The 71,412-nt window shown below is 36.3% G+C and overlaps 5 protein-coding genes across 9 annotated transcripts; 1 reads left to right on the top strand and 4 right to left on the bottom strand.

Annotated features, from left to right (window-relative positions):
- Positions 1-78: 78 nt before the first annotated feature.
- LOC107480125 (magnesium transporter MRS2-3) lies at positions 79-7,166 on the top strand. Of its 2 annotated transcripts, none has more exons than XM_052259193.1 (4): positions 79-277; positions 4,802-5,809; positions 5,895-6,111; positions 6,501-7,166. In XM_052259193.1, the coding sequence occupies exons 2-4, from the start codon at positions 4,866-4,868 to the stop codon at positions 6,786-6,788; spliced, it is 1,449 nt and encodes a 482-aa protein (XP_052115153.1). In that variant the 5' UTR covers positions 79-277; positions 4,802-4,865; the 3' UTR covers positions 6,789-7,166. The 2 variants fall into 2 exon arrangements, with proteins under 2 accessions (XP_052115153.1, XP_015955750.1); XM_016100264.3 differs by having other exon boundaries at positions 4,799-5,809.
- Positions 7,167-7,353: 187 nt separating this feature from the next.
- Positions 7,354-10,216, bottom strand: LOC107480127 (protein BONZAI 1-like). The gene is made up of 9 exons (XM_052258407.1): positions 10,100-10,216; positions 9,881-10,008; positions 9,685-9,787; positions 9,489-9,603; positions 9,270-9,346; positions 8,947-9,110; positions 8,572-8,685; positions 8,372-8,468; positions 7,354-8,290 (listed from the first exon to the last, which is right to left on the bottom strand). Exons 1-7 carry the CDS (start codon positions 10,214-10,216, stop codon positions 8,673-8,675), a joined length of 717 nt encoding a protein of 238 aa, XP_052114367.1. The 3' UTR covers positions 7,354-8,290; positions 8,372-8,468; positions 8,572-8,672.
- Positions 10,217-44,298: 34,082 nt separating this feature from the next.
- Positions 44,299-58,134, bottom strand: LOC107480070 (PHD finger protein ING1). 2 transcript variants are annotated; one of them, XM_052258790.1, is made up of 8 exons: positions 58,013-58,134; positions 50,797-50,873; positions 50,557-50,636; positions 49,510-49,695; positions 48,890-48,953; positions 48,668-48,767; positions 44,759-44,915; positions 44,299-44,693 (listed from the first exon to the last, which is right to left on the bottom strand). In XM_052258790.1, the coding sequence occupies exons 2-8, from the start codon at positions 50,822-50,824 to the stop codon at positions 44,583-44,585; spliced, it is 726 nt and encodes a 241-aa protein (XP_052114750.1). In that variant the 5' UTR covers positions 50,825-50,873; positions 58,013-58,134; the 3' UTR covers positions 44,299-44,582. The 2 variants fall into 2 exon arrangements, with proteins under 2 accessions (XP_052114750.1, XP_052114749.1); XM_052258789.1 differs by lacking the exons at positions 50,557-50,636; positions 58,013-58,134 and having other exon boundaries at positions 49,510-49,697; positions 50,797-51,011.
- LOC107480122 (PHD finger protein ING1) lies at positions 52,445-58,135 on the bottom strand. Its single transcript, XM_021138745.2, has 8 exons — positions 58,013-58,135; positions 57,289-57,365; positions 57,057-57,128; positions 56,005-56,192; positions 55,375-55,438; positions 55,155-55,254; positions 52,901-53,057; positions 52,445-52,835 (listed from the first exon to the last, which is right to left on the bottom strand). Exons 2-8 carry the CDS (start codon positions 57,314-57,316, stop codon positions 52,725-52,727), a joined length of 720 nt encoding a protein of 239 aa, XP_020994404.1. The 5' UTR covers positions 57,317-57,365; positions 58,013-58,135; the 3' UTR covers positions 52,445-52,724.
- A 2,923-nt stretch (positions 58,136-61,058) lies between these two features.
- On the bottom strand, positions 61,059-68,849 carry LOC107480121 (protein MEI2-like 1). Of its 3 annotated transcripts, none has more exons than XM_016100256.3 (15): positions 68,278-68,849; positions 67,375-67,541; positions 67,171-67,222; positions 66,356-66,682; positions 65,755-66,170; positions 65,488-65,646; positions 65,227-65,343; positions 65,005-65,141; positions 64,666-64,748; positions 64,205-64,609; positions 63,282-63,861; positions 62,929-63,013; positions 62,747-62,815; positions 62,455-62,634; positions 61,059-61,985 (listed from the first exon to the last, which is right to left on the bottom strand). In XM_016100256.3, exons 2-15 carry the CDS (start codon positions 67,450-67,452, stop codon positions 61,848-61,850), a joined length of 2,826 nt encoding a protein of 941 aa, XP_015955742.1. In that variant the 5' UTR covers positions 67,453-67,541; positions 68,278-68,849; the 3' UTR covers positions 61,059-61,847. The 3 variants fall into 3 exon arrangements, with proteins under 3 accessions (XP_015955742.1, XP_015955743.1, XP_015955744.1); XM_016100257.3 differs by having other exon boundaries at positions 67,375-67,538; XM_016100258.3 differs by lacking the exon at positions 65,488-65,646 and having other exon boundaries at positions 68,278-68,848.
- Between the last annotated feature and the right edge of the window lie 2,563 nt (positions 68,850-71,412).

The raw sequence follows: 71,412 nt of genomic DNA, 5'->3' as shown, positions 1-71,412 counted from the left end.
ATCGAGAATCGACGATGCAAGCGGTCCAATTCTCCACCCATAACTGTTTCTGAAAAAACCGCTGGAAAAAATCATTCATTCATTTCATCATTTGTCACTATACTCCCTGACTCCCTGTGCTGGAGATTGGAGAACTCTGAAAGCGAAGGAACCCTAGCCCTCCCAGCGCCGTCGCCGTTCCCAGGTCGTCAGCACCGCCGTTCCCAGGTCGTCGAACCCTAACCCAGTAACTCGGCAGGTACTCTTCATCTTCGCTGGCTTCTCGGCACGGAACCAGGTTAGTGGCTCGTCTTCATCTTCGGTCTTCTTCAATTTTTGTTCCATTTTTCTTCAATTCTTCTTCGGTCTTGGTTTGAACTTTGAAGTTTGGTTCTTCAATTTTTCTTCTTCGGTCTTCCGTCTTGGTTTCCAGTTTGGTATTCCCTTGTATTTGCTGGTGGTTATTGGTGGAAATGTTACAAATTTTGAAATTTGCAAATTTGTATGTATGGTTCTGAACTTCTGATTGCTCTGTCTTGTATTCACTGTACTGATTTCTCTGTTAGTCAGTAATACTTACTCTGATTGCTGAATTGGTAATCAATAAATTTGCCTTTTTCTGTAAATCGGGACTTTACTAGGATTTGTTAAATTTGTTGCTGAATTTGTTGCTTCCCAGTCACAGAATCAGAACAGAATGCTCAGTCAGTGCTTGATTGATTGGCTTTGCTCACTGATTGTATTTGCTGATAAATTTTAGATTGATAACTTTTAAATTTTAAATTTGCACTGCCTATGTTACTGATTCACTGTTCTTTTAGTGCTTTTTGTTGTTGTTAATCATTGTGAAGAGCTTTGTTAAAATTTGCACTGCCTATATTACTGAGTGTTCCTTCAGTGCTTTTTGTTGTTGTTAATCATTGTGATGAACTTTGTTAAAATTTGCCCTGCCTATGTGACTGATTCACGGATTCATCCCTCTCGTCATTATCATTGGCATGAACTCCGAACCAATACCCCAACTCTCTGGATACAATTGTAACGAAAGCTGATTGGGACTTTTTCTTCTACTTAAGGTATGAATCAGAATGATGAGGCCAAGTTATGAATACACAAGTGTCAACGGACTATAATATATATTGAGTTTGTGACATTAGAAGGGTGTAATAATAACAATAATGGAGTCATGTTATTTGAATATTGAGGTTTAACATTTAAACTCTCACAGCTTCTCAGCCCTGTTTGATTCTTCGTCTCAGGCAATTGAATCGAATCAACAAGGCCTTCCTTTTCTTTTTCTTTTAGTTGATTCTTAATTTTTCTAATATATGTAGCTTTCTGAATCAAGTGGATCAGATTATGTAGTTTTCTTGATTTGGGATATTTTTGGAGACGCATTAGAAGAGCTATTTTATTATTATGTTTGCTATAATAATATTCACATGTTCTGTATGCTTGTGATTATTTCGGTGTTTACATTTTCTTTCCAAGTCACTTGTTGTGGTTGTTCTTTGAGTTAAGGCTTTGTATGTGTGTGTGAGAATGTGATAATGTTGAATGCTGTTGCATCTAATAGGAGTTCTTGGAGTACCCTCATCTTTGGTCCTTTATAATTTATTTATTATTTTATTCTAAAACGGTTTTTCCGGTGGAACCACCGGAGCAAACCCTATCCTCAACCAATCTTGTCGCCGTCTGGCGGAGTGAGAGACTGCTGCTGCCGCCTCCGTCACACTCAAGAACTTTCGTCTTCATGCTATCGGCGTTCGTTACTTCTCTCTCACCATCCCCTGTTCGCTCTCATCAGTCACCTGTTCGCTCTCCATCCCCTGTTCGCTCTCATCAGTCGCCTGTTCGCCGTCGTCCGTTGCGCTCAACCGCTCTCCGTCGTCCGTCGAAGGTCAATGCTCACTGCTAGTGCTTGTTCTTCGTGTTTTTTTTTTATTGTCTGTTCAGAAACCAAACCCTCTTCATGCTTGTTCTTCGATGGTTAGTGATCGTCGTTTTTTAATACTCACTGTTGGTGTTTCGTTTTTCATTGATTGATGATTATTGATTAAGTGATGTGTTGCTGTTTTGTTTTTTAACTTTGTGCTTGAGTTAATTGGATGCTTTGTCAGTGCTTAGTGCTTGTTCTTGGTTGATTGGCTTTGCTCACTACTCTGGCTTGTTCTAGCCTATTATTGATTAATTAACTCTGTTACTGGCTTATTGATTGATGCTAAATTGGTACGGATAAACTGTTACTGGCTTGTTCTTGGCTTTTTTGTCTGTTGTTAAATTTTGTTATAAGTTTCTTGATTTTGTGCTCATTACCTCATTCAGTGATTTTTTTTGTTAATCATTGTGCTGAGCTTGTTAATCATTGGCTTATTGATTGATGCGAAATTGGTACTGATAAACTGTTACTGGCTTGTTCTTGGCTTTTTTTTATCTGTTGTTAAATTTTGTTAAAGTTTCTTGATTTTGTGCTCATTACCTCATTTAGGACTTTTTTGTTGTTGTTAATCATTGTGCTTAGCTTGGTAAAATTGGGTTATGTTAAAGCATGTTAATTTTTGTGTTAACCTTGTGAAAATTATGTCAAAAACTTGATTGGCTTTGCTCACTACTCTGGCTTGTTCTAGCCTGTTCTTGATTAATGAACTATGCTACTGGTTTATTGATTGATGCTAAATTGGTACTGATAAACTGTTATTGGCTTGTTCTTGCTTTTTTTCTAATGTTAAATTTTATTAAAGTTTCTTGATTTTGTGCTCATTACCTCACTCGGTGCTTTTTTTGTTGTTAATCATTGTGCTGATCTTGTTAAAATTGGGTTAAAATTGATAATCTTTTGGAGTTTGATGTATAATAGGTTGATTTCAAGATGAGATTTTCTTCTAACAATGATACTGACAACCGGAATAACTTAACAATTGGACTATTCATTTTAGAGAGGAAAACATCTACATAATTTTCATATTTTATTGATGAGCATTTGAGCTGTTTATATTTGAAGCTTGTAAACAGATGGAATGCTTTCTATAAAAACCACGAGTAAGTTTAATGTTCTTCTCACAGTTAGTTTTGCTTTGATTTCATTGAATACATGCATACACCTCAAGCTTGAATATGTTTTGAGCCATAGACCATAGTATTAAAATGTTTTGAAATTTCTACTTGAAACTTTATTAGGGAGCATCTCAAAGTTAGGAGTGGAGTAGCTTGCAGCATTGAAAACCATTAGCACAATGAACTGGTGATAGAGGCAGTTATAATAATAAGTAATATGCCAGTAGACATGTTCTGTAATTTTATATTATAGAAATACACATATTCTATAATTTTTATTGTGTTGATGATTTATTGATTGTTTTTTATTGTGTTGATGAGAGTTGTTCTATAATTGATTTATTATTTTATTTTAAAACATTCCGGTTGAATTACGGTTGGACCGGTTGGACCAGTGAACCAGTGAGTAAAATGGTTCGATGATCGGTCCGGTTCTCAGAACCTTGAAAAAAACAAAGGGAACCCGAAAACGGCCAAAAGCCTAGCATCTTCCACGGATCCGCCGTTGCCGTCCGTCAGAGGCGCCTCCTCCTTCCCCCTGTGTGAGACCGAAACCCCTAGCTCGGCACGTAGTCACGTCGTCTTCTTGCTCGAGTTCGAGCTGCAAGCCATGGTCTCGCCGTCGTCGTCCTTCTCATCTCGCCGTAGCCGTCCTTCTCGTCTCGTCAGCATTGTCTTTCTCTCAGTCAAGATTAGTGGTCTGAACTCTGAAGTTAGTGATTGATTTCTGATATTACTGATTCTATTCTAATATGTGCTTTTGTTACTGATTTGTTACTGATTCTGAAATTGAGTAATTGATGTTTCTGAAATTGAGTAATGGATTTGTTACTGATTCTGTTCTATGGTTTTATGGATGATTAATTGATTTCTGGCCGTTCTGTTGCTGTTTTTAATTTGGATTATGATTTATTGATTTTAGTTATGGATGGAAGTATTAATCAAGAAGCAGTTGTTGATAATGCCTGTTTGAGTAATAATTCATCTGCCAATCCTCCTAATTCAAATGATTCTGCTAATCCTAATCCACTTAGTTCAAATAATAGTCAGTCACAAGGTTTTTCTAATTTACGGATTTTGATGATTGATAAATATTCATGTTGGTTTTTAATATTTAGATATTTCTTTTTACTATTTAACTTTTGAGATTGTATTTTGATAAGATTATATGGATTTGATTGATGACACTTTGTTGCTGAATGCTAATTTTTGTTGTTGAATGCCCTGTTTGTTGCTGAATGCTGTTGGTAATGGTGTTTTTGTTGCTGAATGTCCTGTTTGGTGTTGAATGATAATTTTTTATTTCTGGCAGTGCTACTGCTGTTTTTAATTTTGTGAATGATTTATTAATTTCAGTTATGGATGGTAGTATTAATCAAGAAGTAATTGCTAAGAACAATGCATCTGTGAACAATAACTTGCCTGCCAATCCTAATCCTCCTATTTCGAATGATACTGCCAATTCTAATCCTCTTGATAACAATGCATTTGATGATTGATAAATCTTTATCTTGGTATTTAATATTTAGATATTCTTTTTATTATTTAACTTTTGAGTATGTATTTTGATAAGATCATATGACTTTGATTGATGATATTTTATGTAGTGTTTTTAATTTGAAAAATATTTTAAGATTTATATTAGATTATAATTATATTTTAGGATGTTTATTTATAATTTATTTATTATTTTATTCTAAAACAATTTTTTCAGTTGAACCACGGTTGTTTCGGTTCTACCCCTAATGTAGCTACATCATTTCAGCAGGTGAATACAATTAATACAAGGAAAGAATTGAATAATTGATTAAGTGAAGGAGGGAATCGAACCGATGAATATTCGGGGTCAGGGTCAGGGTCCGCCTCCAGTTCCGGCAGCGGCGGCAGGGATGATGGATGGGATTGGGGTTCCTGTTGCTCCAAATCCAGTAAGCAGGAAGAAGGGGACCGGGGTGAGGGCGTGGCTGCTTCTCGATTCCAGTGGTCAGAAGCAGGTTGTGGAGGCCGGCAAGCACGCCATCATGCGGCGCACGGGTCTCCCCGCCCGTGACCTCCGTATCCTCGACCCCCTACTGTCCTACCCCTCGACCGTGCTAGGCCGTGAGAGGGCCATCGTGATCAACCTCGAGCACATCAAGGCCATCATCACCGCCCACGAGGTCCTCCTCCTCAACTCCCGCGACCCCTCCGTGACCCCTTTCGTGGAGGAGCTCCACTCAAGGATCCTCCGGCACCACCAAGTCCAGGGAGCTGCTGCGGCAGCTGCGGCTTCGGATGATTTCAAGCTGAGCAAAGTGTACGACTCGGAAGAAGGGCAATCAAGAGAGGGACAGGATGAAGATGAAGATCCCGATCCCGTTGGGGAGCAAGTGAAAGCCCAATCGAAGCAGAATGGTATCCAGAACGGCGATGGCATGAAGATCCTGCCGTTCGAGTTTGTGGCACTGGAGGCCTGCCTGGAGGCTGCGTGCAGTGTGTTAGAGAACGAGGCAAAAACCCTGGAACAAGAGGCCCACCCTGCCTTGGACAAGCTCACTTCCAAGATCAGTACTCTCAATTTGGAACGGGTTCGTCAAATTAAGAGCCGCCTTGTTGCCATCACTGGTCGCGTTCAGAAGGTAAGGGATGAGTTAGAACACTTGCTCGATGACGACGACGATATGGCTGAGATGTATCTCACCGACAAGTTACAACAGCTCCACAGTTCTTCTGCCTCCTCTATAAATGATGATGATGTTGACAATGACCACCATAATCAGCTTGATGTCGATGACAGGCAAGTGTACATGTAAATCTTTTCTGTTTGCCTTGAATCTTGTTAGTTAGTACTGCTTTACTGATTCTAATTCTCCATTTTGCAGCATTCCTCCTGAAATATCACTGGAAGAGGGTGGAGCTGCTGCAAGCGATGACGATAATCAACATGATGATGACAGGTTATTAGTGGGAGTTAGCAGGGACAGCCGTGCTAGCACTACCTACAGTACCACAACTAAGCATCTTGATGTGGAGGAGCTTGAGATGCTCCTGGAAGCATATTTTGTGCAAATCGATGGCACACTCAACAAGCTCTCTACTGTATGCCTTTTCATTTCTTTGTCATGCCCTTTTCCGTTGCCTATAACTACCATTTACACTTTTAATCTTGTGTTTTATAAGCAACTAATTCCCGTTTCCAAGAATTATTATGACGCTTGTCTGGTTTCTAATTGAGGATTTTGCTTGTTATTGCTTGCAAAAGATCCAAACATGTTAGAGATTCAAAATCTTAGGGACAATTTCTCTTTTTGGGTAATAGAGGCAAATATTGTGCCTTGGTAGTTTTAGGCTATGGTCTTTTCAAAGAAAATGCTTAAAACAAATTTTAACCAACATATTTCTGGTCTGGTGAGCTTCTTGTGATTTACATGTTACCTTAATGATAAGATTGGTTTTGATGTTGTTTTGTTGTGGTGATCCTGTTGAAGCTAAGGGAATACGTGGACGACACAGAAGACTACATCAACATAATGCTGGATGACAAACAGAATCATCTGCTCCAAATGGGAGTCATGTTGACCACAGCAACTCTGGTAGTGAGTGCCTTTGTCGTTGTCGCTGGTGTTTTCGGCATGAACATTCATATTGAGCTATTTGATTCAAATACTACCGGGAATAGAGAGTTCTTCTGGACTGTTGGGGGCAGTGCTGCTGGAACCATTTTCTTGTATGTGGTTGCCATTGCCTGGTGCAAGTACAAACGCTTGCTCGAGTAGCTGCACGCCCTGTTTATGTGCACACATAGAAGAAATGTTATGCAATACAAAAATCACTCCTTTTTTATCCACCTGAAATTCTAATAATACAGTGCAACATTGCTACATTACCACATTACCTGCTGCTACTTCTATTTGTGATCTTCAACTATTTTGTTCGTTTTGCGCAATATTCTGTGGAAATATTATACTAGATCGAAAGAAAGGTCATTAGGGTAGAAACATGCCAGTTATTTGTGATCTGTACATAGACTTATTCATTTTCATTGTGAAATAAATTGAGAAACGATTGAGAAAGAACAATAAGGGGTTCATGGCTGTTACCTGAGCTTTAAATTGGAAGAGAATATCCAGTTAATTTTCATTTTCAGTACCTAATTATGGGGCAGTTATATTTGGCTCTTTGATAGTTTACCTACTTTACTTTGATCAATTGCCAAATTTTAAACAAATTAAACATGAATAAAGATGTTATTAATCGTTGATCATTGAGTAACAAAACATTAATTGTTAACATTTTTATAAATCTCAAAGCATGTATATTTATTTTATTGAGCTTGTTACAATGATGAGATTTGCTTGACTTCAAAGATCACATACACACAAATTACAGTCTCTTGATTTCTAGGGATAAATAAGGGTATACATCTGTATAAGTGGTATGAGAAGTTATTCATTGGATAAGAAATCCCTAGTTAGAAAAATGAAAATAAATTGCCAAGTGATCATTCCAAGAGGCACTACATTCGAAATGCATATTTTAGGAGTCATTGACAAGCTGAAGAGTGGGCATGGAGGTTCCAGCTATGAAGGATTTGAAGAGTGAAAGAGCAAGTTTTGGTCTAAGCAAAGGAACTTCATCTACTGCTCCCCTTATTGCTACAAAGGTGAGTCCATCATATTCTTGTGTCCACCCTCCCACCTGTTTTTTTATGACAAATTTAAAATTTCCATCTAGTAACCTTTACTAATTTCATGGATATAATCAATTTCCATCTAAAGACATCAATGATCTAACTTGCATCAAAGTATCAATTCACAAATATTTTCACTTATTGGATTTCAACGTTCACTTAACGACTAAAATTTTCCCCAGAGCTTGAAGAAAACAAACTCCAATTTGTAGTTCTGAACGAACCTGCCACAAAACCCACAAAGCATGAGTACAAGAAGGAAAGGAAATCCTACCCATAAAGCTCGCTCAGACAGATACCAATCTTAGATAAATGCAGTTGGCTAGCGAACCCTTCTTGACCTTCAATTAAATAAGCATTCAGCACAAAGCGCGAGTTTGCACCCTTTAGCCAAATTTCAATTTAATATACTGTGAGGGCCTTGAAATGGCACAACGATCAATGGATAGAACGTTTTACTATGTAGTTTGAAAATGGTTCCTCTTTACATGCCTTAGAGAGTCGGTTGGATATTCCTGTTTCTCATGTACGATAAAAATTGAGTAGGTAATTCTGCTAGAAGTGCTTGAACTACTGAAATTTCTCCACCTGCAATGGGAAGATTGCAAAGACTTTGAGTTAGAAGGCAATAGGATGGAGTTACATCATAATATGCAAACTGATACCGACTTTAAACATCTCGAAATGGAACAAACTGGACTATATCACGTGAAGCAACACGTCCGAATGAACTTTTGAGTCTCTCCCCCTTGTCAGCATCTAAAATCTATTCAAAGGAGTAGCAAAACTAAAAAAAACAGTTGTGGTATACTGATCACACAGTTCCCATGAGGAACAGTTATGTATAAAAAGCCGACATGTTTTCATACCTCCATTTCTTTGAAATCAGCTCCTCCAACTCCAACGATAAGGATTGATAATGGTAGGTCAGAGGCTTTAACAAGGGCATCTTTTGTTTCTTGGAGATCTGTCACCACTCCATCCTAGTGATGTCAATTAAATGTCAGCATCAGCGGTGGAAAAGCAAGATGATGCAAAAAATCATCACAGGCTTAGAAGTCACGACAAAGGAAATTTTTTTCATATGCAACACAGATATAGAGTGATTAGCTCTGCTATTATTATATGGCTGAATCACGGCGCATGTCGGAAAGAGACATAGAAGAAAAAAGACTACAGGAGGAGTAAATTGCAGCTACATAGTTCTAGAGAGAAATAAAAAAGTTCTAATTCTTATTTCTTACTGAGATATTAACAAAACAAAATACTTTCTTGCACCAGTTGCTACAGATTGGCTGGCAATAAGTGCAGCATTGCTTATGACAGGTCCAAAAAGAGTTGGTCCCGCAAGAGAAACGTTAAGCAGGGCACTTGTGTATGCCATCATAATTCCTTGGATCCCTTCCACCTGTTAAACACAGAACTTCAATCATGATGAACTATTTTATGATAAGTGAAAACAAAAGCAAGAACTATTTTTGCCTAGAAATAAAGTTGTGACAAGTTCAAGACAAGGATCGCTGGAAAAACAAATGATTCAAACTAAAGATCACTTCTCAGTTCTCACCTTCTGGTATGTATTTGGCCGTCCTGAAGGATCAATATAATGCAAAGAATCTGGAAGGCGTGGATTCCCATTTGAAGCTGATAAACCAGGAGGTTAGTTATATTTGATTAAGAATGCATAAACCTTTGTCATCCAGGTATATCTAAGGCCCCTCATGTTGACAACTACAGAAATCTAGAAATTAATAAGGTACACTTCATTTGAGGATATGAGCTGTACCTGTAAAATCAATGGCCACCATGAAGTTCAATTCAAAACCCGCAGACAAGTAATCAAGGAAACTATATTGGACACTTTCAGAAAATTTGTCCAGATATACCCGGCTCTTTAATACCTGTATTATAGAAAAATATGTTTTATACTTTTTAGAGAAAGAAAGAAGGATTCATGACACAAATAAACTTTATAATAAAACCTTGTTATGAGAATTACGACCACCACCAGTAGGCAAAAATAAAGTTCCTCCTTGACCACTAGCATGAAGCTTCACCAACTCTGCCAAAGACTTTTGCACTTTTCTGATAAAACAAAGAAGAATTTCAGCCTAGAAAGTATATTGATAGACAAAGGAACAAACAGAGGAAGGAAATTAAAAAGTAACTGCCAATTACCCTATCAAATCATGTTTGCCATTGGTATTGAAGTTATAACACTCTAGTATCAAAGGATTGTCCCGTATATAATAAAAACGAAAAAATGAGAGAGCTTCCACTGTGTCTAAATCACGAAGTTCAACATATTATTCCATATATAATCTCATAAAACATGGCCATATTTCCATACTTTTATAGTTTTACGGAAAGAATAAATTATGAGGGTGATCCTTGTACCTTGCCTCCTACTTGTTGAATGTTTAAGAACACTGGCTTCCACTGTGGGCTGAGATCATTCTTTATAACTTCTGTTTTACAGCAAAGAATTAGATGGTCCCAGAACGTTTGGACCATTAAATGGTCTCATAACAAAACATATTTTTTAAATTTTTTTAATAATTGCTAAATAGTCCTTTTTTAATTTTAATTACAAATTAACCCCACATATTTTATCTAATTATAAAAACCATTTTTTATTTTATAAATTATTATTTTATCATCCATCTATTATGTTTATTAACAATCAAAAACAAAAACAATAACGAATTAGAACTTCCATTGATCGTAATAACTTTTTGGCAATCCTAATCGATTAAAAGTTTATCTTTGATCCGTTACATCCCTCGAGCGTTGTGAAATCGTGTTTCTTAGAAAATCAATTGATTGGATTTTCAGGTTTCCCATAACTCAATCATTGAATTGGAAGTTATCACATAACAATCGATTGAAATTGCAAGGCAGTATAGTTTTCGCAAAAATCAATCGATTGGTCATATTACCCAATCGATTGAACGATGACTAGAATGTGAGTTTTTATAATTCAATCGATTGTTTATATTATCCAATCGATTGAAAGCTTCAAAGCAACTTGAGGTCTCGCAATTCAATCGATTGGTTGTGTTACCCAATCGATTGAAGTCATCAAAGTAATATGAATTTGTCCAATTCAGTCGATTGAATTATGTACTATGCCGTTTTCAATTTTCTTATCGTTTTTATAAATTATTATCTTATTATTCATATATCTTATCTTTAAAATTCTAACTTCAATTTTTAAGGTTTTATTTTAATTTAGATACTATAATCTCATCTTTTCTTTAATATTAACATTATAAATTGGTGAATAATCTTTCACCAAATATTCAATCCCACCATTGGAATTGTGTATCAATCTCTTTGATTATAAAAATTTTATTATTTTTCTTTCGGATATCCATCTGCTTAATATCCAATTTTTCTTCATTTTTTATCCGTCTATTTAATATCCAATATTTGTTCATCATTAATTGTTAATCACACTTTCAGCAATCACCAATCGATTGGATTGGGCAAATCCATATTGCTTTGATAACTTCAATCGATTGGATAACACAACCAATCAATTGAATTGTGAGACCTCAAGTTGCTTTGAAACTTTCAATCGATTGAATTATAAAAAATCGACATTCTAGTCATCATTCAATCGATTGGGTGATATGACCAATCCATTAATTTTTGCGAAACCCATATTGCCTTGCAATTTCAATCGATTGTTATGTGATAACCTGAAGTCCAATCCAACCGATTGAGTTATAGAAACCTGAAATGAAATTCAATCGATTGTTTTGTTAATCCAATCGATTGATTTTCTAAAAAACACGATTTCACAACGCTCGAGGGATGTAACGGATCAAAGATAAATTTTTAATCGATTAGGATTGCCAAAAAGTTATTACGATCAATGGAAGTTCTAATTCGTTATTGTTATTGTTTTTTATTGTTAATAAACATAATAGATGAATGATAAAATAATAATTTATAAAATAAAAAATAATTTTTATAATTAGATAAAATATATGAGATTAATTTGTAATTAAAATTAAAAAAGAACTATTTAACAATTATTAAAAAAATTTAAAAAATATATTTTATTATGGGACCATTTAATAGTCCAAACGTTCTGGACCATCGAATCCGTTTATCTGTTTTACAAATTGGAATATGGGTACCACCTTCCACAACTTTTGATATTATCAAAAAAGGATCCTAAAAAGACAAAACAAAACCATGTCTTATTTTATATAATAATTGGCTTTCCATATAACACCTAGCAAGAAAAGGAAAAACTAAGACATACACTTTTTGAGAAGAGATCCCTATTTTCCAAATCTGAGCACCTAAAATATCATCTCTACTGTAGTCTCTGAGCCAACACATTCCTCGGCATGCACCAAGAGCTTACCATTGTTCTTCAATGATTTTCAGTGACACACTGCTGCACCATTGGTTTTTCTTTTTCTATGTAATGACGGTGATTCTCATCGACATGCACTCTCCTTCTCTCAAGGATAAATTCTTGAAACATGATTTACTTCATAAAAAGCTTGTCTTTAATTTTTTTTTGTTAGAGCAACTTGAATGCATGATATTTGTAACATTCGTTGTTTGATTGGCCTATATGAATGTTCCATGGTATACAAGATTGAGAATAACAGCTGAAACATGTGCATTCTTGTAATTTGAACTAATAATTAATATATGATGCAAATTTCAGTTCTATTCTAATAATTGAGTAACATAACCAATCGATTGAATTGGGCAAATTCATATTGCTTTGATGACTTCAATTGATTGGGTAATACAATCAATCGATTGAATTGCGAGACCTCAAGTTGCTTTGAAGCTTTCAATGGATTGAATAATACAAACAATCGATTGAATTATAAAAAACTCACATTCTAGTCATCGTTCAATCAATTGGGTAATATGACCAATCGATTGATTTTTGTGAAAACCATACTGCCTTGTAATTTTCAATCGATTGTTTTGTGAAACCTAAAGTCCAATCGATTTGAGTCATGGGAAACCTGAAATTCAATCGATTGTTTTGTTAATCTAATCGATTGATTTTCTAAGAAACACGATTTCACAGCCTGGACGAATGTAATGGATCAAAGATAAACTTTTAATCGATTGGAATTGTTAAAAAGTTTATTACGATCAATGGAAGTTCTAATTCGTTATTGTTTTTGTTTTTGATTGTTAATAAACATAATAGATAAATGATAAAATAATAATTTATAAAATAAAAAATAATTTTAATAATTAAATAAAATATATGGGGTTAATTTGTAATTAAAATAAAAAAGACTATTTAGCAGTTATTAAAAAACTTAAAAAATATGTTTTGTTATGGGACCATTTAATGGTCCAAACATTCTGAGACTATCTAATCCTTAGCCCTTATAAGCCAAAAAGACTTGTATGTGTAACAGACCTGTTAAATGAAATATAGAATATATAGACGGCGTTTGATATTATAATACCTAGAAAAAAAGTTAAAAAAATGTTGAAATAAAAGTAATGGACTTATTTTAAAGAACTTTTGAAATAAAATGTTAAATAAGTTATTCTGAAAACAGAGCTTAAAGTATAAAGACTTTTATTAATAGTAGTTTATAAATAAGTTATTGTCCGGTTATTCGGGTACCGGACGGTTCGGTGGGATCCTCAGGTTGATAGGTGGGGTACAGCCTGGGACCGGTTCGCGCGGGTGAAGTTGGAGTAGCCGACGTCCCGAGCTCCTGAGGTGGTAGGAGTGTCACCTGCAAAGACACTCCGACGCTCTAGTCAGCTGAGTGTGCAGGCAAAAAAAAAAAGGATAGAGTGATGTTCTAACGTACCTCGGGGGAGGGGTAAGACCCTTCCCATATATACCGTGTCAGAGGTGGGCCCCACAAGAGCAGGCCTACCTTCCTCGAAGTTTCCCCATTCAGCTGTGGCGGAGAGCTGGCAGGGACGTGTGTCCGGGTCGGCGATCGAGCACCTCGTACCCGACTGTTCGGGTCGGGTGGCCTACGGGTCGGGCGGCCTACGGGTCGGGCAGGCCCATATGAGGTTTGGGCCAGGCCTTTACAGTGCCCCCAACGCGCCAGCAATGGACGCAAGCGTTGTTGGTGGCGCGTTATGTATTCTCCCTTGTGTCATCGTCAGGTCGGCCGCTCGTGGAGAGGACGTGTCTCTTGCGCACGTGTCTTTCCATTGATAGGGGTAACCGTTTGTCGCCTCGTTCTTCGCATTGGGCATTAAATGCTCGCAATGAATTATTTCAAAACCCTGCGCACAAAGACTATTTTGCCCTTTGTCTTTCCCGCTTCTTGAGTCAGTTTCTTAACTCCCCAGTCGTTCATTCTCATTCCATTTTATTTGCATTCTTCTTCTTCCTTCTTGAATTCTCCACTGTGATCTTCGCGTTTCTGAGCATCCTTCCCTTCCTGTTTTCAGCTATCACAGTCAATCAGGTAAGCGTTCTTCTCTTCTTTTTCTGCTTTACGGTCATTTTATCTTCATTGCCAGTCTTTCCATATGCATGTTCCTTGTTCGGTTTGCATGCTAGATAACCTTAGTGTTAAGTAGGTGCATTAAGGGGGTCACCATTCCAGGGCATTAGCTTTTTAGGCTTTTACTTGGATTCTGCTTCAGCCATGCTTGATCTTAGTTTGTTGAGTAGACTAAATATGGTTTCTGGGCTTTTTCCAGACTCCTGACCTCATAGACTAACCGAGTGGTACCCCCACTGTAGGTATGCCTCGCATCGTCTCACGAGCTTCCACCTCCGCCGCGGGTTACGACCCATATGCTTGGGTGGTTTCCGATTTGAAGGAATCCCCAAACCAGATGGGCGAGGAGGAGCTTACCGAGTTTCGTCAAGCCGAGTACTTGTGTGGGGGGACTGAGAGGAGGCCAACTACGACATTTTTGTCCCTGCCTATACGAACTCAATTTCCACTCTCCCCGGGTTGCCGATTGGGTTTGATTTTACAAGGCCATGTTCACCCAAGTGGGGGTTCGTATTCCCTTTTCCGTTTTTCAAATGGCACTCCTTAATCGGATCTCTGTGGCGCCGTCGCAGCTGCATCCAAATAGTTGGTCCTCCATCCGCTGTTTCGAGATGGTGTGTGAATATTTGGAGCTGCCGTTGTCCGTCAACGTTTTCTTTTATTTTTTCAACCTCACGAATCCTTCCAAGGAGGGGAAGGCAAGGAAAGGGTTCATGTCCTTCTGATCTGCCCAGGGTCGGAGGATCTTTGGTTTGTTTGAGGACTCTTATCATGGCTTTAAGGATAATTACTTTAATGTGCGTCCAGTCAAAGGCCACCATCCCTTCTGGTTGTCATTAAAAGGGGAACGCCTCATCCCGACGTATTGGAGTTTCGGGACGGGGTCCAACACCTTTATTAAGGTGGCTTACAAAGGGATGTCTGTTGTGGACAGAAAGATTACCGACGTGTTGTTGGCCATTTTTGGGAAAAATCATGTGAATCCCCACCTTCTCATGGGCGACCGGGAGGTCGCCAGGAATTATATTTGTCAATAGCTTTGAGTCGTATTCCTTGCATTTACTATTGCTTTGATTGGTTATGCCGATTTCACGACTAACTTGTTTATTTTATTTTTTGTTGCAGTGGAGATGTCTGCCTCGGTGATAGGGCTTGAGAGTTTGTACAAGACTTTCTTGGAGGAAAGCAATGAAGAGAAAGCTGACCAGAAGCCGGAAAACCCTCCTGAGAATAAAGAGGATCAGGAGATGCCTTCACCCCGTGACACCGAGATGTTGGAGAAGAATTTTGACGGGGCGCACGTTTCTCCCATTCATGAGGAAGGGACCGGTATCGTGCACTCGTCCTCCACTCAACAAGGGGAGGATGATGATTTGAAGATCATCCCTACCCCCAAGAGGCAGAGGTCATCCTCTAGCCCTGAAGGGGTTCTCACTGTGATGGAGAGGAACTTCGATGCCAGGACTTTCATAGACGCCCAGCTGCTTCTCGGCACGGAGGAACATTTTCTTGGTACCGACCTTGCCGGGCAGGCAAGGTGGATGTACCGTACCCTTCTCCGCAGTGCTGCAATAGCTCGGAAGACCGAGTTCAAGTTTTCGAGGATGACGTCGCTACGTAGAAAGCTCGACTCTGCTTCCAAGGCCAATAATGAGTTCAAGACTCAAGTTGAAATGCTTCGGAAGCAGCTGTCCAATGTGAAGGAGAAGCTTAAAGCTGTCGAGGAGAAGGCTGCATCTACCGAGGAAAAATTGAAGGTCTCTGACGCTACCATCTCCTGTTTAATCGAGCCAGAGATGACTTTGGAAAGCCAACTCAGTACCGCGCAAGGTCGAGTGGTCGCTTTGGAGAAGGAACATAATGTGGAAGCACAATGAGGTTAGAGAGCAACGAAAGAGTGCGATTTTCATGACTGAGGAGGCTCTTAAGGCCCAGGTGAAGATCGTGGCTCCTGACTTTGACACGTCGGCAATTGGGGTTTTCAAAACAATCAAGGATGGCAAGATTGTTGACATACCCAAGAAATGAGCTCTTGTACCTTTATACTTTTGTTGTAGAATTTGCAGTACTTATTTTTTGATACATTTTAGTAGCCGCTTGGTCGGCTTGCGATTACCACCTTTTCTTGCCTGTTACCGTTTTATTGATGTCGTCGTTTGTTGGTATCGTCTTGTTGTTTTTGTTTGTTTACCGTCGCGTTGGTAGTTTGGCGAGGCCAAGTTGTGGCTTTACCGTTAATGTAGCCATTTGTTATGGTGTTAGCTTAATTGTCTCCCGGGGTGATCAGTCCCGGGGTGCCGTGTCATCGTCCCTTTTAACATGAATTGTAAAGAACTTATCGTTGTGGGACGCGCGTTTGGGGAAAAGTAAATATAAAATTTTGACAAGTAAACATTAATTGACAGCTAAACAAGTCTATAGCCATGATAAGTGCTTAACAAAAGTAAATCATTGAGCTCGTTAGGCCGCCTAGCTGGCGCGCTTGAGCTAAGAATAAAATCTTCTCAAGTTACCTGCATTCCATGTTCTTGGGATCTCCTCGCCATCAAGCTTCTCCAATTTGTAGGCGCCCTTGCCGAGCACTTATTTGACCCTGTAGGGGCCTTCCCAGTTTGCCGCCAGTTTTCCTTCCCCTTGTGTTGGCAGTTCAATGTCGTTGCGTCGCAGGACAAGGTCATTTTCTTCAAATTCTCTTCTGAGCACTTTGTTATTGTAGCGCAGGGCCATTCTTTGTTTCAATGCTACTTCTGACAAATGGGCCATCTCCCTGGCCTCATCCACCAGGTCCTTTTCTACTGCTTCCCCTACTCCTTTCAGAAGTAACCGTGGGCTCGACTCGCCAATCTCTACGGGTATCATTGCATCCACCCCGTACGTCAGGCGGAAAGGGTTTCTCCTATGGACGATTGCTCAGTTGTTCGGTAAGACCAGAGGACTGAGGCGAGTTCGTCGGCCCATGCTCCTTTTTTATTATCCATCCGCTTCTTGAGGCCCAGAAAAATGACTTTATTTACGGCCTCAACTTGGCCGTTCGTCTGGGGATGCTCTACAAAGGAGAACTTCTATTTTATGCCCAGACCGGTGAGAAACTCCACGAACTTCTTATCGGTGAACTGTGTCCCGTTATCGGAGATAACGACTTCAGGGATGCTAAAACGGGTTACCACCTGCCTCCACATAAACTTTCGGCAATTAGATGAGGATATGCCGGCTAGCGGTTAAGCCTCTATCCATTTGGTATAGTAGTCGATGGCGACTATGAGATATTTGACTTGTCCCAGACCAACCGGGAAAGGTCCCAAGAGGTCGACTCCCCATTGTGCGGAAGGCCGGGTGGACGTCAATAGGCTTAGTTCCGTTGCTGGTGCTTTGTGGAAGTTGGTGTTTTCTTGGCACTTGACGCATTTTCTCACGAATTCTTTGGAGTCTTCTATCATTGATGGCCAGCAGTATCCGGCTCGAATGAGCTTTTATGCTAGGGCTTTGCCCCCAATATGGTGGCCGCAGCATCGTTCGTGGACATCTTTGAGTACGTATTTCGTCTGGTCGGGATGCAGGCACTTTAATAGGGGCTGGTTGAGTCCCTTTTTAAACAGTTGCCCCTGTATGACTGCATATTTGGCTGCCTCCCTTCTCAACGCTTTAGCTGCCTTCTCGTCGTCGGGGAGTTTACCGTTTTCCAGGAAATCAGTGATGGGGTCTATCCAGGAGGGGCCTATCTTTGTCAAGTGGAGGGCAACCACTGGTTCCTTTACCATGCCTTGAATGAGGGATCGGTTGCCGGCTCCCGGTTTCAAGCTTGCTAGCTTAAATAGGAGGTCTGCCCGTGTGTTCCTTTCCCTCGAAATGTGTTGGATCGTGGCCTCTTCGAACTGCTTGCTCAATTCTCTAACCTTCTCCAAGTACTTCTACAACTACGAGTCTCTGGCTTGGTAGCTTCCATTTACTTGTGAGGTAATAACCTGTGAATCACTACACACTTCCAGCCTCGTAGCCCCTACTTCCCGAGCTCGGGTTAAGCCTGCCAAGAGGGCCTCGTACTCTGCTTGGTTGTTCGATACAGGGAACTCAAACTTGATCAATTGTTCGTATATGACCCCAGCAGGGCTTTCCAAGATGATCCTGGCAACTCTGGACGTTTGGTTGGAGGCCCTGTCCACATGGAACCTCCACCGTATGCCCGTTTCCTCGGTTGGGTCTCCCGTTACTTCAACCAGGAAATCTACCATCACTTGCGCCTTAATCGCATGTCGGGGCTCATATCGCAAAACATAATGGGAGAGCTTGATGGCCCAAGTCATCATTCTTCCCGCCAAGTTGGGTTTCTGGAGCACTTAACGAATTCCCTGGTCTGTTCTAATGACAATCTGGTGGCCTTGGAAGTATTGCCTTAGTCTATGGGAAGAGGTCAAGAGTGCCAGTGCCAGTTTTTCCAATGTATCTCAGTTTTGCTCCTTGCAGTGCTCTACTCACAAAGTAAATGGGTTGAAGAAGGGCAGGGCCTTCGCTGTCGATGCTCCGAAGAAGCGGGACAGCGCGGTGAGCCTTCCTGATAGCCTCTGAACGTCTTTGACACAGCCCAGGCTCTTCATTTGGAGTATTGCTTGGCATTTTTTAGGGTTGGCTTCTACCCCCTTTGGGTTATCGTAAATCCTAGGAACTTTCCGGCCTGCATGGCAAAGGCGCACTTGAGCGGGTTGAGCCCCATGCCATGTTGTCGGAGGGCCGCGAACACATTTCCCAAGTCGCTTAGGAGGTCATCGGGCCGGGTGGTCTTTGCAAGGATATCATCCACGTAGACTTCCACTGCTTGCCTATGAGGTCGCTGAATATCTTATTCATCAACCTTTGGTATGTGGCCCCCGCGTTTTTCAACCCAAATGGCATCACCTTATAGCAATAGATTCCTCCCGGGGTTATAAATGTTGTTTTCTCTTCTTCAGGCCGGTGCATTGGTATCTGATTGTAGCTGGAATAGGCATCCATAAAGCTCAGGTACCAGTACCCAGCCGCCGCGTCGACGAGTACACCAATGTTGGGAAGGGGGTAGCAGTCTTTGGGGCATGCTTTGTTGAGATTGGAGTAATCCACACACATCCTCCATCTCCCATTGTGCTTTTTTACCAGAACCACATTCGACAGCCAGGTCGAGTAGTCTAGCTCTCGGATAAACCCCGGTTCGAGGAGGCTGGCCGTCTGCCTGGCCACCTCCTCTGCTCTCTTCTGTGACATCTTACTTCTCCTTTGAGCCACTGGTCGGGCCTCCGGCTTGATGGCCAAGTGATGTGACATGAGTTGGGGGTCTATCCCCCGGCATGTCAGCTGGCGTCCAAGCAAACAAATCGCCATTGGCCCTGATCATTTCCATTAGAGGCTCTTTCAATTCATGTGGGAGGTTTCTGTTTACGAATGTGAACTTCTCCTCCGTGTCCCCGACCCTAAACTTTTTCAGGTCCCCCTCTGGTTCAGGTCTGGGCTTGTCGCCGACTCTAGCATCCAGGTCGGCGAGGAACACCCCTGATGCTTCTTTAGATTTTTTTCTTAAGGAGGGACTAGCGTTGTCGCAAGCGATTGCCATTTCCAAATCTTCTTTTATGGATCCTACAGATCCGTCATCAGCGACGAACTTCATTACCAGCATCTTCGTACTGCTCACTGCTCCGAGGTCATTGATAGTCTTCCTCCCTAAGATGACGTTGTAGGCCGTGGAGTCTCATAGGACCACGAACTCGGCCATTACTGACCTTCGCCCCTGTCTTGACCCTACAGATATCGGTAGGGAGATTATCCCATCTGAATTGATGAAGTTGTCGCCCAAACCCACAACACCATGTTGGTGCGTCTTTAAATCGGCATCCCTTAAAGCCAAGGCATCGAACACATTGCGGAACATGATATTCGAGTCAGCCCCGGTGTCCACGAGGATCCGCTTGATGAGGCCGGTACCCACTCTGGCCGTGATGACCATGGGAGGGTTTTCTGTGGCCTCATCGAACCATTGGTCCTCTGGACCGAATGTGATGGGTGGGAGCCTCTTGGATCTTCGCACGGAGGATGAGGAAACCGCTAGGACCTTGGCGTCTTTCTTGTGTCCTGACCTCGACCTTGGAGGTGCGTCTTTTTCCATTACCATGTTCACTATGGTAAGGCCGTGCTCGTTGTCCTCCGGCTCGTGACGTCGCTTAGCCGCGCGGCTCTTGTCCTCTCCCTCGCTGTCGCAACCTTGCCTCCTTGGCTCCTTGATGAGATGGGATAATTCGGCCAGTTTTCCAACCCGAATTGCTTGTTCCAGCGCGTCCTTCAGGTCGAAGCAATCCTGTGTCTTGTGTCCATAGCCTTTGTAGTAGTCATAGTAGAGGCTCTTGTTTCCCTCAGTCTGGTCCTTCAGAGGTCAGGACTTCGAAAAAATTCCCTTCTCGGCTATCTGTTGATAAACTTCTATTATGGGGACGGTGAGGGGGTGTAATTGGAGAATTTCCTAACTCGAGGAAACGGCCTTGGTGTCTTGCTCGGACCGCTATTTCTGGCGTGTTCTTTCTATCTTTCTCCGCTACCGTGCTACCGGGTTTGATTGTAGGAGGGCTGCCGCTTGTTGGCAGCCATGACCTGGCTGACTTCTTCATCGTTGATGTATTCCCTGGCTACACTTTGGATTTCCTGCATTGTCCACATCGGCTTCGTGGTGAGGTGCTTCCTAAAATCCTCATTCATAAGTCCGTTCATCAGAGACAGGCTGGCCACCGAATCGGTTAGGCCGTCTATTTCCAAACAATCAACGTTAAATCGGTCAAAGTATTTTCTAGTCAGCTCACCATGCCTTTGTGTCACCCCAAGTAAGTTTATTGGGTGTTTCACCTTCGCGATTTGGGCAGTGAATTGGGCCAAGAAGGCGCAGCTAATGTCCGAGAACCTAGCGATAGAACCTTGCGGGAGGCTATTAAACCACCGTATTGCGGGTCTAGCCAGGGTGAGCGGGAAAGCGCAACACCTGACTTCGTCGCCTAACCACTCCAGATTCATTCAGGCCTCGAAGGCCGTCAGATGATCCTGTGGGTCTTGAGTTCTATCATACATCATGTCCATCGGGTTATCAAAGTGCTTTGGTAGCCGGACCTCGAGGATGGAATGGTGGAAAGGGGTTGCTTCTATGATCACAGGTCATCATGTTCTCCTCATTCTTTCTCCATCGTCTTCCCGATCTTGCCTCACGGCACGAGTTCCCCTAGGTCGGACATAGATGAAGGGGTCATGTCGTCTTCTCGGGTGTTCCTGGTCTTCCCGGCTACTCTTCGATTCCGACCTTGATGAGGGAGTGCGCTGGGAGCGGCTTCTGTGAAAGGTTCTTCCACGGCTTTCGGGAGACAGGGAGTAGTTGGGATGGAAAGTTTATTGACGGTTTTCCTGATCTCCCAGCTGGTGCTCTAGGTTCTGCACCCTATGGCGCAGTTCCTGCATTATCCTGGCGCTATCACTGCCAGTTCCCCCAAAGGGGTGTCTTTCTTGGGCTCTTGAATGTGGCTCGGTACATCACGGGGGGACCTTTGCCGCTCCCGGGGAGAAGCGTCGGAGGCTGCTCCCTCGAGGCCCGCTCCGTGGCCATGGTCCCCCGGACCCTGTACGATGTCCATTTAAGCTGTCCCCACAGACGGCGCCAATGTCCGGTTGCTCGGGTACCGGACGGTTCGGTGGGATCCTCGGGTTGATAGGTGGTGTACAGCCTGGGACCGGTTTGTGCGGGTGAAGCTGGAGTAGCCGACGTCCCAATCTCCTGAGGTGGTGGGGGTGTCACCTGCAAAGACACTCCGACGCTCTAGTCAGCTGAGTGTGCAGGCAAAAAAAAAAGGATAGAGTGATGTTCTGACATAGCTCGGGGGAGGGGTAGGACCCTCCCCATATATATCGTGTCAGAGGTGGGCCCCACAAGAGCAGGCCCACCTTCCTCGAAGTTTCTCCATCCAGCTGTGGCGGAGAGCTGGCAGGGACGCGTGTCCAGGTCGGCGATCGAGCACCTCGTACCCGACCGTTCGGGTCGGGTGGCCTACGGGTCGGGTAGGCCCTTATAAGGTTTGGGCCAGGCCGTTACAGTTATTTATTATTTAAATTTTTAATTATAGAAGTACTTATTTTAAAATTGTAACGTTTGGATAAATAACTCAAAAAATATAATTTTTTTACATAAAAATAAATATTAAAATAACGATGATAACAAATACTTTTCAATATTGAATATTAATTTTACATAACCTAATCACTAAGATTACAATCAGTTGATTCTTTATTTGTTCTCTTATTAGTTCCATTTTTTAGCGCTTTTAGCATTCGTTTCTTCCACACATAATATCATTAAAAACTGGTTCTTCTACTTCACCTTCACCTATAACAGTGTTCTTGTATGTGGTGAATAGTAATAAAATTCTAATTCACAATAATCTTGATGGCAATACCAAAAAAATTATTATGTAGTTAGTGTTTGCTATTTATTGTGTATGATATAGTAGGTGAAAATAAAAAACAAATGTGAAATGTGTATCAACGTATATTTTGTTGCTATTTTTTATTTTTTATTTTTTACTCCTATTTGAACTTCTTCCATCTTTATTGGGGTCAAAATTTGCTCTAACTATAAAAATAATAGCATGCTATATAAAAATAAAATCAGATGTGAAAAAATAAAACTAAAACTGAGATTTCATACCATACATAATCTTAAATACAAATTTAATAATAAAAATAGAGTGGTAAAATGGTAAACAAATAATTGGAAGGAATATATAGAAAGAATATATGCAGTATGTGGATGATCAATATTTCTAGCAGACAGAACATTGCGTAAAAATTGTGGTAGAGGGCCAGTACTTCTAGCAGATAGAATCTTGCATGAAAATAGTGGTGGAGGACTAATATTTCTAGCGAAAACAGAAAATATTTTTCACAGAGCTAAAAATGAAAGTAAATTTTTTTTACAGAAGTGATAGAATGACTTATCGAGAAGGAGAAGTCATATATTTCTACTTCTTCAAAAAGTTTTGAATTAACTTTTGGAAAAGTTATAAGTTTTTTTTAAATGATGCCAAATACGCATATTGTGAATTTTCATAATTCAAAAAAAAGTAACTTCTGCTACTTCCCAAACAGGCATTTACAAAAAATAACAAATTAAAGAAACTGGATCCTCTCAATTTTTTTAATACTTGAGAGAATAAAGTGTGATTTCTCACCTTTAATTCTATAAGTGAGACCAAAAATAAATATGAGAGAGAGCAATGAAGGGTTAGATTAAACAATTGATACCATCCAATTTTTTCTCCACTGGAGAGGATCTACTCCCCAAATTAAACTTCATTGTGGATTTGTTTGGCACTCAAAACTATATCTGTTTTATTACATAATATGAGGGTGATCAATGTCTCCTACTTTTCCAAAAATATTATGCTCTTAAAATTATATTATGTGGTATACACGACTTTTTCATAGAAATTATGCAAAGACAGGTAGCTTATTAGGCTTTTTTGGCTTTCCAGACAAAAGTGATTTTCAGCTTTGACCTTGTATAGATTTTTTATTGTAAATAATCTCAAATATGCAAATAAAAGTGTAATAGTCTCTTATAATTAAATTTCCTCTAACTAATCAATTTGATTCCGCAGCAAAAGCCCTATGCCCCATCAATGGAAAAATGAAACAGAATCGAAGGAGAAGAGTAGTACGCTATGGCGCTATGCCCATTGATGCATGTGTGGAAGGGAAGGTGTTGGAGATGATATTAAACTGGTATCTAATGGCTCACAAAAGCAAGTTGTAACTTATTATGGTTGAATAATTTTTTGATAGTATTTGTTTTTGTAACTTTAGTTAGAATGATAGAAAAATTTGTTTTGATTAGAGGTTAAAGCTTTCAATAGTAATTACCTCATAACCATAATTAATTTATTTACCATATTGGGTTAGATTTTAGTAAGGTTAATTTTTTAATAGCTATAAATATTGGATAACAATATGTACTCTGATGTACTCTGTGGTTTTTCTTTCAATTTTAGTTTTCGTATTTGTTCATATGACATTCACTTTCTCTGAGTCTTTTTCTTCCACTTCAATATTATTTTCTTCAATAAAATCAGATTCAGATCACAATTTTATCATGGTGCGGTGAGCGTGGAGGATCATGAAAGAGGTGAAGCTTTTGGATACAAATAGAGCATTGAATTAGCGTCAATGGCCAACACTCCTTCTGACCTAATGTCGAGGGATGGCTCACATGAGAGCTTTCAGCTTCAAAATCTAGCTCACATTATAAGCCAACTATCAAGTTTGCAGCCAGTACCAATTTACTTGTAGAGCAAGTGTTTACTTCCTACACCTAGCTTTGGGCAATTCAGTTCATAATTTCAACAATAATCCAAGTAGTCTTTCTAGAGAAAGAGGACGAGGAACTCGTGGAAGTAGAGGTGGAAGGAATTCAGCACCTAAGACCTGTTCTTATTGTCACAAGGCAGGGCATCTTGTGGATACTTGTTACCACAAACATGGATTTCCACTTCATCTACAAAGGCAGAAATGGCCACGAGAAACTAGCAACGGAGTTATGGCTAATCATATTGCTGCTGGAATTGAAGAGAGCAGCACCTACAATGTCAAGCAGGAGAAGGAAGCTGATGGTCAATCCTAATTCAATCAGAGTTTGAGAGATACACTGCTTACCTTTCTTTGGCAGGAGTATGCATAGTTTTTTCAAGGAGCAAACGTGAGAGATGTCAGTCAATCAAATGCAGGGAATGGAGGTATACCTTTAGAGACTTATAAACTTTGCATGAACTCTCATATTGCACGATTTTTGTCAGTAAAAATTTTTTTCTCAAATTCTTGGGTGCTTGATACATGAGCTACTGATCATGTATCACACTCATTGCATTTTTTTACAAATTTTAGACATATTAGACCAATTCTGGTAAATTTCCAGATGGAACACACGCAACTGCAACTATAAGTAGAACTGTGACATTTTCAGCTACATTCTATCACACGGATGTGCTGTACATACCAAGTTTTAACTTCAATCATTTATCTATTTCAAAACTTATAGAAGGCCGGTATTGCAAATGTATTTTTACTGACAAACTTTGTGAGATACAAAATCGGACCTCTTTGAAGATGACTGGTACAGCTAAAGCAAAACATGGATTATACATGCTAGATTTTCCTGCATTAGAGTTAGCACATAAAGACAACATAGAAAATACAACATATAATAGGTGTACTAGGATTCTAGACATGCAAAGTCATAGTGACAAGATTTTACTTTCTTCTAATCTTAGGACAGCGAATGTGGTTACACAAACATCAAATTTTTCTATTGAGAATTTATGGCATTTTAGATTGGGTCATGTACCCCAAAGCAAATTTGACATTATCAAATAAATATATCCTTGTGTGCAGTTTTCTGTATCTACTTGCTCTAAACCATGTGATTTTTGCTATTATACGAAGCAAAAATGGTTACTATATACCCTTAGTGAAACAACAAGTTTAAATAGTTTTGATTTAATACATATTGATATCTCGGGGCCAATGTCACATATTTCTCTACAAGGTTATAAATATTTTTTAACTGTAGTAGATGATAAAACTAGATTTGCATGGATTTATTTCATGAAATTAAAGTCAGAAGCCAACAGTTTGGTCCAGAATTTTGTTGCCTATGTGAAAACACATTTTAATTCTCAAGTAAATATTATTCGAACTGACAATAGTCCTGAGTTAAAACTTGATATTTTTTTATAATTCACAGGATATAGTGCATCAAATATCATGTGTTGAGATACCTCAATAAAATGGTATTGTTGAGCGGAAACACTAACATATTCTTAACATTGCAAGAGCATTAATGTTTCAATCGTCCTTGCCAAAAACTTTTTGGAATTTCGCTATTTGTTTAGTTGTTCATTTAATTAATAGACTTCCAACTCCAAATTTAAAAAATAAAACCCCTTATGCTACCTTATTTGGTAAGAATGCGGACATTAGTCACCTTAAACTGTTTAGATGTTTGGCTTTTGCTTCAATGTTAACTCATCGAAGAAAAAAATTTGATAAACAAATAAGAAAGAATATTTTTCTTGGCTACTCAGCTGACACAAAAGGATATATTCTGTTTGATATTCACACTAGAGAACTATTTTTGTTTCGATATGTGGATTTTTATGAACACTATTTTCCTTATAAATCTTTTCATGATGACATGCTCACAAAATCCGTAAATGCCTCTTCTCTACCTATTGCTGATTCTAATTTTAATGGATGTGATCTTTTTACTTATGATTTCTTATGTTAGAGAATCATTAGAATCAATTTAGATCAATTAGTATCGTTTATTTATATAGCATATCTGTATATTAATTGTAGGATTCTATGTCTTTATTACTTTGATTCATTTTGCACCTATAAATACCCCTTATATATTGTACTTTTGATCAGACTGAATATACACAAAATACTTTCTTTAGTTTGGTCTCTTGTTTCTAACATGGTATGAAGAGCCTAAAGTTTTTTTTCAGTGAAGTTTTGTTCATAGCCTTCTTGTTTTTTCTCTTCTGACAGTGCCTTTTTGCTCTCGTTTTTCTATCTGTTTCTGACGCTTTGGTTCGTCACCTCTGGCATCATCGTGTTCTTCTCTCCGTCAGCTTTCTAACGCTGCCATACGCCCCTGGACACGCACTCACACGCCACCGGAACTTTGCTGCCCACCTCCATTGTTTCTCATTCTAGAAGCTTCAGCAGCCGTTGAATTTTGCTATAGGTCGAATGCCCCTAGAACTTCCACATGTTGCAACGCAAGCCATCTGGGTATTCACTGATCCACGAACGACCCGACCCGACCCACCGGTTGACCCGCGTTCCACCTCGTCGCCAGCGTGTCTTCTTTCGCCTCTTAGGTGCTGCCACGTGTCGTCATTTTGCTGACGTGGCAGACAGTGGGACCCTCTCTAAGGTTTTTGGGTGAGCTCTTTCCAATTCTGCACTCCGATTTCTCATTTTTTGCTCAGAAGTTGCCGTTTTCTCTCCTCTCTTTAATCTTTGTGACTACTACTCATGGAAAAAGGCAGATGTTTTTGCTGCCACCGACAGAAAGGGTAAATTATGTCGAAACTGTAACCGTTCTGGACACCTCTTCTCTGATTGTCCTTCTGTTGAATGTCGCACATGCCACCAGAAAGGTCATATTAGCTACCATTGTTCACAGCTGTTCTGCCGTTACTGCAAGCTCTCAGGACATTTAATTACTACCTGCCCTATTCGTCCATCACGTCCTGATCCACTCAACCCGTCTCCTATCTCTCTATCAGATATTGCATCTCTTCTTCAACGTCTTCTCTCTGTTTCTAGCAATACCTCTGCTGCTTTTTTGACCCCTCCAGGTAACTCTAAATGGTACTTTGACTCGGATTGCTTTAATCACATGTCTCCGTTGCGTAATATTTTTTCGTCCTTATCTACCACTACAAATGGACCTTCTGTCAATACTGCAAATAGCTCCCTCTTGCACGCAATACACAAGGGTTCTATATCCCAGTCAACTCTTAATCTTCCTAATACTTATTATATTCCCAAATTAAACTTTAATCTTATTTCTGTTGGTCAACCTGTTGATCTGGGTTTTGAAGTCACTTTTTTTGTTTCTGGTTGTCGTGTACAGGATCCTCGGACGGGACAAATCATCGGGAATGGACGTAAGGTCGGAAGGTTGTTTGAATTTGAGAATCTTCATATTCCTCCTGTACCAAATCTCTATGCTGCTTCTTCTCCCTCTACCCTTCACTTATGGCATCAACGTCTTGCCTACACCTCCTTAGGAAAACTGCGTCCTCTTGTGTCTCAGGGTGTTTTAGGTGAGGTTCCAAATGAATTTTTGATTGCATTTCTTGCCAAACTACTAAACAACCTGTTTTATCTTTTTCACAATAATCCATCTTTTGCTTGCTCTCCTTTTGATCTCATTCACTCTGATGTTTGGGGCCCCGCTTCCACTGCCTCTATGGGCAAAGCTCGATATTTTGTCATTTTCATTGATGATTATTCCCGTTTTACTTGGGTTTATTTGATGACTAATCGCCATGGGTTACCTCAGATCTATATCAACTTTGCTATTATGATTAAAACTCAATTTTCCAAGGTCATTGATGTTTTCCTACGTGATAATGCTATGGAATACCGTGATTCCAAACCCTTAACCTTTCTTGCAAAACATGGTACTTTGTCTGAGTTTTCTTGTCTTGGTACGTCTCAACAAAATGGTAAAGCTGAACGCAAACACCGTCACATTCTTGACTCCGTCCGTGCAATGCTTCTTTCTTCTTCATGTCCTGAGCGTACTTGGGATGAATCTTACTGTTGTTCGTGTTATCAATAGACTCCTTTATTCTGTTCTTGGTAATGTTACTCCCTTTGAGCGTCTTTATCATACCCCCAGATTATAGTTCTCTTCAAGTTTTCGGTTGTGTATATTTTGTTCTTCTTCAGCCTCATGAACATAGTAAACTTGAACCTCGGGCTCGTATGTGTTTTTTCCTTGGTTATGGTACTGAACACAAGGGTTATTATTGTTGGGATCATCTCTCTAAACGTATTCGTATATCTCGTCATGTTGTCTTCTGGGAGCATCACATGTTTTCTCGGTTCTCATTCTTTGAGCCAATTCCTACTACTCAGTTAACTTTGTTTACTAACCCCAATGTTGATCTTTTTCCTAGTGATTATTCTACATATTCTATCTCGAGTGACCCTCCACAGCCTCCTATTCTTCCGCCTTCTCCATCTTCCGATGATTCCAGACCAGACGATGATCCTGCTCCTACCGCCATGCCTCCTCCTCTCGCTCGTTCTTCTGGGGTAAGGGATCCACCTCCTCATCTTCTTGATTATTATTGTTTTTCTACTATCCTTCATAAACATGAACCTAACGATGCAGGAAGAAATACAAGCACTTGAAAAAGCACACACTTGGGATTTGGTTGATCCTCCTTCTGATCAGGAAGTTGTGGGCAGTAGATGGGTATACAAGATCAAGACTCACTCTGATGGCTTTATTGACCATTATAAGGCCCACTAGGTTGCTCAAGGTTGTACACAAGAGTATGGTATTGATTATGAAGAGACTTTTGCTCCTGTCGCTCGTCTTACGTCTGTTAGAGCTCTTCTTGCCATTGCCGTGGTTAAAAAATGGTCTCTCAATCAGATGGATATGAAGAATGCATTTCTTAATGGGAATTTGAAAAAGAAAGTCTATCTGAAACCCCCTCCGGGATATCTTTGTCCTTCTAGTAAGGTTTGTCTCATTCGCAAGGCACTTTATAGACTTAAGCAAGCTCCTCGTGAATGGTTTGACAAGTTCAACACTACCATATGCAGTATTGGTTTTACTTCTAGCCCTCATGAGAATGCCTTCTTCATTCGTAAAAGCAAACGTGGAGTTGTTCTTCTACATTTGTATGTTGATGCCATGATCATTACTGGAGATGATGTTGATGGTATCTCTGATCTCAAGGCCTCACTTCACCGTACCTTTGAGATGAAAAATCATGGTTCTCTCATCTATTTTCTTGGTCTCGAGGTCATATCCACCGATGATGGCATCTATCTCTCTCAGGCTAAGTATGCTTCAGATATTCTTGCTCGCGCTGAGATTACAGATAGTCGCACTGAGTCTACTCCTCTTGAGCCTAATGTTCGATTTACCCCTATGGATGGCACTGTTTTGGATAATCCGACTCTCTATCGACAGTTAGTTGGAGGTCTCATCTACTTGACTGTCACCTGACCAGACATTGCCTATCCGGTTCATGTACTTAGCCAATTCTTATCAGCTCCTCGTACTACTCACTATGCGGCAGTTCTTCGCATTCTTCGCTACATCAAAGGCACTCTATTTCATGGCCTTTATTTTTCTGCTCATTCCTCTTTGTCTCTTCAGGCTTACTCCGATGCTGATTGGGCTGGTGATCCCACTGATCGTCGTTCTACTACTGGTTACTGTTTGTTTTTTGGCGACGCTCTCATTTTCTGGCGTGCTAAGAAGCAAACATTCACTGCTCGCTCAAGCACAGAAGCTGAATACCGTGCCCTCGCTGACACCACTGCTGAGGTTATCTCGGTTCGTTGGCTTTTTGAAGATCTGGGTGCTCCTCAGTCGTTTCATACTGATATTTTTTATGATAATCACAGTGCTATTCAGATTGCACATAATGATGTGTTTCATGAACGCACCAAACACATTGAAATTGATTGTCATTTTGTTCGGCAATGTATCCTTGTTGATGCTGTTCGTCTCATTGTTGTTGGAATATTGGATCAGACTGCTGATATCTTCACGAAAGCTCATCCCCCGACTCGTTTTCGGACTTTATTATCCAAACTCAAGCTGGTATCCTTAGCTCCCACTTGAGTTTAAGGGGGGATGTTAGAGAATCATTAGAATCAATTTAGATCAATTAGTATCGTTTATATTTATATAGCATATCTGTATATTAATTGTAGGATTCTATGTCTTTATTACTTTGATTTATTTAGCACCTATAAATACCCCTTATATATTGTACTTTTGATCAGACTGAATATACAGTAAACATTTTCTTTAGTTTGGTCTCTTGTTTCTCACACCTTAAATGCATTTCATCCATCTCATGCAACTACGGATTCTTTTCATGAGTGTAGTGACCATACATCACTCACTAATTCACATGTAGCTTCTACTAGTCCACCAAATAGTGCATCATCTAATTCTCATTCAAATGATAACATGCATAATCAGGATCTTACATGATCAACTCGTACACATAAATCACCTTCTTATCTTCAAGATTATCATTGTATGTTACTTAGAACAAGAAGCTTTAGTAACCAATCATGTTCCAAGCGGTACGGTCTATCTCATATGGTGGATTATGGAAATTTGTCCCCTGTCCATAGAGCATTTTCCCTGGCAATAACCACAACAGTTGAGCCAAAGACTTATGAACAAGCTGTGCGGCACGAATGCTGGAAAAATGCAATTAGTGCGGAATTGCTCACTCTTGAGAAGAATAAGACTTGGTCTATTACTTCTTTGTCTATTGCAAAGCGCATCATTGGATGCAAGTGGATTTTAAAAGTGAAGCTTAATCCAGATGGTAGTGTTGAACGCCACAAAGCACGTCTGGTGGCTCAAGGTTTTGGTCAATGAGTTGGCTTTGATTACTTTGATACATTCAGTCCAGTTGTAAAAATTACCATTTTATGACTAATTCTTAATCTTGCTGCTGTCCATGGCTGGAAACTTAACCAATTAGACATTAATACAGCATTCTTGCACGGTGAGTTGCAAGAAGAGGTTTATATGAAACCTCTCCAAGGTCTCGATGTTCCAAATAGTGCTGTTTGTAAGTTGAATCGTTCTTTATATGGCTTGAAACAGGCAAGCCATCAATAGAATTTAAGATTAAGTGGTTTTCTTCAACAACATGGTTTTATCAAGTCTCCCATGATCATTCTCTGTTCATCAAGCATACTAAGCTTGGCTTGGCTATTATTATTGTTTATGTTGATGATCTTGTTTTATCTGAAGATAATCTATTTGAAATCGAAGCTATTAAAAGGGCTCTTGATGCTGAATTTAGTATTAAGGACTTAGGCCAGTTGAAATACTTTCTTGGAATGGAAGTTGCTCGTAGTTCCAAAGGAATTGCTTTGTATCAACGTAAGTACACTCTTGATTTGCTTGAGGAATATGGTATGTTGGAAGCTAAACCTGCTTCAGTTCCTATGCTATATAATGGAAAACTTTCTAAGGAGAGTGGCACAAGATTACCAGATCCATTACAATATAGAAGACTGCTCGGATGACTCCTATATCTCACTAATACTCGTCCGGACATTGCTTTTGCAGTTGGGAAGCTCAGCCAATTTTTGGATTGTGCAACTGATGACCATTACAAGGCAGCACTACATATTCTTCGATATATCAAGAAATCTCCTTCTAAGGGTCTTTTCTTCTCTTCAAATAACGATATCAAATTGACTGGTTATGTTGATTCAGATTGGGCAACTTGTTCTGATACCCGTTGATCAATAACTGGGTATTGTTTTTTCCTAGGTTCTTCATTAGTGTCTTAAAAGAGTAAGAAGCACACAACTGTAGCATGTTCTTCCTCAGAAGCTGAATATCATGCCATGGCACAAGCAACTCGAGAAGGTCAATGGCTTCTTTATCTTCTTAATGACTGCCATGTATCTCATCCTCAGCCAATCAATCTCTATTGTGACAATCAATCTGCGCTGTATATTGCAGCTAATCCGGTCTTTCACAAAAGAACCAAACACATTGAAGTAGATTATCACATTGTTCGTAAAAAGTCTCAAACAGGGGTGCTGAAATTGCTACCTATTAAATCAGCTCATCAAACGGCTAATTTACTTACTAAAGCGTTTTCACCGGGTGTCTTTGAACTTTTACTTTTCAAGTTGGGCATGCTTGACTTATACGCCCCACTTGAGGGAGGATATTTTGTGGATGATAAGAGGTTAAAGGTTTCAACAAGTCTTAATTCAAGGGAGGATGATAATAATGTTGCTGAACTTGCAACTAATTCAATCAGTTTCAACTTGAGGGAGGATGTTGGAGATGATATTAAATGGGTGTCTAATGGCTCACAAAAGCAAGCTATAACTGATTATGGTTGAATAATTTTTTGATAGTATTTGTTTTTATAAATTTAGTTAGAATGATGGAAAAGTTTGTTTTGATTAGAGGTTAAAGCTAGCAATAGTAATTACCTCATAACCAAAGTTAATTTATTTACCATATTAGCTATAAATAGTGGATAACAATATGTACTCTGTGATTTTTTTTTCAATTTTAGGTTTTGTATTTGTTCATATGACAAATTCACTTTCTCTGAGTCTTCTTCTTCTACTTCAATCTTATTTTCTTCAATAAAATTAGATCCAGATCACGATTTTATCAAAAGGACCATCAACCAAGAAACAGTGATGCAACTTTGCAAGCAAGGGTGACATGTCTTTTTGTTGAAACCTCAAATATACAACAGCGTGACATGGATATGATTATTATCTTTCTATCAATGTTCATGAATGAGTTCGATCGGTGCACCCTTACCAGTTACCATCACTTTCACGGTCCTACCTTCCACCCATTTTACTTTCTTTTATCTTGTAAAATATCATTTATTATTTTACCATATGTTTGGTAAGTCCCAAGTTAGTCTAAATATTAGAGAAAAAAAACACATAGAATGAATATTGTATATATAATGATAAAAATCATGTGTGTACTGTGGAATGATATTTAAAAATGGGAGTGAGATTACAAAATATTTTATTTTTGATACTACATTTACAAAATATTTAAAGCATTGTTAGAATTTAAATTTTATACAATACTCGGATTAGTAGATCAAATTTTATCTATTTTACTGCCTTGGGCAGTTACAATTTTGATTTTGAAAGTTTTTTCTTATAGAAAGAATACTATATAAATTAGATTTAGGTAATTCTTATTTCAGACAATATTAAAATAAAAAAATCTAGGAAAGTAATTATAATATAAATCAACTCAATCAATTTCCTCTTATTTTTAATTTCAAACTTCGAAAAATTAAGGTAGTGACGAGTTATTTTTTTTCGTAATGAACCTGTTTTCAACTAATTGACTCCAATTGGCTACATCCTTAATTAATTCTCTAGCAGGATCGTAAAATAAATCTATCGGGTAATATGTTTTGGTGTAATCTTGTTTTGGTTCTTAAGGTTTAAAGTGTCCTATTTGAATCCAAAAAAGTTTTATTTAGCTTCAATGTAGCCTTACTGTGAGGTTAAAGTTAAATAATTAACAAAATGTCCTACATAACAATTAACGGAATATCCTACATGACAGCAGTAGAAAAACAAGATCGATAATCTGAAAAACAAGTACAAGCTCCAGAGACACAAAATCAACCGTGAATGTATCAATATATTTATTTATCATTCTTCTTACAATTTAAATGAAATATTTTCTATATTACAATATCAAAAATGAAATATTACATTTATTCATCAATACATTTATTTATGATTCTTATTACAATATTTCATTACCCTAAAACTATCTTATCTTTTTTCTATTAATGTTGTTGTGGTGTTGTTTATGAATTAGAAAAATTCGGATATTATTGGTTCACATTAGAATTAAAAAAATACTAATCTCCTTTTTAACAATCAAACTTTATAAATACTATAATTATAATATAAAATATTTATGGTCAAATTTTATAAATAATAATGTAATTAAACTAATTTACAACAAAAGAAAAATATGTCAAATATTTATAAATATATAAAATCACATAGTAACTGTTTTTTAATGTTTATAACATATATATAAATTCAAATATAAACATACAAATAGTGAGTTGAATAAGATGATCATCTTTCAAGTAAATCTTAAAGTGGAATAGTCTAGTTCTGCCTGCTTTAGAGGGTAGTACAATATGTTTTTTTTTAAGTCAAAGATAAGAAGATTTGAACTTGTGACCTCTAGATGAGTATGGGAAGATTATTATATCATTTGAGTTATAGCTCGTTAGCAAGTAGTAAAATATTACGTTAGTAAATAGAGAAAGATGAATTCTATGGTATCTATAATTTGCCTTAACTTATTTTTTATGACAAATTAAAATTTTGAATATTTAATAATTATTTATTTTTATATTTTTAAAATTAAATATTAATTTTTAACCTTTTTTAGTAAGTTAGGCAAATATTTTTAAAAATACTATTTGTACACTAAAATCAATCACTAATGTATTTGTATATAAATACATGTGTAGTTTAATTTATTTTTAATGTGTATTTATATTCCAACATGTATTTTATACTAGTGGCTGAGTTTGGTACATGTAGCATAGTCCAATATTTTTAGACACCATAGCAATAGCATTGAGAAATTACAATATCTGATCTATAGTATGGTTACATCGAACAAACCGTCACAAAGTAAATAAATGAACAAATAAAATAAAGGGTAATATCATAATATTTATGTAAGCGAATGTTACAATCAAGGTTTTGAAAACCGAATCGGTCATCGAATCGCTCTAACTACTGATTTATTGGTTTATAGGTTCAATCGATTCGACGGTGGTTGAACCGAAAAAAACTATTTTATAATAAAATAATAAATAAAATATAAATAAACACATTAAAACATATTTATAGTCTAGTATAAATCTTACTATCTTAGAGTATCATCCAAATTAAAAGTACTACATAGACCAAAATGTTATGATCTCATTCAAATATAAACTCAAAAGTCAAATAACAAAAATAACCAATCAAACATAAACATAAGATGCCAACATCCAACTGATTCAAGTTTGTTATCAATCATCAAAATCCGCTATAACTTGTTGCAGATTTGCTTCGTTGATATCGTCACCTTCATGTCCACTACTTGGACCAGAAAAATCAAGTGGTGCAGCATAAAATGTACTACTACCACCACCACCACCACCACCTTGATCTAAATCAGCATCAATCTTATCTAACAAAATATATAACACATTATCAATTAATTAAAGATTAAAGCTATTGTAATAAATGATCAGACAATAAACTATAATACTCACAAAGCAAGTCTTCAATATTACTTGGAAGATCAGGCTTTTTTCAACAACCTCCTCTGTCACCCAAAAGTCAACCAAATCAATACTTCAATATCGATTGGATCATATTGCACCTTTTGCTTTCTCTTTTGTCTTTCCGTCCTAACAAATTAAATACAATATATGATAAGCCTAGTATATTAACTACACAAAATCTCATGATATGAAATGAAAGGATGGAATATATATTACCTGAATTTAAGATGTAAATTATATGTAACATACACAATATCACTTAGCCTATCATGCTCCAATCTATTCCTTTTGTTTATGAATTTGATGAAAAAGACTCCAATTTTTTTCACACCCCGAAGAAGCAGATGCTTGGCTAAGGATGTGAACTACTATGCTTTATAAACATGGAGCAGAACCACCAAACAATCTCCACCATTCATCTACAAGTTACAATCCCATAGCTTAACTTTTAGTTATCAAATTAAGAAAATGAAAACATAAAATAACTAAAAAAAGTAATTATCAAACAGATACTCTTACCAGGTTGAAGTTTTTTTGCAACTCGAAAAGCTTCAGGCCTATCAAAGCTTTCCTTTTGATCTCTATATAAGTGTATTTCTTTCATTGCCTCAACTGAATCTAAATTATTAACATTGCAATGCAATGTAACAAGATCAAGTAAATCTCGCATGACATTAGGTACTTCTTTATAATTTTCACCGAAAAAGCAAGCAGGATTCAAGAAATAAGCCGTTGCATGAAGATTTTTTTTCAAATGTTTGTCCTATCTTGAGTTGATAATCTCTATCTAAGGTTGATATGTAGTCTTACTATGCTTGAACATTTTTTTGATTTCATTTTCTGACCTCACCATACTTTCATAAACAATTCCCAATGATGGTTTATCATCGGCATCTACCAACCTTAGTAATTTAATCAACGGACTCACAATTCTGCATGCAGTAAAACAATCATCCCAAATTTTATTGTCTAGGATAATTGCACTCACAGCTCTACCATTAGCACTCCTTCCTAATTTGTGTCCGATAAAGTGTGTATCAACAACCAATGCTTGTAAATCCATTTTGTGCTCAAAGATACTCTTCAAATATAGGAGGAATAATGGTTTTTGCTTTCTTTTTGGGATCGCCTCCAATCACCTGCTTAGTTGGTAACTGACTCGAAGTTTGTTGTTCTTCTTGCACTGTTGCTTTGTCAATTGCATCCTCAATCTCATCACTATCCTCTTTATTGAAACTTACTTTTCTTTTACTACTTTTACTTTTTTGAATTTCTTTTAATAATCCTTCCATTTATTTTTCTACGTCATAAGGGACCTTAGAACATTTCTTAATATCTCCACATGTCTTCGCCAAATGCTTTTTCATTCTATTAATTCCCCCACCCCAAAAGTACTCAGACAAAATAAGTATTGGGAGGAGCCCTGTCGTGTGAGAGAGCCAGAGAGGCGTTCTGGACTTCTAGAAGCTGGATCTGGGCATCAGGTTGGAGTTAGGGCTAACTGGCTAAGTACAGAGGTTGAAACGACAACATTTGGCTATTCATTCAAAAAAACTGGCCGGGTCACAGTTCGGTTTGACCGACCAATTTCTGACCAGTTCATTGGTTCAACCCTGATTTTTGAAATCTCCGGTTTTGCTATTTGCCCGAGCCGTATTTCTCCATGATTCACAGTTTAACCGGTTCGACCGGCCAATCCAAACCGATTTTCAGAACCTTGCAAGAGCTAATGCATATGATTCAATCCTTGAAAGCATGACATATACTGAATTCCAAGATTTTTACAATGAGAAATCAAAAGCCACTTCTATCTACCAATATGCTTAATTTTCCACATTTTACCTATTACACAACCTCACCAACTTAAATCAATCAAAGATCCAAATCAGGTGCATATATAATGGTTTTTCACTCAAGGTTGGTAACATGCTAAATTAAGAATCAAAAGGGTTCATTAAGGCTCAAATTGGTTAGCAAGGGTAGAGAAGGAGTGTGGCCATTTGGGTAAGTAGGTTAATTGAAAAGAGGGCCTCAATCATATAAATGCATGTGTACATGGAACAATAGACATAAAGAATTGAACAAATTAAAGATCACCATCATAGAGAGAGAAACACAAGGAATGAATTAGTGATTGTATAATGCAATCACATGCAATAAGGCTCAAAAATCACATGTTAATATGTTCTAGCTCATCAAATAAGCTTCACAAAATATATTTTCCCAAGCAAGTTTCCATAAGAAAATTTTCTTTTACTCAAATCAAATTTCTGGATTATTCTAAAGAAAATATAGTTTATATATATGTACTTCTATATGTAAACATTATTATTATTATTATTATTATTATTATTTTTTTTAAGATATGCTCCTAAAAAATTTGATCAAACTTATTCTTGCATATGTATATGTATATGTATGCAATTGTGATTGGATGCAAGTTTTCCAAAATTCCTAAGTTAAATACCTATTTCCAAACAATACCACTTCATTGCACATCTAGGAATTCAACTAGGTGCAATCAACTAGTTCTCATCACAATCTACAATTAAACTAGAGACATAATAAACTGAAAGGCATATATACAAGAGTGAGAGAAAGTGTAATAAACATCAAAATGTACCTCAAGCAACTCAACTACTAAAGCATCCAAAATACTCAAAAGAAACTAGTCAAGCTTCAAGAAAGAGCAATAAACATCAAAATATACCTAAAGCAGTTCAAACTATTAAAGCTCCGTTAGACGACCTCTCCACACTTTGAAAACTGCACCGTCCTCGGTGCTCAGCTAGAAGTTCCGTGAGAAGGGGAAGTCGGGTGATCAACGCCCTCGGCTCCCTGAGGTGATGATGTAGGCTGGTCAGCAGGTTGTTGGGCCGGTGGAGATACCTCAACACCATTGGCTCTAGTCTCAGCCTCGTGCTCGGCCGGCGGAGATGCCTCAATGCCATCTCCCTGAGCTGCATCCTTTTCCTCTGACTGCTCTTTAGGTGTGTCGTCCAATGTATCGATCATCGGATCCCAATCTCTATTCTGTAGCTTGATGTTCTCATATTTTTTTTTTAAGCACCTCTCTAAGCGCTCTAGCCGCTCTAGAATCTTGAGGCCTAACTCTTGGGTCATGGGACCACGAAGACCGGATGATGATGCTACTATTGGTCAGTTTGATTCCCCAATGGTTACCTTTCTCCTCTTCTTCTTCCCATCAGCCTAACTGGGGTAATCCTTTAGCCAGTCTCCATGTGGGATGTACAAATCCTTGTTGGGTAGCATTAGTGTGTAGTCGTTTGCCTCCCACTCAAGTTTGGCCTTGGCAATCATCTCAGTCACCATAACTAGAAAGGCTGCCTTCCGCTTAAGGGACACCGGTACTCTCCACATTGAAGTCCTGATGATCTTAGGTAAGTTGACCGGTTCTTCTTCTAAAACTGCCCAAACCAAAACAGCCATTTTCCATGTAATAGTGGTCTCATGGGTGGTTGGTATGGCAAAGCTCGTTAGTAGTTGCTGCCATATCCGAGCATCAAAGGTAACTTGCTTGACTGGAAAACCATTTGGTTTAAAACCTTCTCCACACTCATGACCCATTTTGAGTTAGGAACAGCTATCTTCTTCAGCACCCTATCCCAGTCCAAAGTACCCAACTGGCGGTCCACTTGCGCCTTGGCATATGCACATCGCCCTTTTAGTTTAGGTGGGATGTGGAGAATGTTAGCAATTGCCGCTTTGGTGATAGAAATTTGTTTTCCCCGAACCAGGACGGACTTGAGGTTAACGTTATGAAAATTAGCATAAAACTCCATCATCTACCGAACATTCGTCTCCTTCAACTCTCTATCCATGAAGCTCCACCCTCGGCTCTCAATATGAGAGTCCACTAATGCTCGGAGATCACGGGGTGGCTCATACATCCACAGGTATCTCTCGACATTTAACTTCTTCTTTTCTTGAAATAACTTATACTGACGAGCACAATACTTGTTAGCAAACCGAACTGGGTCTTGAGCTGGAATGGCTAAGTCAGGATCCCGAATCACAATGACTTGTTCAACCGGCTTCTTAGATTTTGGAGCCGGCTTTTTAGAAGTAGATGCCAGTTTCTTTCCTTGAGGTTTTCTCATCCTGAAAAGGAAAGTGAGAAAATCATAAGTTCACAACTAAGAACCATCAAGCATTGATACAATTGAGCCATGTATGATGAAATAATGACAACATGCATGTACAATGAAAACAAATGAAGAAGAAAGTATGCATGTCAATATGGATTCAAAATTATCAAGCCTTAAGTGAAAATTGAATATACATGTGGCCATTCATGTAATTCCATTGAAAAAGAGGCTAAGTAAACAATTTCACCAACTCAATTAACAACTTTAATGAGCCTCAATCAATAATAATCGAGATTAGGTCAAAAAGAGAAATTGAGAACATAAACTTCAATGGTTGAGGAGAAAAGAATTGAAGTTAAACCATAAAGAAATAAAATTTTTGGCCTAACCTTGAAAATTCCAAACATAAAAGAGGTTCAAAGGCTATTGGTCAACAAGGGTCTATTTGACACAGAAATTTGTCAAATAGCTCCTTGTTGCAATTCATCAAGCAATATAACATAAGGGAACTGAAAACAACAGAAATGCTAACTGAGCCATTTATTAATTGTGTTGGTGACCAAAGAAGACTGAAGCAGCAGATCACCAACCAAATTAACAAATCCGAAACAATTAACACGAATTTCAAGAAAATTTCGGCGGCATTTCAGCAATAAATTGGACATTCCCGGATATAAACAAACAACAAAATCAACTCTTATGAACTTAAGACAAGTCAAACAGGCATACAACACAAAAGTCATATGAATTGGGCAAGTGACAAATAAAATAGAAATCAGCAGCAATATCAAACAAACCAAACCGGTACAGGGAAATCAAGAAATCATCAACAAACCAAGGAAAACAATGAAATAGTAACATGTCCAAACAACAGCATTTAGCATAACAAACTTAAATCCACTATCCAGCTCAGATTATCTAACCACCTACTCAACTAACATGCATCTCTAACTATCCTAATGTAACAAAATTAAACTAGTTAATTGGTGCACGAAATTGAACTCGCACAACTTCATCGGCAAGTGCACCGGGTCGTCCAAGTAATATCTCAGGTGAGTGAGGGTCGATCCCATGATGATTGTTGGATTGAGCAAGCAATGGTTATCCTACAGATCTTAGTCAGGCGAATAGAAGGATAGTGGTTGTTGTTGTAGGTGCATAAAACAAAACAGCAAAGAAAAGCAATTAAAGATTGATAAAAAGATAATTTATAAAAACAGTTAAGGCGTCAGAGATGCTTATCTTTCCGGATTAATGCTTCTTACCAACCATTTTGACAATAAATGGTTCATTTTATGGCAAAGCTGTAAGTGATTAACGCCATGGGTCGTGGTCAATTAATCTTCCCTAATTCATATCAAACGCCATTGTCAGTGGTCATTCAATATGAACGAAGATGAAGCGCACGCAATTCACACTCCTGCTGATCCTACTTAAAGTGTCACAGACAAGGTCAGATCTTTCGGATCGGAGAATGATGCTCAAAATTATAGCTTTAGCGCCACAGAAACCTCATTACCCATAACTAATGAAATTTTATGTCACATATCCCAATTAGCCCAGATAAATTATTGGTTCAGGTGATGTATTTTCAAACTTTAGCTCAATACTATTCAGATCAGGACTCGCAAGAACTCATGTAGAATAAGGGATCGTACTGTCGTTCCACCCCAGATTCATATAGATGAAGAACGACAATACATCATAGAATAGAATCAAATATATATTAAAATAGAAAAGTAATATTATTAATCCATAGGAATAAGTAGAGCTCATATCCTTAACCAGGAGGTTTAATTGCTCATAATTTACAGAAAAACTTAGATTTGATAGTAAAGAATTGATAAGTTATTCCTAAACCTAAGTGATCTCCTCTTTAAATAGAAGATGATAACCCTAAAAGATGTTAATTTAAATTAAAAAGTACAAAGATAAACAGAACTAAGATAAAGAGTGCTAAAATCCACTTTGGGTCCATTTTGGTCTTGTGCTTCGTCCAAGCCTGGTGTTCAACTTGGAGAATGGGCATTGAATGCCAGTTAGGGAGGTTGAACGTGCTGTCTTCTGGTCTCTGGCTGGTGTTGAACGCCAGCGTTGGACGTTCAACGCTGGGCTTGGTCCTTCTGGGGCATTGAACTCCAGATGTGGATGTTCAACGCCAGTTATGGGTAGTGATCTGGAAGAGAAGTATATACTATTATATATTGCAGGAGCTCTGGAAGTTAGCTTTCCAACGCCATTGAGAACGTGTCAATTGGATCTTTGTAGCACAAGATATGCTCGTTGGAATACACGGAGGTCAGAATTTGACAGCATCTGCTATCCTTTCTTCATCATCTCTAAACAAGACTTCGCCAATTTAGGAAAATTCGCCCAAAAATCTCCTAAAATCATAGAAAAAACACAAAAACTCAAAGTAGCATCCAAATATGAATTTTTTCACTAAAACATGTTAAAACATATTAAAACCTGATAAAATCTACTTAAAACACTAAGAAAATGCAATGAAAAAACGTATAAGATATCCACTTATCACAACACCAAACTTAAACTGTTGCTTGTCCTCAAGCAGCCAAAAACAAGTTAGGACTAAAGAAGAGAAAAATACATAAGGTCTTCTTTTGAGCCTAGCCGTGACTCTAAGCATTTTGTTTTCAAGTATTACCATCGGATACATAAATGCCACAAGCACTTAACTGGGGGAACCCTTTAGATTCGAATTTAGCTTTGCTTAAATTCCCAGACAGTGGTGCTCAGAGTTCTTAAGCGTACTCTTTATTGCTTTGGATCACGACTTTAACTACTTAGTCTCAAGTTTTTTACTGGACACCTTCACACCACAAGCATATAGTTAGGGATAGCAACTCTTTTGAGCTTTTTATGCCAATTTTGACCTTCCTAACCATTGATGCTCAAAGCCTTGGACCCTTTTCTTTTTATTTTTATTTTTCTTTTTATTTTTTTCTTTTTGCTGTTTCTTTTGCTTCAAGAATCAATATTTTTTATTTTTCAGAGAATCAATAATACTTCTCTAAATTCACTGTTCTTTTAAGAGTCAATATGCTTAACTTCAATATCAATTATGCATAGTTAATTCATAAATTCAGAAAAAAAGATAGGGCCACCACATCTTTAAGTAATTGGAATAGCTTATGATAAACCTTGTGTAATTCACTGCTTTTTTTTTCAATAATTTTTTTCTTTTAAGCTTGATGAAGGATACATAGAATATCTTATAACCGAACAAGGAAAAGAAAATAACACTAGAGAGGACAAAAATATTGAATGTAATCATGCACTAGAAGAGAAAACAGATGATAAGATAAAGCACAATGAAAACAAAAATAACATAGACAAAAGGGAGAATGAAACGTGACCACCTTAGGGACGGCGGCTACTGCTCCCTCCAGGGAATCATCTGGAGCGTTTGAGCTCCTCAATGTCTCGCCCCTGTCTCAGTTGTTCCTCCCACATATTCCTCTATTCCTTCCTTATGCTTCTCTGATCCTCCCTTATCTGATGAAGGATGGCAGATTGATCTTGGTGCTCTATCATCAACTGATCCACAAATGAAGTCAGCTCCCTTAGAGATGTAATCAATTGGTCCCAATAGTCACGGGGAGGAAAGTATATTTCCTGAGGCATCTTCGGAATCTCTGGTAGAGGCAACTGAAGAGGCTCTTGCTGTGGTCCGTATGCAGACTCCGTGACATGCTCCATCCTCCTTTTTGTGATGTCCATCTCAAGACTAAATATTATATTTGGTGAAAATAAATTTATTTTGTAGGTTGAGTTGAAAAATTTAGAATACAAAAGCGTCGAAATGTTTAAAGTTTAAACCTACAAATAAAATTTGAGTAAAGTTTAAACACTATTCTATCCACTATTATTCTAAAATCAACTGAAAATTTTTTTCTCAAATATATTAAAAAAACAAAAATTAACAAACTTTATTGATCTAATTCAAATTATTAAAATTTTTTATTTATATTTAGAATTGTTTTTTCTAATATAAATTAACTAGTATTTAATTAAGAATAATTTTGTATCTTTTAAATAATAATAATAATACCGGCATGAATATAATTGTCGGTGTTACGTAGCAGAAAACCTGATAATAACACCTACCTGCTTCATTAGACCATGGGAGAATTTGAAAACTTATGCTTAAAACCCCATATTTACAAATTAGGCTCGAAATTGTTGACAATTTCAAGAAACACCTTAGTCCTTTAAACACCACAAAATAACTTTCACCATCTAGGAACTCTCCCACATTGTATCATCTAGTTCAAAAGTAGTTATGGTATTTTACATAAATATAAAGAATAAATGAAGGATGGTTTCTTGGTCAACTAAATAGGAGAATTAACTATAATTCAAGTAAACTTTGTAATAATTTTAGTTTACATTCTGCACAAAATCTATACAAAAATATCCTCTCCTTATGAAAGCTTGACCTAACAACGAAATAATAGCTCCATTTGCAAGATCAATAACGTAAGATGCAAAGACGGCCAGTGATGCAAAGTTTCAAGGCCCTGAAAACATTAAAGTTGCATCTTCTAAACATATTAACAATATACAGTCACCCATTTTACTATTAATCTTGTTCTTCTGTCAAACCTCATTTGCCTCTGCGACGATTTTTTGTTGCTGCGCAATTTGAACAATACCATTTTCCTTTTGGTTGTTCTTTCAGACCAACACAACCAAAATGAAACCACTCTATCTTGCACTGCAAAACCAGATATTGTCAAAATATGTTAGGGATAAAAGAAAGAAAGTAAAGTAAATACTTACGTCAGGGTTATCACAGGCAACCATCTCGCCATAGCTAACTTGGTTACAAAAGCAGTATGTGGGTTCATTTGGATCAACTGGTAAATCCAATTCCATGCCAGTTTGGTTCACAGGTGTAGGTTGTGCTTCTGTTGCCACTGCAACAGATGTTTGGTGTCTGCAATAGCAGTTGTGAATCAAGTTATTTCTATTAGATTTCATTTTGTTTCCATTATCATACCATAAATGCTGTATAAATGCATGCATCATGCGGCATACACAAACAGCGGAAACAATAGATATGTGACATGTCACATTATAAGCCTTTCTACGTGTCCGTCTTAACAACTACAATGTGGAATTCAAAATTTAAATTCAAGAAACAAATATTCAGTCGCAAACTAAAATCTGCTAAGTTATCCAGGTCATTTATGTACACAATTCTAAACCATGGTTGTCAAAGTCAAGAGTTAATATTTTAACACTCTTCATAATGTTACCATGCAGAAATGAGTTAACGTTAAACTCGTATGAGTTTTTATGTAAATTGAAAGAAAATCATTAACTAATCGATTCCACAAGTTTATAAGTTTATATTCATTTACTTATGATTATGCAACATTTGTTTAACTTATTCAGCTAATCTGATACAAATAAATTTAGTTATATTTTTATTTTCCAAAAAAAAAAATGCATATAGAAATAATTAGCATAGAACTCACTCTTTGTCAAACTCATGACCTTACATAAATTCTAATAAGATTGCAAAACTCATGATTCTACAACCAAGTTTATAAGTTCACATTCAAGCTTTTGCCCTTAAGAAGTACACCTTTTTGCCACTTTTGTTGGATATTTGCCTACATTTTCTAAAAGAATTGGTATTAATAAGGAGAGAAGGATAACATAAAAGGTATTGAGGACAAGAGATCCAATACAAAAGATTTGGTTTTTAGGGGGGACAATTGCAAAACTTTTAAATCTCTCAATATTGGGGAAAAAATGATTGTTGTGGGATACGTTTCTAAAGAGACCATGTGCCTTACACCAAGTAGAAGAAGGATGTCTATCCTACAATACAATGCTTGCCTATCTGAATTTTTCTCATTATAGGTACAAGAGTTACCCTCTAGCCAAATAATATTATTTAGTCTCTTGAGTTAAATTATAAAGAAGATTTTAAGATTTTCTCATTATGAGATTTTAAGGTCAAAGAAGATGCCTGATGAGTGGAGAAAGAGCACCTTGGTACCTATCTACAAGAATAAGGGGGATATACAAAGTTGCGAAAACTATAGAGGGATTAAGCTTATGAGTCATACTATGAAGTTATGGGAAAGGGTGATAGAACGGAGGTTGAGAAAAGAGACACAAGTAACAGAGAATCAATTTGGATTTATGTCAGGAAGATCTACCACTGAAGCGATATACCTATTAAGAAGGATGATGGAAAGGTATCGTAGTAGTAAAAGGGACCTACATATGGTGTTTATTGATTTGGAAAAAGCGTATGATAGGGTACAATGTGAGGTCTCATGGAAGGTTTTAGAAAAGAGAAGAGTAAGGATCGCATATATTCGGGCAATTAAAGACATGTATGATGGGGCCACAACTAGTGTGAAGACTCAAGGTAGTATGACGGAAGAATTCCCTATTAGTATAGAATTACACCAGGGATCATCCTTAAACCCATACATTTTCACATTAGTCCTGGAAGTACTCACAGAGCACATCCAAGAGCCTGTGCCATGGTGCATGCTTTTTGCCGATGATATCGTCCTTATTGGAGAGTCAAGGGAAGACCTAAATAAGAAGTTGGAGTTATGGAGAAAAGCTTTAGAAGTGTATGGTCTGCGCATAAGCCGTAGCAAGACGGAATATATGGAATATAAGTTCAGTCTGAGAAGGGAAAACCCCAATATAGAGGTGAAGATTGGAGAAAACATCCTAGAAAAAGTTAAAAGTTTTAAGTATCTTGGGTGCATCATACAGGATAATAGAGAGATTGAACAGGATGTAAATCATAGGATCCAAGCAGGTTGGTCAAAATGGCGGAGTGCATCTGGTTTTATATGCGACAAAAAAGTGCCTTTAAAACTTAAAGGTAAATTCTATCGCACCGCTATAAGACCGGCTATGCTGTATGGTACGGAGTGTTGGGCGGCTAAAGGGGAGCACGAACATAAGCTGAGTGTGGCAGAGATGAAGATGTTGAGATGGATGAGTGGCCATACGCGATTGGATAAAATAAGGAATGAAGATATAAGGGAGAGTTGGAGTAGCACCCATTGTGGAAAAGATGGTTGAATCGCGTCTCAGGTGGTTTGGACATGTGAGAAGAAGACCGATAGAACATCCAGTCAAGAGGGTGGATGAGATGGAAGATGGACAAAGGGCGAAAGGCAGAAGAAGACCTAAGAAGACCATCCATGAGGTGGTCAAACGAGATCTACATGTAAACGGTCTCTCTGTAGACATGATACATGACAGAGTACAATGGCGTCGTTTGATTCATGTAGCCGACCCACATAGTGGGACAAGGCTTTGTTGCTGTTTTTTAGTTATATTATAAAGATGTTTGTTTCACTTATTTTGTGATCAAGTTAAAATAAGCCAATATTAAACTAATATGAAGCTAGGGGAACTTGGGGCAATTATAGTGGGTCTAAGTGTGACTAAGGGTCCGTTTGGAAAACTCTATAAGTAGCTTTTTTTAACTTTTGACTTATGAAAAGTGGTAATATTAATGTCTGGTGCAATTTTCAAAACCAAATTGCAACTTTTTAAGAAGCTATTTTGGAACTTATAGAGAAGTTAAAAAAAATGACTTCTCTCGTAATACTTCCACTTTTCATTACATTTCTATAAAATAAGCACTTTTAGAGTTAAAAATCCAAATACAAAATAACTTATTTATAAGTTACTTTTAACAGAGTCATTTAATGTTCAAATTATTTTATCAAAAGGAGCTTAATTAAGTTGGTTACCCAAACTGGGCCTAACAGCACCTCCAATGGGTGATCTTCATTCCACTTTTTCCTGATAGGAGGTTTACCTTACATTTTAGGCCAGGATTAGGGATAAGGTTCGGTATTCGGAAGCAATGAGCACTCTATACTTTCTCAAAAACATCTCTTTCACATTGATTTCAATCCAGATTTCCACTATTTCTATTTATAGTTTCTGTTATATAATTATAAACACTATTATGTTATTTAATTATGTAAATTACTAAGATCTCTTTTCCAAATGTTATATAAAATATATAAACTTCCAAATTTAATCATGGATAATGATAACACTTTAGTCACTAAAGTAATTATCTTGGCAATAAATATTTGGCTTTCTATATTTAGGTAAAATAAGATTATCTAATTCCTGGTTTTCAAACCAAGGCAAGTGTTGCTTGACAACACAATTTCGTATCATCAAAAGGATTTGGATAATTTGGCATTTCTATGTATAGTTTGTAGTACTTACAGGAGTGTAGGATATCGGATATCAAGATAACAGAGCGTTACAAAGAAAAATGTAAGAATGTCAAACAACAGAATGGCAGATTGTATTGTAAAGACATAGCATCTACAATATCTTCAAGCTCTAATCATTACAATAAGATCACATAACTTCAACCTCCATTGTAAAAAAAAGAAGCATTAACTGAAGAAGAAAACTAGGAATGCATGTTTGTGAGACTAATAAATGCTACCAAAACAAGAAATATATTTCCCAAACTTCTTAACTTCTATTTCATTCAACATTTTACTAAATAATTATGGTCTGTTTGAAAATATGCCCATCATTTGAATCCATAACGGAAAACCATGGAAGAAGGTATCTTATTAAGTGAAGATAATTGAAAATCAAAGGAACACATCATGTGATAAGTGAGCAAAAATTGAATCATAAATAGTCCTAGAAGATTCATACTTTTTACGCCCTCCTCTGCCACCTTCATTACCCCTTCCAGATTTTGTATTACCATCAGGAGCTGAAGCAGGAACTCCACTTATTGCAGCATTTTCTCTTTCTGATATAAATAAAAAAAAAACAAATGCTTAATTAATAAAAATACTTAGATTCATTTGTTATCAATTACGATATAGCACATTAACAACTTGTATAGATCATGAGATGAATAAAAGAAAGTACCACGCCGAAGCTCCTCATCAAACTTCTTGAGATACTGATCAAGTTGTTGTATGTATGTATCTACCTGCAAAAAATCACAAATTTATTATTACAAAATCCACACCAACAAGCCAACAAGTTTTTGTACATACGTTATAAATGCTGACTCCTCTATATTTTGTAACAAAACCAAAATTTGTTTTCCCAAATCATATATATATTTTCTTAATCCAAATTTAAAAATTCAAGACAAAAAGTGAAAAAAGCAAATGAAAATAACATACAATCATATCTGAACAATTATTGTACTGGCAGTACGTGCCTCTCTTAAAAAGAGCAGCCAAACTCACAAGGGCATAACCTTGGCATTGTGATGAGATCAATCTTTCAGTACATAAGTACAATGAAGTCATTGTGAAATAATTGACTACTGAGAACAAAATAAGTGAGAAAAAAAAAATTAAAAAACTGGCAAGGAAAACATGGTACGATCAAACAAATACGAATACAATCCATCATTTAGCTATATCGAACAAGTATTACCACAAAACTGCAATACTTATTCAAGCAATTATATCTAAAGCCAGGAATGAATCAAAGGTCTTGAAAAAAAATTCCATGTAGCAAGATAAGTGTACTACCAAATCATATGCCTGGACAGCCAGGGCAACCTTTTCATCAGCAATCCTAATGCTATGCTTTTGCTCATCAAGTGCTTCATCGGAAAATCGAACAACCGAAGTATCAGGTGTGATGTTTCCAGACCTAACTCCTCGCCTAATATCTTCAATTTCTTGTTCACAGCGGCGTTCATTTTGCCTTTGAATCTCTACTCACAAAGATCACAGTCGTTATGTGGAGGAAAACTAACACGACTCAAAGGGAATTACTTTTTCCAGGAGAACATTTTGGACAGAGAGTAAGATTACAATAATAAAGGGCATACATGCCATTAATTTGATATCTAAAAACTAATTATAGGTATTAGCAATTAGCAAAGTAAGCAACATAAATTATACAAACTAAGACAATGTAATAAGCCTTTAGAATCAAATTAACCAAAAACATGGATTTCAAAATATCTGAGCTAAACTACAGGCTGAATTCCCATTACAAACTAAATAGTAAATATGGTGTACCTAGGTAATTTCCCATCGTACATTAAAACAATCCAGCCTAACAAATGTATTTTAGATAAGAAAGGTGCTAAATTCATTTTCTTAACAAAGTATCAAGCATTATGACATTAAGACAGGTTTCTAAACACCCACGACACTGGATTTGTGTATTATATAGCACATAACTAATAACTAATTCTGGTAGCTTCTAACCCATTATTTTTATTTTTTATAGTACTGAGCGCCTATAAAGGGAGCATTGGAGCAACGATTAAGTTATCTCCGTGTGACCTCAACGTCACAACTCAAGCCGCCGAAACAGCCAATGATGTAATTATCCGATTAGGCTGGGTACAATACACCTTTGTTTAAAAGAATAATACAATTCCAGGAGAAGCTCAATAGCATTACTACAAGTTTGGGACACAACAAATGCGCCTGGAGGGTGAAATGGCAACTCGCCTCACGATTAAGTCATGTCAATGAACCACCAAATATAATTTCTTAGATTTTACCAGAACAAACTAGATAATTGCCTTTCTGAACAAGAATATAGCAAAGAATAAAAACGGACAAATACCGTGAACTCTTATCTAGGTCACGCAACAAGGCATACTTCTTCTGAAGAATAACGGGTAGAGACTCCAAATCCGCAGGTAGACAAGGATGGGGAAAAAAAACAAAGAGATTGTTATAATTGTAAATTGAAAAGAAAAATTAAAGGTACAAATATTCTAGAACCCTAAAAAATTAATTAAAAAAATTAGTGAGTAATGAAAAGGATATGGAGAAAGGAAGGGAGTGAATTACTGGCTTGAAATTCTTCAAGGAACGACATTAGGTCTGTGCTCCATCCGGACACCGATGTCTCCGCTGCTTTGTCCGGCCTGTGTTATGCGGTTGAGACCATTAGACGGAGAGAGATAGCATTCAACCGGAAAAGAAGAGCCGATCGTGACAGAGGAAAGCGAGCGCGGACGACGCTAGATGTTTTTACCTCCACTATCTAAATGGTACCAAAATAATTAGTGTTTTTATGCTTTTTTTTTTCTTTTCCTTTTTCTAAGAGAAAGAAATAAATAAAAGAAAGTAGTAGGAATAGGAATAGGAATAGGAAAAAACACATATTTTTTATGTTATTGTTTATAAAGTTCTGTGTTTTCTTCAAACATTTTCATGTTTATTGTCAACGAAGATAAACAAAAAAATAAAACCGAAAGTGCAGAATTCTATATAAAAATAATAGAAACACAAAAATTTATGAAAGTTGGTATAGAAATTTCTGAAATTAAATACAAAATAATTATATAAACAAAATTAAGGATGAGAAACATACAATGAATCAAGAGTTTGCACAATTTTATAAAAAAATATATATAAATATAAAATTTTATGAAGTTAGATGGATACAAATTTATATAAAGTTAAACACAAAATAATTATATAGACAAAAAAAAATAAAAAAGAATGTACACTTCGTATCTAGGAAGAATTGATAAGGCTAGTAAAAAGTAGTGAATCTACCAATAAAATCATGACCAATAATAAGGCAATCAAAAATGCATTTTGGTAATTTTTGGTGTATCTTTTATTTTGAATTAAAAAAAAAAACTTTGCCTATAATTGCAAGTTCAAATATGTATGGTATAATACGTTTTTTAAATTTAACCACTAGATATTTTAATCATAAAAATAAAATATGTACATACCCCGGTGAAAATCTAACTTTTTAGATGTATCCCAATTGATATAGTGTACTCTTAATATATAATTTCTATGCTGATAAAAATACGAATACATATAATTAAACAAATGAAGATTTAAATTCGAAATCTACTCCGTTGCATACAAGAATCTAGTATCATTAATGTGAAATGTAAAATGACAATATTATATTTAGTGAAAATAAATTTATTTTGCAGGTTGAGTTGAAAAATTTAGAGTACAAAAGGGCTTAAATTGAAATGTTTAAAACGAAGTTTAAACCCTATCATATCCGCTATTATTCTAAAATCAATTGAAAATTTTTTTTCTCAATTATATTATAAAAAACAAAATTAACAAACTTTATTGATCTAATTCAAATTATTAAAATTTTTTATTTATATTTAGAATTGTTTTTTCTAATATAAATTAACTAGTATTTAATTAAGAATAATTTTGTATCTTTTAAATAATAACAATAATACCGGCATGAATATAATTGTTGGTGTTACGTAACAGAAAACCTGATAATAACATCTACCTGCTTCATTATACCATGGGAGAATTTGAAAACTTATGCTAAAATACCCATATTTACAAATCAGGCTTGAAATTGTTGACAATTTCTCGAAACACCTCGGTCCTTTAAACACCGCAAAATAACTTTCACCATCTAGGAACTCTCCCACATTGTATCATCTAGTTCAAAAGTAGTTATGGTATTTTACATAAATATAGAGTAAATGAAGGATGGTTTCTTGGTCAACTAAATAGGTGAATTAACTATAATTCAAGTAAACTTTGTAATAATTTTAGTTTACATTCTGCACAAAATCTATACAAAAATATCCTCTCTTTATGAAAGCTTGACCTAACGAAATAATAGGTTCATTTGCAAGATCAATAACGTAAGATGCAAAGACAGCCAGTGATGCAAAGTTTCAAGGCCCTGAAACATTAAAGTTGCGTCTTCTAAACATATTAACAATATACAGTCACCCATTTTACTATTAATCTTGTTCTTCTGTCAAACCTCATTTGCCTCTGCGACGATTTTTTGTTGCTGCGCAATTTGAACAATACCATTTTCCTTTTGGTTGTTCTTTCAGACCAACACAACCAAAATGAAACCACTCTATCTTGCACTGCAAACCCAAATATTGTCAAAATATGTTAGGGATAAAAGAAAGAAAGTAAAGTAAATACTTACGTCAGGGTTATCACAGGCAACCATCTCGCCATAGCTAACTTGGTTACAAAAGCAGTATGTGGGTTCATTTGGATCAACTGGCAAATCCAATTCCATGCCAGTTTGGTTCACAGGTGTAGGTTGTGCTTCTGTTGCCACTGCAACAGATGTTTGGCGTCTGCAATAGCAGTTGTGAATCAAGTTATTTCTATTAGATTTCATTTTGTTTCCATTATCATACCATAAATGCTGTATAAATACATGCATCATGCGGCATACACAAACAACGGAAACAATAGATATGTGACATGTCACATTATAAGCCTTTTTACGTGTCCGTCTTAACAACTACAATGTCAAATTCAAAATTTTAATTCAAGAAACAAATATTCAGTCGCAAACTAAAATCTGCTAAGTTATCCAGTTCCATTATGTACACAATTCTAAACCATAGTTGCCAAAGTCAAGAGTTAATATTTTAACTCTCTTCATAATATTACCATGCAAAAATGAATTATCGTTAAAACTCGTATGAGTTTTTATGTAAATTGAAACAAAATCGCTAACTAATTGATTCCACAAGTTTATAAGTTTATATTCATTTACTTATGATTATGAAATATTTGTTTAACTTATTAAGCTAATTTGATACAAATAAATTTAGTTATATTTTTATTTTCCAAAAAAAAAATGCATATAGACTTGATTAGCATAGAACTCACTCTTTGTAAAACTCATGACCTTACATAAATTCTAATAAAATTGCAAAACTCATGATTCTACAACCAAGTTTTATTAGTTCACATTCAAACTTTTGCCCTTAAGATGTACAACTTTTTGCCACTTTTGTTGGATATTTGTCTACATTTTCTAAAAGAATTGGTATTAATAAGGAGAGAAGGATTTTTCTAAAAGAATTGGTATTAATAAGGAGAGAAGGATAATATAAAAGGTATTGAGGACAAGAGATCCAATACAAAAGATTTGGTTTTTAGGGGAGACAATTGCAAAACTTTCAAATCTCTCAATATTGGGAAAAAAATTATTGTTGTGGGATACGTTTCTAAAGAGACCATGTGCCTTACACCAAGTAGAAGAAGGATGTCTATCCTACAATACAATGCTTGCCTATCTGAATTTTTGTCATTATAGGTACAAGAGCTACTCTCTAGCCAAATACTATTATTTAGTCTCTTGAGTTATATTTTAAAGATGTTTATTTCACTTATTTTGTGATCAAGTTCAAATAGGCCAATATTAAACTAATTTGAAGCTAGGGGAACTTGGGCAATTATAGTGAAGGGAGGTTAACCTTACATTTTAGGCCAGGATTAAGGTTAAGGTTCGGTATTCGGAAGCAATGAGCACTCTATACTTGCTCAAAAACATCTCTTTCACATTGGGCTGGTTCCCTTTCGGCACCCGCATTTGATTTCTATTTTGGGGCAAGGCAAGCCGCGGGAAAGTATTTAATTTTGTCAATTACTAAGATATCTTTTCCAAATGTTATATAAAATATATAAATTTCCAAATTTAATCATGGATAATGACAACACTTTAGTCACTAAAGTAATTATCTTGGCAATAAATATTTGGCTTTCTAAATTTAGGTAAAATAAGATTATCTAATTCCTGGTTTTCAAACCAAGGCAAGTGTTGCTTGACAACACAATTTCGTCTCATCAAAAGGATTTGGATTATTTGGCATTTCTGTGTATAGTTTGTAGTACTTACAGGAATGTAGGATATCAAATATCAAGACAACAGAGAGTTACAAAGAAATATGTAAGAATGTCAAACAACAGAATGGCAGATTGTATTGTAAAGGCATAGTATCTACAATATCTTCAAGCTCTAATCATTACAATGAGTTCACATAACTTCAACCTCCATTGTAAACAAAAGAAGCATTAACTGAAGAAAACTAGGAATGCATGTTTGCAAGACTAATGTTTTTCCTTTTGCAATCTATTGCCAGTTGTCTATTCACTCAAGGCCAAGGGCATCACATACTAAGATGTCTTTGTTTGAACACTTTTTCTCCTAAATGCTACCAAAACAAGAAATATATTTCCCAAACGTCTTAACTTCTATTTCATTCAACATTTTACTAAATAATTATGGTCCGTTTGAAGATATGCCCATCATTTGAATCCATAACGGAAAACCATGGAAGAAGGTATCTTATTAAGTGAAGATAATTGAAAATCATAGAAACACATCATGTAATAAGTGAGCAAAAATTGAATCATAAATAGTCCTAGAAGATTCATACTTTTTACGCCCTCCTCTGCCACCTTCATTACCCCTTCCAGATTTTGTATTGCCATCAGGAGCTGAAGCAGGAACTCCACTTATTGTAGCATTTTCTCTTTCTGATATAAATAAAAAAAACAAATGCTTAATTAAAAAAAATAATTAGATTCATTTGTTATCAATTACGATATAACACATTAACAACTTATATAGATCATGAGATGAATACAAGAAAGTACCGCGCCTAAGCTCCTCATCAAACTTCTTCAGATACTGATCAAGTTGTTGTATGTGTGTATCTACCTGCAAAAAATCACAAAAATATTATTACAAAATCCACACCAACAAGCCAACAAGTTTTTGTACTTACGTTATAAATGCTGACTCCTCTATATTTTGTTCCAAAACAAAAATTTGTTTTCCCAAATCATATTTACATATATATATTCTTAATCCAAATTTAAAAATGCAAGACAAAAAATGAAAAATGCAAATGAAAATAACATACAATCATATCAGAACAATTATTGTACTGCCAGTACGTGCCTCTCTTAAAAAGAGCAGCCAAACTCACAAGGGCATAACCTTCGCATTGTGATAAGATCAATCTTTCAGTACATGAGTACAAAGAAGTCATTGTGAAATAATTCACTACTGAGAACAAAATCATTGAGAAAAAAAAATAAAATTAAAAAACTAGCAAGAAAAACATGGTACGGTCAAACAAATACAAATACAATCCATCATTTAGCTATATCGAACAAGTATTACCACAAAACTGCAATACTTATTCATGCAATTATATCTAAAGCCAGGAATGAATCAAAGGTCTTTCAAAAAAATTCCATGTAGCAAGATAAGTGTACTACCAAATCATATGCCTGGACAGCCAGGGCAACCTTTTCATCAGCAATCCTAATGCTATGCTTTTGCTCATCAAGTGCTTCATCGGAAAATCGAATAACCGAAGTATCAGGTGTGATGTTTCCAGACCTAACTCCTCGCCTAATATCTTCAATTTCTTGTTCACAGCGGTGTTCATTTTGCCTTTGGATCTCTGCTCACAGAGATCGCAGTCGTTATGTGGAGGAAAACTAACACGACACAAAGGGAATTACTTTTTCCAGGAGAACATTTTGGACAGAGAGTAAGATTTCAATAATAAAGGGCATACATGCCATTAATTTGATATCTAAAAACTAATTATAAGTATTAGCAATTAGCAAAGTAAGCAACATAAAATATACAAACTAAGACAATGTAATAAGCCTTTAGAATCAAATTAACCAAAAACATGGATTTCAAAATATCTGAGCTAAACTACAGGCTAAATTCCCATCACAAACTAAATAGTAAATGGTGTACCTAGGTAATTTCCCATCGCACATTAAAACAATCCAGCCTAACAAATGTATTTTAGATAAGAAAGGTGCTAAATTCATTTTCTTAACAAAGTATCAAGCATTATGACATTAAGACAAGTTTCTAACCACCCACGACACTGGATTTGTGTATTATATAACACATAACTAATAACTAATTCTGGTTGCTTCTAACCCATTATTGTTATTTTTTATAGTAGTGAGCGCCTATAAGGGGAGATTGGAGCAACGATGAAGTTATCTCCATGTGACCTCAATGTCACAATTCAAGCCGCCGAAACAGCCAATGATGTAATTATCCAATTAGGTTGGGTATGACACCTTTATTTAAAAGAATAATATAATTCCAGGATAAGTTCAACAGCATTACTACAACTTTGGGACACAACAAATGCGCCTTGAGTGTGAAATGGCAACTTGCCTCACGATTAAATCATGTCAATGAACCACCAAATACAATTTCTAAGATTGTACCAGAACAAACTAGATAATTGCCTTTCTTAACAAGAATATAGCAAGGAATAAAAACGGACAAATACCCTGTAAACTCTTATCTAGGTCACGCAACAAGGCATACTTCTTCTGAAGAATAACGGGTAGAGACTCCAAATCTGCAAGTAGACAAGGATGGGAAAAAAAAACAAAGAGATTGTTATAATTGTGAATTGAAAAGAAAAATTGAAGGTACGAATATTCTAGAACCCTAAAAAATTAATTAAAAAAATTAGTCAGTAATAAAAAGGATATGGAGAAAGGAAGGGAGTGAATTACTGGCTTGAAATTCTTCAAGGAACGACATTAGGGCTATGCTCCGTCCGGACTCCGATGTCTCCGCTGCTTTGTCTGGCCTGTGTTATGCGGCTGAGACGATTAGACAGAGAGAGATAGCATTCAACCGGAAAAGAAGAGCCGACCGTGACAGAGGAAAGCGAGCACGGACGATGCTAGAGGCAGGTTTATTACTGTAGAAATAGAAGAGTAGGAATAGGAATAGGAAAAAACACATTTTTTTTATGTTACTGTTTATAAAGTTGTGTTTTCTTCAAACATTTTCATGTTTATTGTCAAAGAAGATAAACAAAAAAATAAAACCGAAAGTGTAGAATTCTATATAAAAAAATAATAAAAACACAAAAATTTATGAACTTTGGTATAGAAATTTGTAAAATTAAATACAAAATAATTATATAAACAAAATTAAGGATGAGAAAGATACAATGAATCAATAGTTTGCACAATTTTATAAAAAAATATATATATAAATATAAAATTTTATGAAGTTTGATGGACACAAATTTATATAAAGTTAAACACACAATAATTATAGACAAAAAAAATAAAAAAGAATGTACAGTTCGTATCTAGGAAGAATTGATGAGGCTAGTTAAAAGTAGTGAATCTACCAATAAAATCATGACCAATAATAAGGCAATCAAAAATGCATTTTGGTAATTTTTGGTGTGTCTTTTATTTTGAATTAAAAAAAAAACTTTACCTATAATTTTTGGTTAAGATTTTCCTACCAATCTGATTCAGTCAACAAACACCAAACTAATAAGATGTAAATCTGATTTCATTCCAAAATGGCTTCTTCTAAACTAACATCAAGTACCAAATCCTGCAACAAATAATAGCCTTAGGTTACACTGCAAAAACATAGAGTATCGAAGAGTAGTATAGGAGCAAAAAGACAAGACAATGAAGGAAAAGACAGTGATCAAACTCAAAAAACATCAAAACACAGATTTGAGATCATGAGAAACAGTTCTTCTAGAGGTGGTAATCTCACTGTACGTGTTGTTGCTTCCTGAAGAAGATTGCCTCATCATCTTCAATCTTGAGCCATTTCATTAAAGCATATTGCAGAATGCTAGTTGAAGTAGCAGCAGCATGTTTAGACAGTATTATGCAGAATGCAGATTGAAATAGCAACTGCATATTAGTATTCAGGATATTTAATTGATGGTATAGCTGAGGTAATTTAATGAGGGTTACTAATTTTAGTGGTACCTTCACACTTGTATAGGCAGCAATAGCATGGCAGAACAACTATCCTATATAATCAATTAAGCAATACATCAAAACAGCAACACATCAAAACAGCCATAGCTAATCAATAATCAATTAATCATTCAATCTAAGCACAAGTTTAAGTCAGTCACAATCTAAGCACAATTGAGTCATGACACAAAACAAAAGACAGCACACAATTTTAATGAAGATTAACAAGATTAACTAGTGAACTAAATCAACTGAATCAGCACAATCTTAACAAAGATTAACCACCAAAATAAATCAACTAATCATTTAATGATTCAATCCAAAACAAGAAAAAAAAGTATAATACAGCTAGATTCAAATTTCAAATTTAAACAATGTTTTGAGTAAAGAATGAAGAACAGAGAACCAAAATTAAAAAAAATGAAGCCTTTGCCTTCGTTCTGAGCCGTCTGAGCCGAGGGGCAGAAGCGCAGCGGAGACGGAGACCAGGTAACGAGCAGGATGACGGACGGCGTAGAAAAGAATGAAGACTGCGAGCAGTAAGCACTGACCTTCGAAGGACGATTGCGAGCAGATGACGTCGACAGTAGAGAACGAAGACTGAGAGCCAACAGGGGTTCTTCTTTGGAGGACGCCAACGGAATGAAGAGAGGATCCCCTAACTGCGACGGACGGCGACGAGGCTAGGGTTTCCGTTTTTGTTTGGGGAGAAGGAAGGAGAGAAAAGAAACCGGAGAAGGGGCTCTAGGGTTAGGAGGTGAGGCTTCTGTGCTTCACACCTGCCCCTGACTGCAACGGGCAGCGGCGGTGGCTCACTTCTTGTGGCGGTGAGGCTAGGGTTTCTGTTTCTTTGGAGAGGAGGAAGGAATTATTAAAAATTAAATATATAATTTCAAATATTTAAATTCAATAATTTCTAATCTAATAAAATTTAAAATTTCACCTTTTTTAACTAAACAAAACTCTAATCATCAAAAATCATAATCATCATTGTTAGTTTCAGGATTTTCATCATAGATAGGATTTTCAAAGCACAACCACAGAAAAAGTTCCATTCATGCACTACATACTTGATGACATCTCATATCATAATAATCTTGCTTTCTTACTTACCACTACTACATGATTTATATTTCTAGGACATGAACATCATAGATATTAGGCAATACAATTCACAACAAAACCCAAACACAGGAATTAACAAAAGTACAAAATCTAAGTAAAAATAATTCAAGCAGCATTATTTACCGGAGGAAGGGTCGTTGAGCTCGACGGCGACACAGAGAGATCGAGAGCTCAACGGCGACACAAAGAGAGGGCTCGACGGCGACACAGAGAGGGCACGACGGCGACAGAGAGAGGGCTCGACCGCGACAGATAGGGCTCGACAGCGACAGAGAGAGACGACGGCGAGGGGAAGAGAAACGATGACAGGCAACGAGTATACCTTCACTTTCACAGGCGATGATTCTTGATGCTACCACGGTCAGTTCCACCCGGCGGCGACAGCACCCTCCACCCGTTCGGCGATGAGACCTAGCGACGCGAGGAGATGGAATCCAGGAGAAGAGGATCGGCGACGACGAGGCTAGACGCTGGCTGAGTTGACGAGTTCGTCGGCTACGACGGCGTTGGGCACTAGGCGGTGGCTCCTGGCCTCCTGCTGCTGTTGGCTGGGAGAGAGAAAGAAAAGGGGGCTAGGGTTCCGTGTAGGGGGGCGTGGGCATGAGTGAAAGAGAGAGAAAATGGGGGAGGGTTTATATATTTTTTATTTTTTCATTTTTTTAAATCGAAAACCGGAAAAAAACCGTTCAGTTCAAACAGTTCACTGGTTAACTGCCGGTTTGACCGATTTTTTACCATTTTTTTGCCAGACGATTTTGCACTTCAACCCAACCGGCTAGATGATCGATTCTCGGTTAACCCAGTTTAACCGGCCAGTCCGATTCGCTTTTCAAAACAATAGTTTTTACGCAAAACGGCATCAATTGATGAGAACCGGCCGGGTCCCAATCCGGTCCGACTAACCGGTTCCCAGCCGGTTCAACAGTTTAAATTCGGTTTTCAAATTAACGGTTTTGCATGGCAAACCGAACCATTTTAGCTGACGATTTACGATTAAACCGGTTGGACCGACTAGTCCGGTCCGATTTTTAGAACATTAGTTACAATCATAGTTATTAAAACCGAACCAGTGATCAAGCCGGTCAGATTACTGGGTCATTGGATCATTTGTTCAACCAGTGAGTCACTGGTTGAATTGGTTGACTCAGTCCTATATAAATAAAAAATAAAAAATAGTTAAAATTTAAAACTAAAATTTAAAATACATATTTTTACTAACATTTTAAAAATATCAAGCTATTTTAAAATAATATGGAATAGAATTTATAATTATTGTTAAATAAAAATATAATTAATTTAAAAATAAGTGAGTTTATAACTAAAATTAAAATAAAATAAATAAAAGTAAACTATTTGATGAAAGATATCTATATATATATATTATAATTTGCATATATATTAGTGAAGAGCACAGCGGCCGTAAATGGTGCCTCCATTTATGAAGGAAGGGGTTTGAACCCTGCCTCTAGCATTTCTACAAAATGCCAATTTGTACCGGTTTGGTTGGACTGGTCTTCATCGGGTTTGACCAGTTTTCAATTGTTCAATCCGAGTTTGACCGGTTCCTACCGGTTCGTTACCTTACACGGTCTAAATATCGGACCGAATCGGTATAAAATCCGGTTCATTAATTTTTTGGTCGAACCGTCCGGTCCAGTTTTAATAACAATGGTTACAATTAAGTCTCTTTTTTCTTGATAATCAATCACTTCCTATAGTAAAAAACTATTCCCAGAAGTAAAATACAATACAAAATTACATATTAACAACAATGATCAAAACGAAATCAGCAAAGTCCCTTGAACCCCATAATGATTTGTGAAGGAAATTTCTGTAAATTGTGAAACCTCTCTTTATCAGCTGGCCAAAATTTTGAGCTTCAGTATATCAAATACTCTGAAGTTGTGAGATGATAAACAGGACTCCATGCAAAAATTTCGAGGGAAAAAATACTAGAATCAGTGATTTCATTCTGGTTATGTACTTACAGCCTCTGAAAACTTGTTTAAGTGTTCCTCTATAGGCAAAAAAATTTTAGCCCCTTGAAATCCAGGCTCCGGCTCTCTTCTATTTTTTTCTTTTTTCTTTTTTCCCTTCTAGTACAAAAAGAGGTCAATGTACATATCCGGGGTTGAACATAACTTATGATGCGATATTGAACAGTTAGGACCCCAGGATTAATCAGTTAGAGTTTCATGAAGAGTCTAAGCAGAGTCAAGTCCATTAGGAGACTCTACATTTATCAAAATTCTTGGACTTGGTTGGTTGCGACTTTCGTCATTACCAGCAGTGCGAGATTTTCCAGGTCTCACTCTAATATTGGTACCCATGGGAAAAGGCTCCTGCAGAGACAAAGTTCATCAATAATGTTACCCTCTATTAGCCTTCTAAAGGAGGGGTTGAATCTGTTCAATTTACATGTTATGCATAAAAAAAGGTTTACAATTTTCAACCAACAAAATAGAGACATTATACTTTAGTTCTCATGTATGTGCTTCTAGTGACTATTCCTAAGAGAAGGCTGTTTCTATCAGCAATTATTACCAATACTCTCGCATTATTTTCAGCCAATCAAATTTCATGAAATCTCTTCAAGCATTGGATAGTACCAACACGCAGTGCATGGAAAAAATGCATGGCTACTGTGTTAACATTAAATATCGGTTGCTGGTTTGAAGATTGACATAAATTCTTGCCAAGACTGGTATTTAATGCGAAATATCAAGGGGAAACAAAGAAGGAAATATGGTAGCTGCATTACAGCATTTAGCAACTGGAAATAACTGCAATTAAAGAAAAAGATTGACTCACTGGATCACCAGCATTTGGACCATCAGTGTGGAAGAGAATAGGGCGGCAACGTTTATCTTCATTCATCAGGCTTGAGTTCTGGAAATGGGCAATGAGAGAAGCTTTTCCTTGAATTCGGGCATATGCAAGTGAGGCTACCTTTTCACTATTGAACTTCTCCCATTTTTTCCCATTAAAAGCCTGCATAATTCTTATTGACATTAGTTCCATCAATCCATGAAGAAACAATAAAAAACAAGACCTAGGAACTCCACAAAAGTATATTACTAGTACATAAGAATTCATAACTGACCTGGTGGAAAGGAATAATTTGAGCAGCATCGATCATATTTATAAATGCATAACCAACATTACATTTATTCTGCAATCACATGTAGATTTGAATCAGAATCATATTTATGAATTCTCCTCTAAAGTAAAAGATTAAAAAAAAAAACAACAAAAAGAAAAACAAAAACAAAAGTAAATACATGCCTTGAAGTCAATTGGCAAATACAGAAAATCGTAAGTTCCCCTACAACGCTCATCAATAGCAGCAAGAAGCATCTTTGAGGTATACCTAGAGAAAAGAGAAGTAGGACAAATCAAGAGTCAAACACAAGGTATATCTCAAATGAACACAGAATGAATGGAAGTATAAGAAATTCTCAAGTGCCAACTTCAATAAGATGATGATGCAAAACATGAATTTATGCAGATATTTTTATTTTCCCAATCTTAACATTGGAATTAAGATAACTAACAATTTCACCAGTGAAACATTCAGTTGTAAACAGAACGTGAAAAGATAACATGGTAAGCAACGCAAGATCCAAACAGTGACGTACTTGTTGGGAATATTTTTTATCATAAGTGTTGTTCGGGTGTCTTCCCCCTGCATTATGCGACCTAGGTCAAGCTCAAATTGTTTTTTATCAGCATTGTTTGTTTCACTCCTACGGTGATAAAGGCTTCTCATTCGTTCATTGGCAGAATCAAATTTTGACGTTGAATTCATAGAATGTCTTCCAGGGAAACCATGATGCTTAGGAGAACTCTGCCCAGCATTGGATGGCAGTTCAGTGCCTTTAGGACTTGCATGAGGAAACAAGCGAGGAGAAAATTCTGGAGAAAGCAATTGCCAGGAACCCTGAAAACCTCCACTTCCCACAAAACCAGAAGCATCAGGGGATTCTGCTAGGTGCGAATGTTGCCTTCCCCAAGGTGACACTGGTGCTGATGCAACATTGTGGTCCATGTGTTGTGACCTCAACATATGAGGTGGTGTTCTGGCAAAGCTTGGCATCTGTGGAAGATTAACAAATGATGGTCTTTTCTGCCACAGCATGGTACCTGACGAAGACTGCTGATGCAAATTGGAGCTGTTCCACATCTGATAAAGTCCATGATGTGACCGGATCCCATTTCCTGTCGGTTAAAAATAAAAACAATGATTTCAAACCAGATTTCAATGTAAACCTACCAAATACACATAACAAATATATCAAGTATACAATTACCAAGTTTCAACCACTTATAATTTCTCAATAGTTAGGCAACTCTGAAATAGTTTAATTGAATAATTCAACTATTAAACAGTAATTAGTATTGTAAGAGTTTTAAATTGCTAGGTGCCAAAGTAAACGGTTTGATAATAATTATACTCCCTCCTATCTCAATTTTCTATAAACAAGAATCATTTCAAAACTGTTACGCATTAGGAAAGTTATACATTATGCTATTTTTGCCTATCAAAATCCATTGCACTGACCTCCTGCATTAAATTCTGCTAAGTTCCCAGTTGAGCTCATTCCCTGATTGTGCCTGCTGTCAGAGGCTTCGGTCACTCCAGTATTGACACTGCTAGTCATGTTGCTAATGGTGCTTGAAAAGTTATAAGGACTACCATTAGCTAAAGTATCATGATACTCGGGTAAGGAATGAGGATGAAATCTCGGACTAGAAGCAAATTTTATTGCGTCAACAAATATATTGGACTCAGAAACGCCAGAAACATTTGAAGCTGATGACCCTCTCACTGTGTTGTGAATGCTAGAATTTATATGTCCAAATGCATTATCAGTATATGTGTTTAAAGGTTGCGCCATTCCAGATTGAAATCCCTGATTGTAACCATTTTCCAAGCCAGACCCAATCACTCCAGGAGACACAGTTGCTGCACATGATGTCCAGTTAGAACACCAGAAGTGTTTGACAAAGACAAGATCTTACTCTTCTGTCTCAGTGCTAAGTTGTCAATAATATTCTGACCAAGATCTGGTTCATCTTGCCCCTTATGAGACTGCTGCATCAAACTGCATAAGAAATGTTAAAATAATTCTTATAAGGAAAGTTCTCAGAGTGCTCTTTAAAGGAGGTAAGAATAATCCACATAGTCAATAAATATTAAAGGAGGTAAGAATAAATGCATATCCGAAATATAACCTTTCTCTACACAACATCGGTTATATAGAGGTACACATAAAATGCGAAAATAATTAGAAGAGCTATAAGTTAGACAAAAAATCAGTCTAAAATATAAAAAGTAGAAATGGGCCCCATGTTGCAAACCTAGGATGTCCTGGTTCAATCTTGATCTGCTTCCCAGCAATGTCAACCCTGTTCAATGCACGAAGAGCAGCTTCTGCAGCTCGTACATCATAAAACTCTATAAATTTGTGCTGTTTCATTTCAGGAGATTCAAAAATCTGCAATTGACAACATAAAATTTAAGGAAACATGTATTATCTTCATATGATATAAGCAACAAAAATAGGTGAATAGACATCTCACTTCTTTAATATCTCCATAAAATCCAAAAATCTGTTTGAGTTCATCATTTGAAATAGATGAATCAAGACCAGATAGCATCAGCGTACCATGGCCAATATCCTTCTCAGAAGCATTGACCTAACATGCCATCAAGGTAGATATATCAGCAAAGCATAAAAGGTAGGAAGTAGGAACACAAAGAAAGTGTAATACTATAACAATATTACAAATGACAGCAATGGAGTGGAATTATGCGTATTTGACAATTTCTCAGAAATATACCTTTGGAATTGAATAATGTATATCAAGTTTCCTTAACCTCAGTGGCCAATTTTGAAGTTCTTGCGTTGCACTTTGTGCAGCTCTTAGGTCAAAATAAGAAATCATGACAAAACCACGATGTTTACAAGCTGTATACATGGTTCTAATATCTCCATATTGCTGCCAGAACAAACATAATAGTTCTTTTACATTTTATGATAACTGTTGTGAAATGCTTCCTGAAAATCCTAACATAACATCTAACATGAAAGGAAAACAAAGACGCACCTCAAAGAGAGCCTTTAGCTCAGAGTCGTCTACGTTGCTATTAATGTTCCGAACAAAGAGTGTTCTAGAAGGTTGTGTGACAAAAGGAAATTTTCCTTTAGGACCTCCAACAAAACCTGAATCTCCCTCCAGAGCACTAGTTCTTAATCCTGCATTCAGATGTTCATCTCTTTCCAGCTCCATGCCTCCCCCACTGCTAAACAAGTCAAAATCCTCCAAGTCATCATTTTTTCTGGCATTAGTATTGTTATATCTTGACTCATCATTGACACCAGAAAACAGATCATCTTCATCAGGAAGGAGATTCCCTATAGTTTCAGCCTCTATTTCTTCAAGAGATTTATAAGGCTCTTCCTCGGGAACAGAATCAATAATATCGGGCTGATCAGATAAAGCATCTTTCCCGAACAACCTCACTGCATCATGATATGCATATAAACACTGATAAGAAAATACCTTAAGATGTCCCTAATGATGATATACAAGCAAACTGATGCAACACAAAATTGTTTCCAAGCATTAGAAAATAGAAACATATTACGGCATAAGTGCTGATCATTTGACTATGCTGTAACAATCATTACTAGTAACGCATACTTACACTTTTGGCAAAACATATCAGACAATGAGCTCGAGAATAAAGTACTTTCACATGTGGCTGCACTGGAAACAAACTTGTCCCCGATTACACCAGGTGAGTTCGGTCCGGAGCGCATACATAAATCAGACCTTGATCTGTGATGATAATGTGATGATTCCTTGGAAACCATCAGCGCATCAAAAATGCCTTCACCACCAAATTTTAGCTGTTCCACATTTTCAATAGATAGACTGGTGCATGACATTGGCAAACCAGATTTTGCACTTCTTTCCAGTACAGATGAAGAATTCAAATTGCTTCCAGGGGATGCTATCATTCCATTTTTTCCTGATAAAATGAATATAGCAAAATTCATTTATCCATCTACATCTTCTATGATGTAAAAACTTTGAAATTTTAGATATCTTCTGTATAAAAATTACATGTATGAGCTTGAATCCTGCAGAGTGCAGCATATATACACATCAAATCACCATCATTATTCCAGCTATACTACTACTAAAGAGCTGCTAGAACATGGAAGACACTTTTGCATGCATTATTAAGGCATTGAATACGTAGAAATTACTGCAATTAGGTATTTCCACAAACTGAAACAGAAGTGTTAGTTTAGGTTTGATGCAATTGCTTGTATTAAAAAGTACATACTAAATTGATAAGTAACAATAAATATTCAGGAGCAAAGATGCATTTAATAATTGTGGACATAATTCATTTATTCATATAAGAGGAAGATTGATTGAAAATTTCTAAATAGACAACTGTTCTGCCAGACAGAAGTAACTTAAGTTTGAACTTCCGCTGTTGGTCCTCACCTTGTGGATATTGATCATGAATGGATTTGAACTTCCGTATTCCAGCATCCCTCTGCCCAGAAGAGTTCGAGACAGGTTTAGAAAACCAACAGCTTGCTCACATAGGTAATGTCATTTAGGCCATAGAGAAGCTACATAACATTTAGAAAAAGGTAGCTTTTTTTTTTCCTCGGGGGTGGGGAGAACAATAATAAATGTAATTACCTCAGAACGAAAAGAAATGTCATCAAAAAAGTGAGATGAAGCAGAAACTCCCCTCTGATCCACCATTGGAGAAGGCATCCCATAAAAAAAACAAAATCTGGAAATAGAAGTATTGTGGAAAAGCTCTTCACGTGCTTGCTTGGTTAGGCTCTACTCATTATCATCTGCTGGAAATTCAATTATTTTTAAGGCTATTTGCTTGATCAAAGGAAAGGGGAAAAATTGCAAATTCGTAGTGACCACAACACTAACAGAATCAAAACCAAGAAAGAGTTAAACTTGATGCAATCTCAGACTAAGACAGTAACATTTACCTAGTTCTTGGCTGCTGGCATAATCACTCTCAACCCCTAATTGGAACTGTTCTACCTAAGACTCTAATTGCTAAATTCAAAGGGATTGGTACAAAAATTAAGCTAGAAATAGTTGCATCTTCAACTAAACACCACCTGAAAATAGATGAAATTGGATAAAAGAAGAAAGCCCGTTGCTTACCTACCAACGACCTAATCCAATTGGACCATTCTTTTGCACTGAATTCAAAATAAAAAGAGTTGGAAATTGAACCAAAAAGCATCCATAGAAATTAGGAAATTCCTATTCATATGAGGATTAAAAACAACTGGCAGCTACCAAAGTTTAAATATTCCAGCCTATCTATGTAAGAAACCAAGGGAATTTTACAGGAAACCCCCGTAACTATGAATAGATCAAGCTCCCAAAAAGAATTTAAAAAAAGAAAAATAAGAATCCAGGTTTTGCGAGAATGATGAAGCTTTTTGCACATTAAGCTGAAATTCAGCTACACAAAAAGACTTCTGAATTCTGAGCTGAATTCAAAAAGAGAATACGCTAATTAAACCCAAAAAAAAACTGGCATAACATAAGATATAAAATGCTCACCTTCTAAATTGAAACAGAGTCTCTTTTCTTCCCGAAAATTCAACGAAGTTGAACTCAAAAAGAAGAAAGACAAAGAGGAACCCGCAACAAAAATTGAACCTTGGCTACACGACATAAGGAAATTCATAAGCGGGGAGATCTCATGATAATTTCGGCCAAATCTCCTCTGTTCTCGCCTGCATTGCTTTTCCGTTAATCTCACCACACGAGATACACAAGAAACCAAGAAATAAACGCTTATACGTTCGTACACATAACAGAACAGAACCGGACCTTTGTTTATTTTTTCTTTTCTCTTCTTCTTCTTTAAATATTATCTTCTTTTCTTGTTGGTTTATGCGTACGGATAATTAATTATTGAGAGAGAAATTAAAGAAAGCTGATCTCCGGCGAAGCCCCGGCGAGATTGCGCTCGCCGGTCGCCGTCTATTTTAGGAGAGAGAAAGAGACGACTCAACAAGAGAAAAAGAGAGAGAGAGTTTGTGTTATGTTGCGAGAGACTTGTGACAGAGGCAAAGAAGAAAAGAGGAGAATAGAAGAAGAAAAAGAAAAGAGAGGGGGAAAGAAGAAAAGCGTGTTAGTTGGCCTTTTTTTAATAATAAGAAAACAAAACAAACAAAACCGAAACGAAACCAGAAATGAAATTACTACTGTGACAGGACAGATTTGACAAGTGGATTCCTAGTTTTGTAGTCATTATTTTGTAATAATGGAATGTGATTTTGGGAAATAGAATTTGTACAGATCGCTCTCTCTCTCTCTCTAAATACGAGGAGAGATTTTTTGCTACGTACATGGACCTTTTTCTTTTTTTTCTTTTTTTTTAATGTTTTGTCTTATCTTATTACTTATGCGTGTGTTGTTCTCATGACTCATTATAACTGATCTGATTCTTTTATTTTGCTTTTTGGATAAGTTAATTATATTCAACTTTTAGTCTAATTTGAGTATTTGACTTGACAACTGTATATTTAATTTTATATATTTCTTTCATGTTGAAACTGTATACAAATTGAACTTAAAATTTCAAAAATATAAATGAGATAAGACATTATGAAATAAATAAGTAAATAAGATATAAAATTTTACAAATTATAAATAAAACTTCCACAAATTTAATTTTTATTATTATTTAATTGATTTTTTAATTAAAAAATTATATTATCCTAAAATAAAAAAATTAAAAAATAAAATGCTCTTTTTTTGAACAAAAAACACCTCATTTTTTATAAAAATAGATAAGAATAGGTCTTTACTCTTTTTTTTCAATAATATTACTAAATAACGACCATTACTATCACCACTTTTTTTATTTTCATCATTTTTTTATTTCTATTATTTTTATTGTGTAACCATATTTTATCATCATTATTATCTCTTTTGTTATTATCATTACCAATACAAATATCATCAACATTAATATTATCTTATTTTATTTTTTGTTTGATGTTATTTCTTTTTTCTTTAAAAAATTTTGTTATTGTAATTACTTTTTTTTTTCATGCGATATCATTTCTAGCAATGGTCTTGATCCACTTAACTACCATCATTGAAGAAATTTTTTAAAAATAAACTTATCAATAGTTTGTGAGAGTTTAAAACTCCACAAATTACAAATAAAATTCTTACAAAACTAATTTTTGTTATTATTTAACAAATTTTTTAACAAATAGATCATATTGTCCTAAAATAAAAGGGTTAAGAACTAAAAAATTTTTTGGATAAAAATCGGATTGGATTTTTTCTCTATAAAAAATTTCTCCTAGAAAATAGTTAGAAAAATTTAATTATAAGAAATCTATCTTAATCAAAATTATTAAGAATGATTAATTATAAAATATTTTAAAAAATTAAATATTTTTATTAAAGAGATAAATATATTCTTAAATTATTTGTTTATTTATTTCTTAAAGACATTCTTTTTTTAATTGAATCTTTTTTTTCTATTTTTTTAACTATATTTCAATACATCAAATTAATTTTTTAGTCTTACTCTACTTTCTATTTAAATTTTATCGTAAATAAATTTGTCATTTATTTTTAATTAAAAGGACAAGTTATATAAATAAATCATTTAAAAATTAAATTTACATAAATACAACTTTTAAAAACAAGTTACATTCTTATCCTAAATTAATTCTTATGTAAATCGCTACACTCTATCATAATTTATTATTTATATATAATCTGTTGCACTCATAATTTGCGGTATAGTAAATTATGATGATGTGTGTTTTGAGTATAATCTGTAATACCCTATAATAATTACGTATAAATAATAAACCGTGATAAGATGTATCAATTTACATAAAGTTGGTTTAAGATTAAAATGTTACCTATTTTTAAAAGTTATATTTTTATAAAGTTAATGTCTAAATGATTTATTTATGTAACTTGCTCCAATTATAATGTACCAATTTCATAAAGCTTTTATATTGATCGTCATGTTAAATCCTATAATCAAATTTAATTTTGTAAGGTCAATGAAGACGAAATTCACATTATCTAACAACATCAAGGTTAATTCCTTACAAAAAGAAGCGACAAAATTAATTTAAAAAAATATATAAATAATTATAACAACGAAGAAATAATGATGATGATGTCTAAAGTGAGCTATAGTTTAGCTATGCATTTTAAATTTGAAAAAATCAATGAAAGTAATTTTTTTTATTATTCTTCTATTGTTACTGGTTTGTTGGGTCAGATTTTAAGAGAACAATAAAACAATAAAATTATTTATTAATGATAAATTGATAATTTACATTTTACAATAATAAATTTTTGTTATATATAAAATTATATTAATAAAAATTTGAATATAATAGATAATCAAAAAATATGTTTATAGAAAAAAATAAATAAATAATAATTTAAAGATATATGTATTTTTATTTTTAAAAAATAGTTTTTTTTAATATTACAAAAAATTAATTTTTTTTAATAATTTTGGTACTAATTTTTTAATAATTAAATCTTTTTAATAATCTTTTAGAATAATTTTTTTTAAAATATATTACAAGCAGTTTATTTTTTGTTCCATGAAATAGAATGGTACGAAAGATAATCATTTTCTAATGTGCAGCTGTAGGGACAGATATAAAAAGGGCAAATAGTAGCCTTCATCGCCTAGAA

This window comes from Arachis duranensis, chromosome 3 (genome assembly GCF_000817695.3).
Source record: "Arachis duranensis cultivar V14167 chromosome 3, aradu.V14167.gnm2.J7QH, whole genome shotgun sequence".
Lineage (NCBI taxonomy): Eukaryota > Viridiplantae > Streptophyta > Magnoliopsida > Fabales > Fabaceae > Arachis > Arachis duranensis.
The sequence above is the reverse complement of the archived record's forward strand: the minus strand, read 5'-3'. Positions and strand labels throughout refer to the sequence as shown.

Coding starts and splice junctions, on each gene's coding strand:
- LOC107480125 (XM_052259193.1), top strand. CDS start 4,866: ATGAATATTCGGGGTCAGGGTCAGGGTCCGCCTCCAGTTCCGGCAGCG. Junction 5,810..5,894: donor CAGCTTGATGTCGATGACAG/GCAAGTGTACAT, acceptor TCCATTTTGCAG/CATTCCTCCTGAAATATCAC. Junction 6,112..6,500: donor CACTCAACAAGCTCTCTACT/GTATGCCTTTTC, acceptor ATCCTGTTGAAG/CTAAGGGAATACGTGGACGA.
- LOC107480070 (XM_052258790.1), bottom strand. CDS start 50,824: ATGTCGTTCCTTGAAGAATTTCAAGCCA. Junction 50,637..50,796: donor CCTTGAAGAATTTCAAGCCA/GTAATTCACTCC, acceptor GTCTACCTGCGG/ATTTGGAGTCTCTACCCGTT. Junction 48,768..48,889: donor TGATGAGGAGCTTCGGCGTG/GTACTTTCTTTT, acceptor TATTTATATCAG/AAAGAGAAAATGCTGCAATA.
- LOC107480127 (XM_052258407.1), bottom strand. CDS start 10,216: ATGGTCCAAACGTTCTGGGACCATCTAATTCTTTGCTGTAAAACAGAA. Junction 10,009..10,099: donor TTCAACAAGTAGGAGGCAAG/GTACAAGGATCA, acceptor TATATGGAATAA/TATGTTGAACTTCGTGATTT. Junction 9,347..9,488: donor GGTGGCCATTGATTTTACAG/GTACAGCTCATA, acceptor CTGGTTTATCAG/CTTCAAATGGGAATCCACGC.
- LOC107480121 (XM_016100256.3), bottom strand. CDS start 67,452: ATGCCTTCTCCAATGGTGGATCAGAGGGGAGTTTCTGCTTCATCTCAC. Junction 66,683..67,170: donor TCATGATCAATATCCACAAG/GTGAGGACCAAC, acceptor TCATTTTATCAG/GAAAAAATGGAATGATAGCA. Junction 66,171..66,355: donor TGATATGTTTTGCCAAAAGT/GTAAGTATGCGT, acceptor ATCATGATGCAG/TGAGGTTGTTCGGGAAAGAT.
- LOC107480122 (XM_021138745.2), bottom strand. CDS start 57,316: ATGTCGTTCCTTGAAGAATTTCAAGCCA. Junction 56,193..57,056: donor CCTAGATAAGAGTTTACAGG/GTATTTGTCCGT, acceptor CTCTGTGAGCAG/AGATCCAAAGGCAAAATGAA. Junction 55,439..56,004: donor CTGTCCAGGCATATGATTTG/GTAGTACACTTA, acceptor GATTTTTTGCAG/GTAGATACACACATACAACA.